The sequence below is a fragment of the Bos indicus genome, chromosome 28 (genome assembly GCF_029378745.1).
Source record: "Bos indicus isolate NIAB-ARS_2022 breed Sahiwal x Tharparkar chromosome 28, NIAB-ARS_B.indTharparkar_mat_pri_1.0, whole genome shotgun sequence".
In the NCBI taxonomy this organism is placed as follows: Eukaryota; Metazoa; Chordata; class Mammalia; order Artiodactyla; family Bovidae; genus Bos; species Bos indicus.
In genome coordinates, this window is record NC_091787.1 from 45,218,419 (window position 1) to 45,290,507 (window position 72,089).

At 42.6% G+C, this 72,089-nt stretch overlaps 1 long non-coding RNA gene across 3 annotated transcripts; it reads right to left on the bottom strand.

Annotated features, from left to right (window-relative positions):
* Positions 1 to 38,374: 38,374 nt before the first annotated feature.
* LOC109553942 (uncharacterized) lies at positions 38,375 to 41,528 on the bottom strand. 3 transcript variants are annotated; one of them, XR_011564603.1, is made up of 4 exons: positions 41,391 to 41,528; positions 40,937 to 41,012; positions 40,279 to 40,393; positions 38,375 to 39,781 (listed from the first exon to the last, which is right to left on the bottom strand). It is a non-coding gene; the product is annotated as an uncharacterized lncRNA (long non-coding RNA). The 3 variants fall into 3 exon arrangements; XR_011564604.1 differs by having other exon boundaries at positions 41,089 to 41,517; XR_002180122.2 differs by having other exon boundaries at positions 40,937 to 41,512.
* Between the last annotated feature and the right edge of the window lie 30,561 nt (positions 41,529 to 72,089).

Here is a 72,089-nt window from a genome sequence, read left to right on the forward strand (position 1 = left end):
AGCAGGCGCTCTACCTGGGCAGGTGCATGTTACCTGAGGCGAGCACAGTGCCCTCTTGTGCTGATGGGGGGTTTTGCCAGGCTTCGATTCCCTGAGAAAAAAGGGCCCTTGCCTAGTGAGTCCTTAGGCGCAGCCCATCCCGCAGCCCCACCCTTGCACAGCCAACCTCCAGCCCTCAAGCAGGCTAGGCAAAGAGCTTCCACTTCCAAGCTTGAGAACTTCCAGAAGATTTCTAGTCCCAAGGAAATGACATAGCTGTTTCCAGAATGTAAATGCTCAGGAAACTCATCCACAGAAAAGGCACCTGCCTGACCCTCTCACAAACACCACATCTGATCTCTAACTTTCTATCCACAAGCCCTGAGGTTTTCCCACATATTGCTGCCTCATCCAGGATTCACTCCATTTCCCAGAGCTCATCTGCATCAGAATTTCTCTGAAGCCAACACAGGCATTTTGCCAGGAATTCATTCGCTCATTCATTCATCTACTCCCAAAGGACACCTTCCATTTGCACTGAACACCACGGAGGGAACTAACATCTGAAACAATTAACTCATCTCCTACCTCATACGTTAAGCTGACCCCATGTGCCTTCGAGGACCCTGTCCCTCCCTCTGTTCTGCAGCAGATCCACCCCAGCTGGGGGCCAAGCTTGTGGCCTTTGTCTCAGGGATTCTGCCCAGGGCCCCACCTCTGCTTAGGAGGCTCTATGTAGTCTTGGATCATTTTAGCCTCCAAGACTATCTTTCAGGTAAAATTGTCATGTCTCCTCCAAGTAAGTGCCTGGGATTGAAGGTGCTTTTGAAGGCCTTCCTGGTTTGGGGCACTAGAGACTCATCAGAGGTAAGTTTATATGTTCTACTGTTCATATTATATAGGCTTCTCCTCATTATTACTGAGTTCTGTTTGACTATTGCAATATTTACTTTGCCTTAGTAATTAAATCTGCTTAGTCCTGTCGGCAAGTACTACTGGTTAGAGGACTGCAGGTCCTTAGCCAGCACATATTGCGCCTTTCAGCTTTTATGATCGAAATGTGGTTTGGACGGATCTGAACAAGGCCGCCTGTGCAGCCTGGAGAAAGCTGTGAGCCAGCAGGCATGTCTGTGTTGAACCTCGGAGCTTGGGCTCATGGAGATCTTCTCTGACAACCAATCTTAAACAGTCCCTTCACCTGACCACTTTAGATCATGTCACCTTACTTTCTTTAGAGAAATTATCATGAACTGAAATTATTTTATTTGCCCACGAGTTTGCTGTCTCTCTCAATTACAAGGTGACCTACCTGAGGCAAATCACCAGAGCAACAATATAACCATGTGCCTGGGATCGAGGGGACTCGACACACCTTTACTGAAATGAATAGACACGCCTTTGCCCTCAGTGTCTTCATTTGTCACTTTGGAACCGGGGTGTTGTTCTCTAAGGGCGCCTGCACATTTTTGAAATGCAGTGCTGTGAAGTGGAAAGGTGAGCTCATTCTAGAGTCAGCCTCAGATGGATTTTAAGATGGCTTCTGAGCACTGTGAGAAAATGTCCCTTTTCAAAATAATACTGAGTGAATAAAACTCTTCTCAGCTGAGGGTTCTAGGTACAAAGCCTTCCATGCTTTGGTGTAGTTGAGAAGTTAAAGATGGCTATTTGTTACCAGCTGTGACTGTGAAGAAAGCTGAGCGCCAAAGAATTGCTGCTTTTGAACTGTGGTGTTGGAGAAGACTCTTGAGAGTCCCTTGGACTGCAAGGAGATCCAACCAGTCCATTCTGAAGATCAGCCTGGGTGTTCTTTGGAAGGAATGATGCTAAAGCTGAAACTCCAGTACTTTGGCCACCTCATGCGAAGAGTTGACTCATTGAAAAAGACTCCGATGCTGGGAGGGATTGGGGGCAGGAGGAGAAGGGGACGACAGAGGATGAGATGGCTGGATGGCATCACCGACTCGATGGACATGAGTTTGAGTGAACTCCAGGAGATGGTGATGGACAGGGAGGCCTGGTGTGCTGTGATTCATGGGGTCGCAAAGAGTGGGACACGACTGAGCAACTGAACTGAACTGAACTGTGCCTGGGTACATTATCACTCTAAAAGAGGTGGGCAAACCCACACATAAAGCTGGCATCCTGTGAAGCCATGGAACACTAGAACAGGTGATGCCAGCTGGCCCAATTCCAGCCCCATCACTCTTGTGACCTGGGGGACATTATCGAACCTCTCTAGGAATGAATCTCTCATCTGAAAATCTGAGGAATATTAGCCCTACTTCATAAGATTATTTAAATGACTGAATAAGGCAGTCCATGCAAAACACCTAACATGCAGTGAGTGCTCAGTAAATACCAGCTCTCCCTCTGTATTCTACTTCTTCCCCTTTCTCTCTGCTTTTTCTTCCCCCTCCTTTTTTGTCCATCCTTCTGTTCCTCCCCCTTCTTAATGATAGTCTAAATAATTAATACACATCCTCCTACAATTAAGATTCTTTTCCATTGGCCATAGGAAAGCCACAGTGTATGAACCAAGAAGTGGTGTGCATAGGAGATGAGATCAGTTTTTATATTAGCTCATCCATCTGAGCCACCTGGTACTCATGGGCCAGGCTTCCTTCCTAAAACGTGGGTACCAGAACTAAAGCATCTGTGCTGCGTGTTGAGTCACTTCAGTTGTGTCCAACTCTTTGCAGCCCTGTGGACTGTAGTCCTCCAGACTCCTCTGTCCCTGAGATTCTCCAGGCAAGAATACTGGAGTGGGTTGCCGTGCCATCCTCCAGGGGACCTTTCTGACCCAAGGGTCAATATCTATTCAGAGCAGGAAAGACAACAGTATCACCCACTTGCCCGGGACCTACACTAGTTCTCCTGTGGAGTAACCCCAAACAGCATGCATGCGGGCATGTCTCAAGATCACTGGTTGACTCCTACTGAGCCTCTTGAAAACCTATGTAATGATATGAATTATCCTGAAATACAGAATAGAGATCAAGGCTGCAGAGGTCATGTTGTGCTAGCAAACCACCTCCATGACAAGGGGAAGGTCAAAAGCAGTTCCTATGGCAAATATTTGCCTGGTGTGTGCTCTTACCTCAAATCTTGCTTTGTTTATCTGGAGATCATGGAGCCTTTCAAGTTCCCATTTGACGAGCGGCTGGAGGCCTGGGCGGGCGACCACACAGCTTGGCAGATGTTAGGAAACTGGTCCGAGACACATTAGTTAGTATCTGAGTGGATTCCCCAGAGCCAGGGTCTGGGGGGGAAGCAGGCAAAGTGCTTGTGAGACAGTTTGCCGTCCCTGCCAATCCCCGGTGCAGAGCCCGTCATCGCCCACTGTGGTCGCCTTCTCCATGGGAAGCTCATGGCATTGGCCACGTGTAGGGCAGCAGGGCCCAGAACTATTTTGCTGGCACGTGGGTACAGTTTTATAGTCAGCATCATCACCGGAACAATACTTTGCAACATTTCTGGCTGGGGTGAGAATGTAGCAGTGACCGCATTTGCTGTGTGTTTTCACTCAGGGTCTGAGTGTAACTCTGTACTCTAGGGGCCGATGCCCGTGGCCTGTAGAACTGCTGTAAATCTGAAAAGTACCACAGTGTTGTCTGGTGGAGGTGAGATCTCATGACAGTTTAACTCTTCATAGAGTACCTTTCTAAGGAATATGGGGAAATGAAGAGAAGCAGGGAAGGGAAGCAGGTAGCAACTTGACGTTGACCAGCGTGAAGTTCAGTTTCCCTGTCTGCAATTTGGAGATAGTAACACAGATGAGAAGGCAATGGCGCCCCACTCCAGTATGCTTGCCTGGAAAATCCCATGGATGGAGCAGCCTGGTGGGCTGCAGTCCATGGGGTCGCTGAGAGTCCAACACGACTGAGCGACTTCACTTTCACTTTTCACTCTTATGCATTGGAGAAGGAAATGGCAACCCACTCCAGTGTTCTTGCCTGGAGAATCCCAGGGACGGGGGAGCCTGGTGGGCTGCCGTCTATGGGGTCGCACAGAGTCGGACACGACTGAAGCGACTTAGCAGCAGCAGCAACATAGATGAGATAGAAAGGATTCTAAGTGCTGAAGTAGCTGATTTCTCTATACAGCACTCAGCCTTTTACCCTAAAAGAGCCCTCTATTCTGAGCTAACCAGCCCAGTAGAACCCAGGACTACCAGCGGAGATAAGAACAGTGAGTTACACGTTGGGGCAAGAATAGCCCCGAGGGAACGGGTGTCTGGATGGAGCGCCCTCTAGCGATGTGTCTGCAGGTGGTGACGGGTCTTGAGCTGGGATGACAGAGCCCGGCCCTTCCTTGACAGCAGGTGTTGGACACGACAAAACAGAGTCAACGCCAAGTGAAATCAGATAGAACTTAGACCAGCATCAAACCCAGACCCTGGAAGAAGAGCTGCTCCTAGTCTGGCCCTGTGACGCATGCACACATAAGCCCCCTTGTGGGTCTCAAGACTCTCCACCCACGACAAAGTAGAGTAAGGCCCCACAGGAGTGATAACACCGAGTTAAGCCTCCAGCAGCTACCGTTACAGTTTGGAATTAATTCTCTTCTCTTCTTTTTTTTTTTTTTTAATCAATTTAAATCTGTGTAGGGGTAACCATCATGGAAGTCAAATAAATCACCGCTGGGTAATATTGCTCATTAAATCCTTTGCACTTATTCCTGTGTTTTTATGTATCTTTATACCATCATTCAGAAAAATGAGACTGAGGCTGTTAGGCTGTCAAAATAAATTTGGTTCAGTTTGTAATGTGCTCACAAATTTTTTGGACTTTAATATTTTCTAATTTCAATCAGAACTTGCCATAAAACAAATGAAGTCTGGGCATTTGTGTCTTTTGTGATGAAAATGCTATGATTGGCATGTAATCGTATTTAGCATCATTTCTTCCCTCTTTTTAATCAATGTTCACTCTTAGATGAGCCCCAGACAGGTATGACTGTAGTATTTTAGACACTTAAGGTTGTATTAATAGATGTGTTTTTGCTGAAAATGTCCTAATCATTTTGACTTACTCCCCCTTCTACCGCATGTTCCTTATTGTCATTCTTGTAAATAAATTACACACAGAAATAGAAGGAATTTTGTTTTTCTTTATTCACACCTTTAACTTCCCTGGTGGCTCAGAGGGTAAGGAGTCTGCCTGCAATGTGGGAGACCCGGGTTTGATCCCTGCGTTGGGAAGGTCCCCTGGAGAAGGAAATGGCAACCCACTGCAATACTCTTGCCTGGAAATTCCATGGATGGAGGAGCCTGGCAGGCTACAGTTCATGGGGTTGCAAAGAGTCAGACACGACTGAGCGACTTCACTTCTTCACTTTGTTTCCAGACCTCCAGGAAAGGAATATGTTCCAGGAAAGTATATATAACATTTAGGTGCTAGGCATTGTAAGAAAGACTTTTGGGTATTAAACTCTTCGAATTTTCATGACATTGAAGTAGGTACTTTTATCTTTCCAATTTTACAGATGATAAAACAGACAATGAAGTTAAGTAACTTGTCCAAGTTTGCAAATTCTAAAGGACTGTAACAAGCCCCAGAGCCAGAGTCAAGTTCCTGAATACTTACACCATTGCAGATTAGGGAAACTTTTAGCCACTATTTCTTCAAATATTTTTTCTGGCCCTTTTTCTCTTACTGGGACCCCCATAATGGAAATGTTATTATGCTTGATGTTGTTCCAAAAGTTCCTCAAGGTATCTCCACTCTTAAAAAGCCTTCTTTCATTTGCTACTGTCTGGGTGAGTTCTATTGTTTAGTCTTCCAGCTGGCTGATTAATTCTGCTGCCTCGTCCAGCCTGCTGTTCAACCCTCTAGTGGATTTTGCACTTCAGTTATAACTTCTTTTGGGTACTCTAAAAAATATTTCCCATTTTTCTCTTGTGTTCAGGGAGTATCTGCGACCAGTACTTTGAACTCTTTATCAGGCAGATTCTTTTTTTTTATTTTTTTAATATAAATTTATTTACTTTAATTGGAGGCTAATTACTTTACAATATTGTAGTGGTTTTGCCATACATTGAGCTGAATCCACCACCGGTGTATATGTGTTCCCCATCCTGAACCCCCCGCCCTATTCCCTCCCCATCCCATCTCTCTGGGTCATCCCTGTGCACCAGCCCTGAGCACCCTGTCTCATGCATCGAACCTGGACTGGCAATTCGTTTCACACATGATAATATACATGTTTCAATGCCATTCTCCCACAGGCAGATTCTTAGCTCTGTTTCATTTTTTTTTTTTTAAGTTTTGTCTTGTCATATCTATTGGAACATAATTTTCTATTACTCATTTTGCCTAATTCTCTGTATTTTTTCTTATATATTAGGGAAATCAGCCATCTCTCCCAATCTTGAAAGAGTTATCACATTAGGAGACGTTCTGTGCAGCTCGGAGGCGCTCTCCCACCTGGGTGCCGGAGTCCGGGGCCCAAGGGGTGTCTCTGTGCGGGCTCCTGTTGTGGTGAGGCTGTGCTGTTGGCTGCAGCATGCTAGCGGCTGGGGTCATCTCTCTGCCAGTGGTGAGTCACGCCCAGCCAAGCTGCAAGGACAAGCAGGGCTCTCAGCAGTGCATACCTTCTGACACTAATAAGTTAGAAAGGAATTTTAAAAATGGCACCTGCCAGCAGGGCATTAGCAAAGTAATGCCTCTCACCAGTGTCTCAGGCCCCGGAGGGAATCCCAAACTGTTCCTGCCTCCACTGCAGCTGTTTCAAGATTAGCAAGGGGGTCCCCTTCACCTATGCTCCAGTCCTTTTTATTCCAGTGTTTTGCACTGGTTTTCAGGTTGATGAGTTGGTATGTGGGTCCTTTAAGAGTGGCCATGCCTGATTTTTTTCCCTCTGACTTCTTTCAAGATTTTTTCTTTATCCTTGATTTTTTATAGTTTGAAAATGATATCCCTTGGTGGAATTTTTGTTTGCTCATGTGTTTGCTTGTTTCCTTCATCACTTATGCTGCTTGGTGTTCTATGAGGTTCCTGAAGCTGTGGTTTGATGTCTGACATTAATTTGGGGGAAATCTCACTCATTATTGTTTCCAACATGTCCTCTATTCTTTCATCTCTTTCTTCGCCTCTGATATTCCCACCACACATATATCATGCCTTTGCAGTTGTTGCACCGTGCTTGGATATCTATTCTGTTTTACCTTAGCGTTTATTCTCTTTGCCTTTGGTTTTGAAGGGTTCTATTGGCATACCCTCTAGCACAGAGATTCTTTCTTCAGTCATGTCTGGCCTACTCATAATCCTGTCAAAGGCGATCTTCGTTTGGGTTACAGTGATTTTGATCTCTAGCATTTTATCATTTTGGTTCTTAGGATTTCCATCTCGCTGCTTGCGTCTAGTCATACTTGCTGTCTACTGAGCCGTTAGAGTCCTTAGCATATTAATCATGGTTGTTTTAAATTTCTGATCTGATCATTTCGATGTCTCTGCCAAGTCTCGTTCTAGTGCTGGGGAAGGGGAGGGCTTCTATAGCGCTGGCAATTCGGTCTTTGTGTTTTAGTGAGCCTGTGCCTCTGTGAACTTCACAGGGTTTCTCAGTTTTATATCTTGGCTGAGATAAGATGACTGGAGTGGGCTAGAGTTGGGTATTCACCTTCTCCAGGCCAGTTAATTCTTGATAATACCCCAGCAGGTTGAACTCTGGTTAACTAATCTCCCTGGAGGTGAAAGTGAAAGTCGCTCAGTCCTGTCCGACTCTTTGCAACTCCATGGACTGTATAGTCCATGGAATTCTCCAGGCCAGAATTCTGGAGCGTGTAGTCTTTCCCTTCTCCAGGGGATCTTCCCAACCCAGGGGTCAGACCCAGGTCTCCTGCACTGCAGGCAGATTCTTTACCAGCTGAGGCACAAGAGAAGCCAAGAATACTGGAGTGGGTAGCCTATCCCTTCTCCGGTGGATCTTTCTGACCCAGGAATTGAACCAGGGTCTCCTGCATTGCAGGCGGATTCTTTACCAACTGAGCTATCAGGGAAACATCATCCCTGGAAATGAGGCTTTATTAAAAAGAACAAAGTGCTCTGGTGTATTCCAAAAATGGCTCCTTTTTTCCTTTCTTCTTCCAGAAGCAGGAGATTTTTCTCTGATATTTACTGTGGGAACTTGGTCAAGCTCCTGGAGGTAAATCTCACAATATTATGGGAGTCTTCCTATGTCTGGGTACTCCAGGAGTTTTTTAGCTCGCAGACTTGTCTGCACTGAGCCTGTAGCAATTCATCAACCACAGTTAGCTTTTCCTAGCCCACCATTGGTTCCCAAGGCTGTAACCTCTTGTGAGTCTCTGCTCTGGAAAGCTGTGCCTCTGTGTTGGGCTGTTTGTCTCTCCAGTCTTAGGAGCAGTGATTGGCCCTGTGTCCTTCCCTCTTTTATGGATCAAGAAGAGTTGTTGATTTTTCAGTCTATCTAGCTTCCCCTCCCTTCCCATTATTGCTTTTGGCAAATACTTTGAGGGAAACCCACCAAGTGTTGGGCTTATTCAATGCGGTTTACTTCTCTCAGGCGTTTTTGCCACTTAATTCATAGCCAGGCTGGTATCTATTCAGTGTTCTCAATAGCTGTTTATTTTGCATTATATCTGGATTTTAAAATTTTTCTTGGCAGAAGTGTTGGTCTACTTCAAGCTACTCTATTTTGGTCAGACCTAGACACCCCTTCAAATTTTTATTTTATGAGAGACAGACTAACATGTAGCTACAGCTCTAGAAACAGGAAGATCTGTGATCCATTTTTGGCTCTGTTACTCACTAATTTTGAGAACTTGAACCTGTTTCTTAACCTCTTAGTGACCAAATTTACAAAGTCATATGTTTTTTTAATGGAGCTTACCTTTTAATGGAGAAAAATAATTAACAAGAATAAAATATAATTAATGGTATGAAAAAGTATAATTATATATTGTTACCATATAGATATTATTTAATGATATAGGACTGGATAGCATCTTTTATGGAATCAGGATAAAGAAGCAAAGATATTCCAAAATAAAGTTCTGAGTAATTATATCAACATTTTAAAATTGGGTACAGAAAGAAATTTGAGAATAAATAGTAGGTGAAAAATTGTGGGTATGTTTCATCACAAAAGATGGGCAAGGTAATGTCGTGAGAATAAAGAGGTAGAGAGCACTATTGAATACTACTGTGATATAAAGTGGAATGAGGGCAAAATCACTGAATTTGATATGTGAAAATTGTTGGAAACTTTAACAATTTTAACAAGAGCTATTTCAATAGATTTTTGTAGACAAAACCAGAGAGAGATGAGCTGAAAAATAAAGCAGGGATTTAAACAAGATGGACAGCCTGTTTAGACAACTTTGTCAAGAAGTTTAGTTTGAAGAGAAGGCAGGATGTGGAGTTATGCTTATAAAGTCTCGGTAGAGGGCTTTTTAAGATCCACCCCTTTTCATCTCATGTGGGTCTCGGTCTCGGTACTGGTTTGTCTCTCCCTCATCTTTTTCAACGAGCCCTTGTTTTTTTGCCCATTCACAAGGCTCTTCTTTCTCCTTTCCTTTGTTTCATGGTACGACCAATATTTAGCCTTTCGTTTCTAACTGAGGGTGAGTTCTTTTTCATATTTTTAGTTGCTGTTTCAGATTATGGTTACATTAGATACATTAGTTGGTAGTTAGTACCTTGTATTTAAACTTTTCAAAATAGCACAGTCGTTTGTCTTAAAACAGTAATTATTAAATTGCAGAGTTCCTATAGCAGGTTTAAAAGATAGATTGCAGCAAAGTATAGGGTAGAGTTGAAAATTCACAGGATTCTGAGCCACAAAACCCTGAGTTCATGTCCAGCTTCTGTGTGTCAGCTTCAGCAAATGGGTAATCTTGATTTTATAGATTTTATATATATATATATAGATTTATCCATATAGAGAGATTATAAATAAACTATATATATGTAAAATCTATCATTTAAACATATCTATAATCATTTACTCTTTAATTATGTATGTATATATGTGCACACCTATGTGTATATCTACAATTTATAATTTCTCCTTAGAGACCTATTGAGAAGCCTTGATGAGATACTCAAACACTTGCCATACAAAAAACAGTAGTTCCTTTTTTATTTTTTCCTCAGCTCTCCATTCTTTTAAATAACCAGCAATACAACTTTTAAGAAGGTATATCCATCTTTTTCCTTTTCCAAGTTTCTCTTGTTATTGACATTATCCCTGGCTATTGTCTTTCCCATCTCCTAGGTATCATTTATTTTAGTACAATCAATTTGAAAACTTTACTTTGCAACATTTTGGGTCACAAACTAGACTATTTTAACACTCGTTCTCTCCTTTCTTTTCACCGGCTATTTATTGAGCCGTAGTTCCGAGAACTGTTCCTTTATCAACACTCTAAAATACATCAAGAAACGTTTAATAGAACCAGCCCTTTATCAATACTCTAAAATACGTCAAGAAATGTTTAATAGAACCAGCCTTTTGTCAATACTCTAAAATACGTCAAGAAACATTTAATAGAACCAGCCCTTTATCAATACTCTAAAATACGTCAAAAAACGTTTAATAGAACCAGCCCTTTATCAATACTCTAAAATTATGTCAAAAAAAGTTTAATAGAACCAGCCCTTTATCAATACTCTAAAATATGTCAAGAAACATTTAATAGAACCAGCCCTTTATCAATACTGCTAAAATTATGTCAAGAAACATTTAATAGAACCAGCTTTCCTTCCCCACACTCACCTAATTCCTACTTCTCTCCCCTAATTTCCATCCAAACTCTGCCAAGTCACTCTGTATTTTCATACTATTGTCTGAATCCCTTGCTGCTTGGTCTTCATTTTTTAGAATTAGATGGCTATATAACTTGCAGGGCTGGAAAAAAATAAAAATCAGATCAGGTCAGATCAGTCGCTCAGTCATGTCTGACTCTTTGCAACCCCATGAATCGCACCATGCCAGGCCTCCCTGTCCATCACCAACTCCCAGAGTTCACTCAGACTCACGTCCATCGAGTCAGTGATGCCATCCAGCCATCTCATCCTCTGTCGTCCCCTTCTCCTCCTGCCCCCAATCCCTCCCAGCATCAGAGTCTTTTCCAATGAGTCAACTCTTCGAATGAGGTGGCCAAAGTACTGGAGTTTCAGCTTTACCATCATTCCTCCCAAGAAATCCCAGGGCTGCTCTCCTTCAGAATGGACTGGTTGGATCTCCTTGCAGTCCAAGGGACTCTCAAGAGTCTTCTCCAACACCACAGTTCAAAAGCATCAATTCTTCAGCGCTCAGCCTTCTTCACAGTCCAACTCTCACATCCATACATGACCACAGGAAAAACCACAGCCTTGACTAGATGAACCTTTGTTGGCAAAGTAATGTCTCTGCTTTTCAATATGCTATCTAGCTAGGTCATAACTTTCCTTCCAAGGAATAAGCATCTTTTAATTTCATGGCTGCAGTCACCATCTGCACTGATTTTGGAGCCCAGAAAAATAAAGTCTGACACTGTTTCCACTGTTTCCCCATCTATTTCCCATGAAGTGGTGGGACCAGATGCCATGATCTTTGTTTGAGCTTTGAGCTCAACCATGAACGTTGAGCTTTAAGCCAACTTTTTCACTCTCCTCTTTCATTTTCATCAAGAGGCTTTTTAGTTCCTCTTCACTTTCTGCCATAAGGGTGGTGTCATCTGCATATCTGGGGTTATTGATATTTCTCCTGACAATCTTGATTCCAGCTTGTGTTTCTTCCAGTCCAGTGTTTCTCATGATGTACTCTGCATAGAAGTTAAATAAGCAGGGTGACAATATACAGCCTTGAAGTACTCCTTTTCCTATTTGGAACCAGTCTGCTGTTCCTTGTCCAGTTCTAACTGTTGCTTCCTGACCTGCATACAAATTTCTCAAGAGGCAGATCAGGTGGTCTGGTATTCCCAACTCTTGAAGAATTTTCCACAGTTTATTGTGATCCACACAGTCAAAGGCTTTGGCATAGTCAGTAAAGCAGAAATAGAGGTTTTTCTGGAACTCCCTTGCTTTTTCCATGATCCAGCAGATGTTGGCAATTTGATCTCTGGTTCCTCTGCCTTTTCTAAAACCAGCTTGAACATCAGGAAGTTCACGGTTCACATATTGCTGAAGCCTGGCTTGGAGAATTTTGAGCATGACTTTACTAGCATGTGAGATGAGTGCAATTGTGCGGTAGTTTGAGCATTCTTTGGCATTGCCTTTCTTTGGGATTGGAATGAAAACAGACCTTTTCCAGTCCTGTGGCCACTGCTGAGTTTTCCAAATTTGCTGGCATATTGAGTGAACAGTATGAAAAGGCAAAATGATAGGATACTGAAAGAGAAACTCCCCAGGTCAGTAGGTGCCCAATATGCTACTGGAGATCAGTGGAGAAATAACTCCACAAAGAATGAAGGAATGGAGCCAAAGCAAAAACAATACCCAGCTGTGGATGTGACTGGTGATAGAAGCAAGGTCTGATGCAGTAAAGAGCAATATTGCATAGGAACCTGGAATGTCATGTCCATGAATCAAGGCAAATTCGAAGTGGTCAAACAAGAGATGGCAAGAGTCAGTGTCGACATTCTAGGAATCAGCGAACTGAAATGGACTGGAATGGGTGAATTTAACACAGATGACCATTATATCTACTATTGCGAGCAGGAATCCCTCAGAAGAAATGGAGTAGCCATCATGGTCAACAAAAGAGTCCGAAATGCAGTACTTGGATGCAATCTCAAAAACGACAGAATGATCTCTGTTCGTTTCCAAGGCAAACCATTCAATATCACAGTAATCCAAGTCTATGCCCCAACCAGTAACGCTGAAAAAGCTGAAATTGAATGGTTCTATGAAGACTTACAAGACCTTTTAGAACTAACACCCAAAAAAGATGTCCTTTTCATTATAGGGGACTGGAATGCAAAAGTAGGAAGTCAAGAAACACCTGCAGTAACAGGCAAATTTGGCCTTGGAATATGGAATGAAGCAGGAAAAAGACTAATAGAGTTTTGCCAAGAAAATGCACTGGTCATAACAAACACCTTCTTTCAACAACACAAGAGAAGACTGTATACATGGACATCACTAGATGGTCAACACCGAAATCAGATTGATTATATTCTTTGCAGCCAAAGATGGAGAAGCTCTATACAGTCAGCAAAAACAAGACTAGGAGCTGACTGTGGCTCAAATCATGAACTCCTTATTGTCAAATTCAGACTTAAATTGAAGAAAGTAGGGAAAACCACTAGACCATTCAGGTATGATCTAAATCAAATCCCTTATGATTATACAGTGGAAGTGACAAATAGATTTAAGGGCCTAGATCTGATAGATAGAGTGCCTGATGAACTATGGAATGAGGTTTGTGACATTGTACAGGAGACAGGGATCAAGACCATCCCCATGGAAAAGAAATGCAAAAAAGCAAAATGGCTGTCTGGGAGGCCTTACAAATAGCTGTGAAAAGAAGAGAAGTGAAAAGCAAAGGAGAAAAGGAAAGATATAAACATCTGAATGCAGAGTTCCAAAGAATAGCAAGAAGAGATAAGAAAGCCTTCTTCAGCGATCAATGCAAAGAAAGAGGAAAACAACAGAATGGGAAAGACTAGGGATCTCTTCAAGAAAATCAGAGATACCAAAGGAACATTTCATGCAAAGATGGGCTCAATAAAGGACAGAAATGGTATGGACCTAACAGAAGCAGAAGATATTAAGAAGAGATGGCAAGAATACACAGAAAAACTACAAAAAAGATCTTCATGACCCAGATAATCACGATGGTGTGATCACTGACCTAGAGCCAGACATCCTGGAATGTGAAGTCAAGTGGGCCTTAGGAAGCATCACTATGAACAAAGCTAGTGGAGGTGATGAAATTCCAGTTGAGCTCTTCCAAATCCTGAAAGATGATGCTGTGAAAGTGCTGCACTCAAAATAAAAATAGGGGCCCCTTATTTAGAAAACAGGAAAAGGAGTACAGTTTAAAATGGGAAACTATGAAATAGCTGATTGCTTATAGAATGGGACAAGGCAGCAGTGGCATTGTTTGATCACAGCATGACACAGTACGCTGCTGCTGCCGCTGCTGCTGCTGCTGCCGCTGCTGCTGAGTCGCTCAGTCGTGTCCAACTCTGTGCGACGCCATAGACGGCAGCCCACCAGGCTCCGCCGTCCCTGGGATTCTCCAGGCAAGAACACTGGAGTGGGTTGCCATTTCCTTCTCCAATGCAAGAAAGTGAAAACTGAAAGTGAAGTCGCTCAGTCGTGTCCGAGTCTTCGCGACCCCATGGACTGCAGCCCACCAGGCTCCTCCGTCCATGGGATTTCTCAGGCAAGAGTACTGGAGTGGGTGCCGTTGCCTTCTCCTGACATAGTATAACGTAACCTAAGAAGAAGCGGGAAGCCTGCGGGCAACCCCTCCATGCTCTCCTGAAGCCTTGGCCACTATCACCAGCATTGCTGCTGTTCCTACAGCCACCACCACCGCTCTGGGCCCAGGCCCCAGAAATAGCAGCCCCTTAGGGCCCTTCAGTCGCACACTACCCGGGCACACGCACGTGCTGGGCCGCCAAGCCAAGGCTGGCAGGTGTGTGTGCCTGCAGCACTGCCGGGCGCATTTACTCTGCTCCTGCGCACGCCCAGGTCACCTCAGACTTCACTACAAAAGGCGGTCCAAAGGTGAATTCTCAGGAATTTTGAGACAGCCACAGAAGGACATTAACAAAATGCGGGCCCTTCTAGAAGGAGGCTCAGGTGATGGTACTACCTGCCTGTCCATGCAGTTGGCCCTGCCCGGGGTGTCTGTTCTGCTGCTGTGGGCTCCCATGAGATTAGGGGAGAATCTACTGAAGACTGAACAGGAGACTCATCAGTTGGCTTAGGCCCCCTGGAATATCTCTCTAAAATATCAGCCTCCAGCAAGACAAAGGCGACCGATGATGGCTGTGTTCTTTCTGGTCCCCCCAGCTCTGTATTCTATAGGTAGTCCATCCAGCTAGGGGTTTCTAAAAAAAAAAAAAAATGGTGGAATCTCCCAGGACTCTGTGTTTGGGCTCAGGGGGCCAGCCTGTCACTGTGAACATCCAGGACTTGGTGAGTTCTCTGCAGTCCCTGTCTGACTGAGTATATTGCCAAATCCTCTCCCCTGTGAGCTAAGAGATCTGGTTCTGCTTGAAATGCAGATTCCTGGGGCTAATAATCATGTGCAACAGCCCCTAGATCCCAGTAGGAATGGCAATTCCTTCTCACCCCGCCAGATGGGAAGCAGGAGGATTCACTCTGCAAGCCCTCACTGAAGGGCGTGAAGAGAAGAGGATGTGCTTTGGAGCCACACTGACTCAGGATCCACCACTTATTAATTATGACTTTGGCCAAAACGTTCAATTTCTTTAAGCCATGTTTCTTTTTCATTTGCAAGATATGAATAATAATGTTTCCCTTTTGGCATCATATAAAGGTTAACTTTAATGCATGCAGGAATTCCTAGCAGAGAGGCTGGCACATGGATGGGAATTGATAAATGGCAGCTGCTATTTTTTCACTCAAAGAAATAAACAAGCGATCACAGGAATGTGAAGAATCACACTGACTAATCTTCACACTTTATTTTTCCTCACACGTGGACACTGAGTCCCAGAATCTCCATATTGTAACTACTAATAATATTTTGTCCGTGTTCTTTTTATTGTAAGAATTGAATTTCTGGTTGGTTTGTTTTTCACCTTAGCTCCAGTCCGGTAGCCTAAATTACATCTTTTCCTCAGTTCAGGCACAATGGGGCAGACCTGCTGAGGCTATTTTGTGTATTTTCATTACAAGGAAATGGAGAGTGGGGGTGTGATAACTCGGAGCAGGTATGACAGTCCAGTGTGGCCCAGAGAGGTGGTTCTAGGTGTGGTCTGCCGGACCCTCCCTACGTTGGCCTGTACTACACAAATTAAAGAGACAAGGGCTCAAAAAAAAGGGGAGCTCTTCCACTAAAAACCGTGTGAGAAATAGAGATTGAGGAGAAACCCTCCTTGGAGTCCAATGTAATGGTGTTCATGGGTAATGGTCAGACGTTCTCTTGCCAAATGAGAAGTTGTTGGGGAATCTGAAATATCAGAGAAAAGTGTGGAATGGAAACTAGAAAGGATTATTCATTGCCCTGTCCAGTGGCCTTCTAGTTTACTGCTAACTTTGAGCTATTTTACAATTGTGAAAAACTGCTAATAATGCAAATGATTCTTGTATATAGAAATACAGATTAACTGTGTTCAGTGGAACGCAATTATTGCCCTATCAATATGCCCATTTTGTATATAAGTTAATTTTAACGTCTCTTATCTGCTTATGAATGAGCAGTACTTTAAGTTTACCTTTGAACCAACTGAAAGAAACATCTTACACATACTCATTGCATTATTATTATTCCAACAGTACTGTAATTATAGGGGCTTCCCTGGTGGCTCAGATGGTAAAGAATCTGCCTGCAGTGCAGGAGACCCCAGTTCAATTCTTGGGTCAGGAAGATCCCCTGGAGGAGGGCATGGCAACCCACCCCAGTATTCTTGCCTGGAGAATGCCTATGGACAGAGGGCTACAGACCGTGGGCTCACAGAGAGTAAGAACACTTGTCAAGTATTAAATAAAAATAAAATGCTTGACAAGTGTTCTTTTTATATCTGTATGAGAGACATGGTTATAGCCACTATAAAACAATCTTTTTACAGTTTGGGACTTCATTCACTGAGATGCCCAGTAGACTCATCTGATGGAGACAGGTAAAATGCCTTTGGGTTGCCTCTGGTTTGAATCCTGTTCCCATTCAGTGGCTAGAGAGCGTCCTCAATGCTTCTTGGAGACATGGAAGGATTTCTTGCCCAAGCATGGAAATAGAATGTCCACCTTCCTCTCCCAGCTCTGCTAACCTTCCCTCTGCCCTTCCTGTCCTCTGGTATCCTGCTTGTGGGAGGAGCGAGAGAAGATAGAAAAGAGCACCGTACATCCCTCAGTTCACCTGGATCTTTGATGTCCACAGGAGCTAACCAGGGTCACTGCACACACATTCACGGGGAGACCCATCATACTCACCAAAGGCGGTTGGCACATTCACTGGGGTGAGGTAGATGGAAGGTGGGTTAGTGATACTGAAGAACACTTTCTTTGGAGAAGGTGTAAACCAGGCCCCCACAGCCAAACACACGTCCCCACTGACTCCTCTTGAGGATATACAGGGGGTGGACTGCTCTCCATCACCATTAATACTGAGCTCAGAGGGAAGAACAGGGCAATGTCCCCAGCCTTCCTCAGCAAGAGAGTGGGGTCACAGGGGCGAGTGGCTGCTGTTCCCCTACTAAGAGATCCAGGGCCAGGGCCTACTCCCCCTGATGTACTCAAGACCTAGCCACCTCCAAACCTTCATGTTGCACCTTTTTTGCCATACAAAGATTCTTGCCTCTTGCCTTTCCTGCAGAAAAAGTGGGAAATTTCTTGCCCTATTAGGCCTGTTTAACACAACCTCTCAGCTCCCAAGCTCACACACAGCTATATAAAGTTCAAAACATGAGGGAAGAGGGGTACAGACTGACTGAACCAGGCCCCAGGGTTTGTTTCTCACTTGGACAAGCTGTTGAATATTTGAGTAGCAGTTTTCCTATCATTTCCCCCTCAACGGAAGTTAGTGAAAGATCTTAGCTATTTCAAAACTAGGTTACCTTAGAATGTGGAGATGAAGGGGCCTTGGATGGTGGGCTGCTTATTAAGCTCATCTCAACCTCCATCCAGCGGCCAGAGAACCCTCTAAAGCCTAAGCATACACCAAGTCCAGCTGGAAGCTGCCCTCTTCCTTCTCAGAGCCTGAGCCCCTGGCATGCTCTAAGCCTGGACTGCACCATGGCACAGACAGAGGACGCCTCTCTCCTTCATGTTCCTTTTGGAAGAAACAGATGCACTTGGAAAGAATAAATCTTCTTGGTCATGAGAAGCAGAGATCATTCTCTGCAGAAGGTATTTAGTATGAGGATTAATGGAGTTTCTGAGACTGGATGGAAACATTTCTTGGATTGAAATTTCCTTCACAGGAGGGGGCGGAGGGGGACTCTATGGTAGCCATTGAGACACATGCCCAAGAGAGAGCCTGCGGGCTGCCCAGCATCTGTGCTGTCCCCTGGCAGGTCCTGGAGGGGTCCCAGATCCCTAGGGTGTGGAAGGGGGATTCCTCAACCACAGCTATTGATTCTGGGATCTCACAGTTTTCCTGGCCTGTCTCTACCGTTTATCTGACTCTTTCTACTCCACCCCACAACTCAAATACAAGCACTGGAGCCTGCGTGAACGTGGCACTTACCTTTTCTTGGTTCAGGGGAGAGCCAGCTACAGGATTTTTCGTGTGGGAGACCCAGAAGTCACATGAGTAACACCAGGCGTCGGGAAGAACGCCACAGAAAGAGAGAGAAGGCAGCAGCCGTGCTTATTACACTGGAGCGCCCAGCCCCAACCCCTGCACTCACCCCAGCCTTTTCATTACAGCTTGCCCTGTGGGCATCCGTTGCCAGAGCTGACCCAGAACCGCCAGGCTGGCACAGCAACACCCCCCAGTCAGTCACAAGCTCTAAGTTTTCCTCACTCTGGGGCGAGTCCAGTTAATCTGCACCATAAGCCAAGGGAACGCTGGTGATACACTTGAATGGAAACTTGACATCCTTCTGTGGAGGCTGTGACGGCCCCAGAGAACCCAGGGCACTGCTGGGTCTCCTCAGTGGCTCTTCTGGGCAAGTTGCAGCTGCGCTTTTCATCCACTCACACTTAACTTCATTTTGCCAAGTTAATGTTCATTTCCTTATTAGTTTATTTATTTACACTTAACATTGTATCCTGCTATATCTGTGCCTGGTGCTATTCTAAGCAGTTCGGAAGTTAACTCAGTAAATTTCCCTGTACCCACTTGGCATAGGTGTTATCCTTGTCCTTCTTTAGCGCTGAGGAGACTGTAGTACCGCAGGTTGAAGACCCGCTGGACTGAGTACCCATCACACAGCTGGCTCCCACGGCCCGTGCTCTCAAGAGCCCTGCCAGCCCCTCCCTCTCTGGTCCCGGCCCCCTCCCTCTCTGCCCCCAGCCCCGCCCAGCAAGCCCTCGCTCATCCCTGGTCTCTGTATTCCCTCCATAAACTCTCCTTTCTCTGCCCAGAGTTCCCTAATTCCTTTGATTTATTGTGTGGATGACAGGCCCCGTGTTCAAGCTGGGGACCCCACTTTGAGCTGTTCTGACATAGTTGATGGCCGGTGAGCTCACTGTCCAGAGAAAACACAGATGAGTGCTCAGCTGTCAGCATCCCCTGAGGTACACTCAGCCCTGCAGGCAGCCCACGGACACTGTCATTAGAATGAGATCAAGGTGGCCTTCGCCATTGTTGTGAATTTTTTTTTTTGCTATTGAGTTGTATCAGTTCTTTATATATTTTGGATATGAACCCCTTATCAGATATATGATTTGCAAATGTTTTCTCCCTTTCTGTAAGTTGCCTTTTCATGTCCTTGATCGTTTCCTTCGCTCTGCAGAAGCCTTTTAGCTCCGTGTAGTCCCACTTGTTTATTTATTTACTGTTGCTTCTGCTTTAGGTGTCATATCAAAAGAATCATCACTAAAACCCTCATCATGGAGCTTTTCCCTTATGTTTTCTTCTGGGAGTTTTATGGTTTCAGGCCTGACATTTAAGTTTTTAATTCATTTCGAGTTAATCTTTATGAGAAGATATTTTCCAAAGAAGATATTCAAATGGCCAACAGGTACATGAAAAAGGGCTTGCCATTATTGATTATCGAGAAAAAACAAATCTAAACCATAATAAGATATCACCTCACACCTGTTAGAAGGGTTTTCTAGAGATAAATGCTAGTGAGGATATGGAGAAAAGGGAGCCCTTGTGCACTGCTCGTGGGATGCAAATTGGTGCAGCCCTATGGAAAGCAGCGTGGAGGCTCCTCAGCAGATGAAAGAGAACCACCCATGATCCAGCAGTTCCATTCTGAGTATGTATCTGATGGAAATGAAATCACTATGTCAAAGAGGTATCTGCAACCATATGTTCACTGCAGCATTATTTACAATAGCCAAGGCATGGAAACAATGCAGATATCCATTGACAGATGAACGGACAAAGCCATAAAAAAGAAGGAAATCCTGCCATTTGCAAGAACACAGATGGACCTTGAGGACGTTATGTTAAGTGAAATAAGTCAGACACAGACAGAAATACCATATAACCTCACTTGTATGTGGAATTAAAAAAAAAATTAAACTCATAGGAAAAGAGATCCGATTGGTGGTTACCAGAGGTGGGGGATGTGGTGTGGGAGAATCAGATGAAGATGGTCAAAAGGTAGGATAAATAAATACTGGAGATGTATGGGAAATAGATGGGGAAACAGTGGAAACAGTGTCAGACTTTATTTTGGGGGGCTGCAAAATCACTGCAGATGGTGACTGCAGCCATGAAATTAAAAGACGCTTACTCCTTGGAAGGAGAGTTATGTCCAACCTAGATAGCATATTAAAAAGCAGAGACGTTACTTTGCCAACAAAGGTCCGTCTAGTCACGGCTATGGTTTTTCCTGTGGTCATGTATGGATGTGAGAGTTGGACTGTGAAGAAGGCTGAGCACCGAAGAATTGATGCTTTTGAACTGTGGTGTTGGAGAAGACTCCTGAGAGTCCCTTGGACTGCAAGGAGATCCAACCAGTCCATTCTGAAGGAGATCAGCCCTGGGATTTCTTTGGAAGGAATGATGCTAAAGCTGAAACTCCAGTCCTTTGGCCACCTCATGCGAAGAGTTGACTCATTGGAAAAGACTCTGATGCTGGGAGGGATTGGGGGCAGGAGGAGAAGGGGACGACAGAGGATGAGATGGCTGGATGGCATCACTGACTCGATGGACGTGAGTCTGAGTGAACTCTGGGAGTTGGTGATGGACAGGGAGGCCTGGCGTGGTGCGATTCATGGGGTCGCAAAGAGTCGGACACGACTGAGCGACTGAACTGAACTGAAAACATGTTGGCTGTAGTTACAGTGCTACGTGGTGTGTCTGGGCTTCCCTGGTGGTTCGCTGGTAAAGAATCTGCCTGCAATGCAAGAGATGCAGGTTTGATTCTGGGGCTGGGAAGATCCCTTGGAGAAGGAAATAGCAACCCACTCTAATATTTTTGCCCAGAAAATGCCATGGACAGAGGCACCTGGCGGGCTATAGTCCATGGGGTCACAAAAGAGTCAGACACGACTTAGTGAGTAAATAGCAACAATGGTGTATTTGAAAGTTGCTGAGAGAATAGATTCCAACAGCTCTCATTACAGGGGAAAATATATATATTTTTAATCTATGAGGTGATGGATATTAACTAAATTATTGCAGCAATCATTTTGCAATATATATGTCATTATGTTATACACCTTAAACTCATATAAGAATGTGTGTCAGTCATACCTCAATGAAGCTGAAAGGAGGGGTGAGAAGTCACCACCACCACCAAGATGCCCCTTGCTCCAGACACGAGCATCCGTGGAAACCGCCATCCGTGGAAACAGAGCCGTAACGCAATAGGCATCTACAGAGACTCTGAGCGTGAACTCTGATCTGTGCGCAACCTCCACAGCCAGATGCGGCGACACCAGGGGAAGACGTGGAGTCAGCGGGGATCATCTACACCCAGAAGGGCCAGCAAGACTTTCCACTGGAGGCCGAGATTCGAAGCTGGAGTGGGAGTGAATCAAGGACGTTTATGGGGAGACAGGTCCCCAGCAGAGGGAACAGCAGGTGAGGAGAGGGTCAGGGCTCTGCACGGGACAACTTAACTATTCCTTCATCTTAACCACGACTGAGTGTTCTTTACTCTGTCCACACAAGGGCTTGAAGAGATGAAGATCAATAAGCAGCCTTTTAATGTGAATACGGCCATGTGAAGACTCTTCATGACAGAGTCCATAGGGTTCAGGGCACAGGTTTCAATCCCTGGGCCACTAAAGAAGAATGTTTCTAGAGTTGGGCCTGAAACTTGAAGGAGAGGTCTATCTGTCTCCAAAATCACCAAGTTACTCTGCCTTCCAGTCTTTCAGGATGTACTGGTTTCAAAAGTAAATACACTAGACTCTTTCAAACTTTTAAAAGCAATGTTAGCTATTTCCTGTCCCAAAGTGCTAACCACCACCATCTTTCATCACATGCTTACCATTCCTAAACACCTGGCTAGAAGACTTAGAGAGCCCCCAAAAGAGCTGCACCCTGGAAACCTACAACTCTGGGTACCCCAGGAGCATCCCCCAGCAGTCAGAGGAAAACATCTCTCTCATGTTGACAGGGGCTTGTGCTGGGGGCACATGCAAGATTGGAGGGGAGAAGGGAGAAGACACAGCCCCTCCTGGGTGGCCACTTTCTTCTTTGGCCACAGGACTTTAACTGGTCTTTTTAGGACCTGGACATACAATCCAGCGCGTTCCCCTCTTCCCTCTGCTCACACTCCTCTCTAAGCTCACTTCCGGCTAGTTCCCGTGCCTTGTGTGTGTCAGTCACTCAGCCGTGTCCGACTCTTTGCGACCCCGTGGACTGTAGCCCGCCAGGCTTATCTCTGTCCATGGGATTCTCCAGGCGAGAATACTGGAGTGGGTTGCCGTGGGTTGCCATGCGCTTCTCCAGGGGATCTTCCTGACCCCAGGGATTGAACCTGGGTCTCATGCATTGCCGGTGGACTCTCTGTTATCTGAGTCACCAGGAAAGCCCTTGGCTTCCATGCCTTACAGAGCACTTAAAAATCTGGACATTTTTCACCTCCCATCATCTCTGAGTCTCTCCTCTATCTCTCACATGAGAGGGGAAGGTAGGTTAGCACACTCGTTCCTTTCTTCAAGATAATTGTCTTTAGTGACGAGTGCATGCAAGAATAGTGGAGGGAGGATTCTGACAGCAACACAGATAATTGTAGGGAAACACAAGAATCTACTTGTTCAAGCTCTCATTTCATGTTGCCTGATTTTCAATTCAGAAAAAAACCTAGAGCTATAAAAGACACACAAGATTACCTGCTATACTCCTCCCAACCCCCGTGTTTACAGATGAAGAGATAAAATTGAGACCAGAGAAAGGACCCCATCCCCCAACACTGCTCCATTATGGTCTGAATTGTGTCCCTCCCTCCAAAATTCATGTTGAAATCCTAACCCCCAGTACTTCAGAATGTAATCTTATTTGGAGACAGAGTCTTTACAGAGGCAGTTAAGTTAAAAAGAGTTCATGAGAATGGACCCTAAGCCAGTACAACTGGTGCCCTCACGAGAAGGTGAAACTGGACCCTGACGGCACAGGGGCAGACCGTGTGAAGACGCAGGGAGAAGACGTCCTCCTACGCCAAGGGGAGTGGCCTCAGAAGAGACTGAACCTGCCACCACCGTGATCTCAGACTTCCACAAGAGTGAGAAAATAAAGCTCTGCCGCTCATGTCTCCAGTCCGTGCCACGTTGTTCGGGCAGCCCTAGCTCACTGAGGCATCCCATGTTGCACAGCAGGAGGTGGCAGGTGGGGAGTCCCAGCCTGCCCCAGGTCTCTGCTCTGCCCACTCAGAGGCTTCTGCCTACTCAGTCTCATTCTCACTGATGAGTTTCTCTCCTCTTCCAGGGGGAGCACCTGACATTTAGATGGACAGATATAGATACAGATATAGAGATATAGATATATGTTTGGATACTGAAAGCTGAGTGTGTAGTTATTCAGGGAAAGAAAAGGTCATTAGAACCAGTGGGAAGAGACCCTAAGAAAAATTCAGGAAGTCTCTGGAGATCAGGGTTAAGCACCAGACTAGAGAATCTGGTCTCCTGGGTAAGGATCTCCCACTTTATTCTATGAAAAAAGGAAGTCCTGAAAGATTTTAGACAGCCAGTGACATGGTCAGATTTAGTCTCAGACAGTTTGTTCTGGCAAGAGAGCAGACCTGGATTGTCAGATGGGGATCAAAATCAGAAAAACCACAGGGAGACCGCACCAATGGCTGCTGTGAAGAATGCTGGTGTTCTGCAGGCCTGGACACACACCACATGAAGGAGAGCAAGCTTCAGTGGCTGCCTGTGGCCCTTCCACTTCTCTGATGCCCCCGGAACTCCAGCGGAAGAGGTCTGAGGGAGGGCAAGTGTGTTTTGCAGCCACTCAGGGCAGGAGGGGGAGCTCAACCTCGGGGCTATTTAATAGCTCTCAAATCTAAAACAAAAAGCTGTTTGCAAAGTTTTAAGAGCATATGACCCAACAACCCTACTTATGGGGATTTACCCAAAGAAGATGGAAGCAGGATATTGAAAGGATACCTGCACTGCCGTGCTTATCGCACCAATATTTAGAACAGTCAAGATACAAACGCGTCCCTCGATGGACGAATGGACAGAGAAGATGTGAGGATGTATCTATGTATAATCTCCTGAAGGCATTTTGCTAAGTGAGATAATCATACAGAGAAGGACGAATACTGTATAATAATCACTTATATGTGTAACCTAAAAAAAGCTAAACCTATAGAAAGGGAGAGTCTTAGAATGGTCCTTACCAGGAGCTTGAGGATGGGTTTTGAGATGTTGTTGAAGGATACAAATATGCAACTACAGATAATTACATCCTGGAGAATGGAATACACAGCATAGTGATTATAGACAACAAAATACTGTATTATACACTTTAAATATGAAGCTAGATCATAATTGTTCCCACCACAAAATAGGAATTATAATTGTATGACATGATTGAGGCATTATCTAATACTATGGTGATAATCATATTACAATGTATAAATGTATCAAATTAACACACTGTGTAACTTAAACCTACAATATAACATATCAATTAATCTCAATAAAAAGACAGATGTTTGAAGAGCAGTTGAGTTCTCACTCATTTGAAAGCGGTCCTGTAGGAAACACATAGAGATGTTACAGAAACTATAAGGAAGCAGCAGCTTCCCTGTTGATAAGAGTCCAACAAATCAAATCCACATGTTATTTACATTTGTTTGGCCCGGTGAACTTTCCGCTCCCAAGAGCTATCAACATAGAGAAATAACTGTTAGTGACGTGATTTCATTTGAACCATGTTCCGGATTCTCCAGCTAAGAGGTGACTCTGGGAGAGGAATAGGAGGAGGTATTAAAGAGCTTGAGAAGCTTGGAAGTAGATGGGAGAGGCAGCAGATAGAAGTGCACTCGCAGCAAGATTACAAAAACCGGAGGGCTTTCCTACTTTTCAATAATGTGATAACATTCCTATAAATGTAATTCATAGCCAGACTCCTGGCAAAGCTGGGAAGCTGAGCCTGTGGGTTTTCCAGAAGAACCCACAAGCTCCAGCCGGGAATTGAGTTTGTGTTTCATGGTTGAGGTTGCTGTTCTCAGATTTCAAAAGTGTAATGTGGTGGGCACCAACCCGCTTGCAAACCCTGTGAATCAGGAAGGAATCTGGAGAATTTCCACATCCCCAAGTCCCAAAGTGTGCAGATGCAGGTGATGTCCTATGAGTCCTGTGTTTGCTGAAGTGACATTGTCATGGGAGGGTGGCGGGACCTGGTGTATAGGACTGTAGGGAATAGCAGCTGGCAGGACCCGCAGCTGGTGTTTGCTTGCATTCACAGACAGAATGGAGCTGGGGAGTCGCTCTGCAAATGAGATGAAGTGGAAAGAGCAAACCTCATCTTTTATTTTATTAAGACAACACTGTGATTCCAAATTAGTATTGGTTGGGAAACTGAAGTTTGTGGCCAACATAAAGGATCAAGTCTAGTCTGGGGTTGAGGGAAGGAAGGCCTCCTCAGGCTAACACTTACTGAAGACCTACAGATCTAGACGGACATAGGCGTTTGGGGGAGCGTTAGCCAGGCACGAGAACTGCACATGCAAAGGTTCTGAAGCAGAAAGGAGTTTGGCTGGTTTCAGGAGCGAGAAGCCTGCTGCGGCTAAAGCTTAGTGAGTGAGAGCACCAGGGCAGAAACTGGAGCTGAAAACTGGGCTAGGCCCTCAGCATTCAGGGTTCTCTGCCATGATGTGGGCACGTCACGGACAGCGGTAAAGAGGACTGTCTCTTCAGAGGCCACAAGATGCTGGAAAAGCCCTCGCAGGCTTAAGGATGCGGCCGCTAGGAATGAAAGCTCTCTCCTCTTTAGGTCTCAGCTTCTCTCCCATCAGCGATGTACCGATTTCACTGGACTTCAGTGGACAGACTGGGTGGAAGATCTCCAGTCACCTACTCAGCACCATCCAGCCCAGATCCACTCTAACCCTCGAGAGAATAGTTTCTTCACATATTTTCCCTTCTTTTCTTTTCTCCCTCAGTTTTTCTCTTCCTCTTGCCCCTCTATCTCAATTTCTCCTTCTTTTTGACACCTATATTGAGATATTATTCACAAACATAAACTGCACATACTGATCTATACATACACTCGTGGAGCCATCGCTGCAGCGAGCGTGATGGACACACGCATCGCCCCCGCCACTTTCCTGCAGCCATTTGTAATCCATCCCCCTACTCTGCCTCACGCCCCAGCAGTTTTTTCTTAGTGATTAGTCTGCCATCCCGGCTTTTATAAGAATGGGGCGCTGCACTGTGCATCATTTTTGACCTGGCCTCTGTCATTCAGGGTAATTCTTCCGAGATTCGCCCGTATAGCGAGTGACCATAGGTTATGCCTGTATTCCTGAGTGGACTTCTGTGTGGACACATGCCATATGCGTGTCCACTGACGTGCTGGTGGACACGAGGCCTGTCGTCAGGTGACCCCCATTACCAATAAAGCTGTATGACCACTCATGTGCCAGGCCTTTTCATGGACACAGGCTTTCATTTCTTCTGGGCGAATATCGAGGAAGGAAATGGCTGCATCATTTGGTAGGTATATGTTTATTATTTTTTTTAAAGAAATCGACAAACTGTTTCCCATGTCCTCCTCCCTGCTGCCTGCAGTGTCTGAAAGTTCCATTTGCTCAACATCCTCACCAACATTGGGTATGGGCACTCTTTTTAAATGAGCCATTCTAACAGACTTGAAGAGTCATCTCACTGTGGTTTTAATTTGCAGTTTTTAAATAGCTAATGATGTTGAGCATCTTTTCTTATCTGTTCTTGGGTGAAGCATCTCTTCAAATATTTCTCCTGTTCTTTTACTGAGTTGTTTGCTTTTTCATGATTAACTTTTGAGAGGCCACCATGTGCCAGGTGCAAGTGCTTCCTCAGTTATGGGCTCTGCAATTATTTTCACCCAGTAGTGGTTTATCTTTCTTTTCTTGTCACAGCATTTTTCAAATAAGTGTTTGTAATATTTATGAAATCCAATTCATTAGTTTTTTTTTTTTTTGTAATAGACTACCCTTTTGGTGTCAGAGCTAAGAAATATTTGCCTAACACAAGATCACAAAGATTTTCTTCTTATATAGGCATTTTATCATTTAGACTTTATACTTGAATCTGTTTTAAATGAGTTTCTGTATATGGATGTAAAGTCATTATTTTTACATATAGCAATCTAGTTGTCCCTGCAACAGCTGCTGACAGACTCTCTCTCTCTCCACTGAATTGCCCCGCACTCTTGTGAAGAATTAGTTATCCCGCACATGCGCCAGGCCGTCTCTAGACTCTTCTCTGTTACACCGACATGCTTCTCCACCATTATGCCAATACCACACTGTTCTGATTAGCATAACTTTATAAGCCTTAAAATTAGCTTTCACTAGCCTTCTACTTTGCTCTTCTTTTTCAAAGGCATTTTGGCAATTCTAGGTCTGCTGTGTTTCCACACGAATTATTAAATTTCAGTTAAGACAGTCTGCTGGGATTTGGATCAGGATTTTACATTGAATCTATAGATACATTTTGGGAGAATTGACATCATAATAATACTGCATCTTCTGATCCACAAACAAGGTATGCTGCTGCTGCTGCTAAGTCGCTTCAGTCGTGTCTGACTCTGTGCGACCCCATAGACGGCAGCCCACCAGGCTCCCCGGTCCCTGGGATTCTCCAGGCAAGAACAGTGGAGTGGGTTGCCATTTCCTTCTCCAATGCATGAAAGTGAAAAGTGAAAGTGAAGTCGCTCAGTCGTGTCCGACTCGTAGTGACCCCAGGGACTGCAGCCTACCAGGTTCCTCTGTCCATGGGATTTTCCAGGCAGGAGTATTGGAGAGGGGTGCCATTGCATAGCTCTCCACTTACTTAGGTCTACTTAAATTTCACTCAGCAACATATTTTTAGAATTTTTTCATCGTACAGATTTTTCACACCTTTTGTCAGACTTGTCCCTGACTAGTTAATATTTTTGATGCTATTATAAATATTACTATTTTAAAACATTTTATTGTTCATTACTAGTATATAGAAGTACAATTGATTTTGATTTTTTATATTATCTTATTCTATACATGTGTTTAACTTACTTATTAATGCTAGTTGCTTTTTCTGCTGATTCCATCAAATTTTCTACAAAGGTAGTGATGTCATCTGCAAAGGAAAATCATTTTGCTTCTTCCTTTACAATCTGGATGCACTGCCTAGAAGTTTCATTACAATACTGAATAGAAGCTATGAGACTGGACATCTTGATCTTTTTCTTGATCTCAGCAGAAAACCATTCCGCTTTTTACTAACTGGTATGATATAATCTGTTGGAGAAGGTGATGGCACCCTACTCCAGTACTCTTGCCTGGAAAATCCCATGGATGGAGGACCCTGGTAGGCTGCAGTCCATGGGGTCGCTAAGAGTCGGACACGACTGAGTGACTTCACTTTTCACTTTCATGCATTGGAGAAGGAAATGGCAACCCACTCCAGTGTTCTTGCCTGGAGAATCCCAGGGACGGGGGAGCCTGGTGGGCTGCCGTCTATGGGGTCGCACAGAGTCGGACATGACTGAAGTGACTTAGCAGCAGCAGCAGCATGATATAATCTGTAGGGCTTTTGTAGATGTTCTTTATTGGGTTGAAGAAGTTCCATTCTGTTCCTAGTTTGCTAAAAGTTTATCAGCAATGGATGTTAGATTTTGTCCGAATGATATCATGCTTTTTTTCTTTCTAGTTTATTAGTATGGTAAATTATACTGATAGATTTTCAAATGCTAAATCAATCCTAAATTCCTGAGGTAAACCTCTTTTGGCCATGAGGTGTCATTTTGTATACTGTTGATTTTGATTTTTCTAAAAATTTTGTTAAGAACCCTTGCATTGTTTCATAAAAGATATTGGTATGTAGTTTTCATTTTTTATTTTGTCATGGCTCTGTCTGAATTGGTATCATGGTAACACTGGCCTCTAAGAATAAGTTAGGAAGTGTTCCGTCCTCTTTAATTTTCTGGAAGTGTTTGTATCATTTTTCCTTTGGTAGATTTCACTAAGGAAGCTCTCTGAAATGGAGGAGTTTTATGCGAAGGTTTTTCTTGACTAATTCAACTTTTTAAATAGATACAGGAGTCTTCAGATTATCCTTTTTTTCTGGAGGGAGGTTTGGAAGTTGGTGCACTGTGAGACTCTGTGAAAACTTGGATCGGGGGAGAACGGGGAGTGAAGAAATGAAGGAAAGCAGCGGACTGTGCGGAGAGACTGACTAGGTGCATATCTGGACGCAAGTGCGGAGTCGCTCCGGACTTGCCAGGTGGCGCTGGTAGTGAAGAACCCACCTGCTGGTGCAGGGACATAAGAGATGCCGGTTTGCTCCTTGGTGGGAAGATCCTCTGGAGTAGGAAGTGGCCGCCCACTCCTACTGGAAGTGGAAAATCCTGGACAATCCCATGGACAGAGGAGCCTTGTGGGCTACAGTGCAAAGGGTCGCAAAGAGTCAGACACAACTGACGCAACTTAGCAAGCTGAATCTTTCTCATGTGGAAAAAGAAATCTCCTGGCTGCCGAGGTTCCCTGAGCTAAAAGCTGGTACCTCCTGGAGAAATCAGGGGATCAGAGTTGGAAGAGTTTGGGGGTCCTTCACCACTGGGCCCTGTCCCATTCCTTAGGAACCCTGCACCCAGCCTCAGACAGGACGCCCCTTAAGCTATTTGGAATATTCATCTGGTGCTCAGGCCATGATAAGCAAAGGTCTCATGGGCACAGTGACCTCATCACCCTATAGATTGTGGAGTCTCTTAGAGAGTGTCAGGATTCTCTACCTTTTGCAGAAGCCCTCTCTCTGGGGAGTAAATTAGCCTCCCCAACCTTGCCATCTGCCTGCTAAATTTTCCTTCCACAATTAAGCCTCTGGTGATGGGTAATACAGATAGAGAGATCCCCAAATAAGACAACCAATGCTGTACTTGTCTCCGGTCCTAAAGGTTCCCTGCTTCCCTGGCGTCAAGATGGAGTGGAGAGGACAGTATGGGTGAGGAGTGTGTGTGTGTGCGTGTCTGTGTGTGCATCTGCTGGTAGGTGTTTTGTGATGGTGGGGGAGGGGTTCCTCTTCCAATCCAAGGAGCTAGCAAATAACCAACAGCTCCAGCCTGGGTCTGGATGTGAAATTCTTGGGTCCAAGGTTCTTATTAAGGAAGGAGGCTTCTTGGCCAAGTCTCCATCCGAATACCGGGTCAAGTCTGTTAACGCTGAGATGCACAATTGCCAAAATTGTCATTGTTTAAAGAAACTACTTGGTAATGGAGTTCTGAAATGGTTACAACCAGCTTTTTATGATTAAAGAAAGCAAAGCCAACAGTTTCCCTTTATAATGTATACGGAGAAGGGAACATTTGAAAAACAACTCCCCACTGAGATATTACCTCAAAATAAGGTCCCTTCTGTGCCCCTACACACCTGGATAAGAGCTGCAGGGAAGGACACCGACGAGGAAGTGTCTACTTCTGTGCCGCTCTGCCCTGCCTGCTGCGTGGAATAAATGGATTTCTGGGCTCTGGCATTCTCTTTAAAAGACAAAGCCACAGACCTGGAGCCAGGGTTTGAAATGGGAAACTCAACTCACGTAATCCTTGGAAGAAACTATGGGATCGTCAGCTGGGCTTGCAGACACTTTCCCGTCTTGCAACATACAATCCTAGTTTGGCCAGAATTAGCGTTCCCCGTATTCTTTGAAAGTATCTCTTCCCGTGGACAGAAAAAGAAGACAGTGTGTGCGCTAAGGTTTCTCTCCATTTGTGTCACCAACACTGGAATTGAATCCCAAATGTCCTGTCAGAGCTTGACGTGCAATCAGTTTAACATAAGGATCAAACCAGCGCTACAAAATGTACGTAAGTGAAGGTTTCAAAGCCAGAGTCTCTTATGTAAATATTTGAAAATGTTTTCTTTCCTTGTGCCTCCTTCCTATCCATAAATAAATAGCATCACAAATGAAGGGATGAATTCACTGGGGATTTAAAATGGATGGGCTCTGAGGGGCCTCTTTCTCCTGCCACTCAGATGCCCTTCTCCCCTCATTTCTACACAAATCAAGGGTCTTGCTCATCAGAGCATTTCCTCTCATGCTCGACATAGTGCCTGACACACAGGAGGGCCTGAGCACAGGTAAGCACAGCCTGACCTTAATTAATAAACACATTAATTATTTTTTTCTATTTTACCTTTTGAGACAACCAAAACCCAGAACACAATGTCAGATGAGTTGGATTCATGACGAGTTCTAAATAGGCTACAGGAACCCTCTTACTGCTCCACCACAAGCATTTGTTTGAGCACCTGAACTTATCCCTCCAGCACCACGTTTATTTTGGCCATCTTTCCATGCAGTAGTTTCTTCTGTCAAGTGGAAAGGCCCCCTCTCCCTGTGAAACGTGGAATGAGGACAGAAAACGTGACCGTGCTGCCCTGTGACCGGGCTAGATTTACCCAGGATGAGTGCTTGAGAGGAAGGGTCCAAAGGAGAACGCTCTGGCCCTTCATCCCGTCTCACGTGTCTTCCTGGAGATGCACTCTGCCTCCTCCCTGGTTCCTGCCTCTTTACCAACCTTTTCTCTTCTTCCTTCCCTCCAGCCTTTATTCCTTCCTCCCCTTTTCCTTTCCTGGTTCACTTGCTACCCTGTAGGTTTACCATCATAGTATCTAGCTCTGTAGCTCCAATCTCTTGTATGAACCCCTTAACAGAATCTCCTTTTCCCCTCACCCTATTACCTGACATTGAAAGTTTTCAGCTGGGCATATGAGTCCTTCCACTACATTTCAACTCATCATCTTTTAGAGGTGAGTGGGGTTGGGAGGTTCAGGCTTTTTTCGCATTAAAGCATATGAGGAAATCACATATAAAGTGTGTGTGTGTGTGGTGGTGGGGGGGGGTGTTGTAGGCCTGTCGAAGAAAGGATGCCAAAGACAGCTAGGAGGCAAACCACACCAAGTCAAGGCCTCCCAGTTCCCCTGCTCCTTCCCCACCCTTCCTGGGCTCTGGCCATCTGAACTCTCCTTATTCCTGACTGTCCCCAGCACTTGGAGTCTTGATCTGTCTCATTCCTGCCCATGGGATTTTCTCTCCACTCCCTAGAGTAAACCTTCCTTCACTCACTCCTGATGGAGACCCCACCAGCATTCAAGATGCATGTTGCCTCCTCCAAGTAGCCTTTCCTGACCCCCTCCAAAAGGTTCAGATTTCTTCCTCTGAACCACAGTCACATTCCTCAATCTCTTCCATTCCAATTCAAGCCAACACAGTGATGACTCATGCTGTGTGATGTGGGGGTGGGCTCTCATGCAGGAGGGGGATGCAACAGGGAGTGTGGGGCATAGACGTGCGAATCCACGGAGTCAGGTGGTGTGGGATCAGAGGAAGGTGATATTCACAGCCTCAACCACTGCATCACTCATCACTCGTCCTCCCACCTACTATGATTTTGGAAGGGGCTGACTGAGACTGAGCAGTGAATTTACACAGGAGTGAATGCAGTATATTTCATAGTAGCCAAAACTATTCTGTTTTTAAGAACTGTATGGATTGCTTTTGCAGAACTCATATTAATGCCAGGGGCAACAGATCTGACTGTAGAGAGCATGGGGATGCTGACTCGCAGGGCATCTCTGAGCCAGGCTATCTGGGCAGGGCTTCAAGCTCTCGCAGGATTAGCTGATGATATGGGCAAGGTCTCCACCCTTCGTGTGCCTCAGTCGGTTTGTAGTGAGGATTAAGTGATTATGTAGATGCTCAGGGTAATAACTGCTGAAGAGGAGACACACTCCAAGTATCGATCACTTCTCTGTATTAGATCAGATCCAAAGCCATTGGCATCTAGCAGAGCCACGCTGACCCCTTCAAAGCTCGATCTGAGCACTTTCCTCTTGTTCTGTGAAACTTGACCAAATATAAGCAAAGTCACATTGAGCAATAGGGCCCCTGGAAATACTTTTGCTTTGACTTGCTGCAGAACATTCTGTGGTGCCAGCCAAGTTCACAGGAACAATTGCTAGGGGAGTCTGTTTTCTTAACTTCAAAATAATAGCTCTGCATTGCCCAGGGGAATGTGATTTACAGTTGAAAATTTAAGGTTTGTGAAACAATTTGCCTTAATAGAATTTGAAAATGCAGCAAGTTTTTAGCTTTGGGCCCAGTTTTTAAGTTTTAAAATTTCTTTCAACATCATACAAAGCTAATTCTCATATCCAAATATTGCAAATAGCTCAGGGCAGTAAATAACCTTCCAATCGTTAGATCTTTAAAATGCAGCTCCGAGCTTGGGAGAGTCACACGCACTCTCTGTGTCTCGATGTTGTCAACTCAAGTAGGGGAAATGAAACTTATCTCAGCATTTTTATGAATCCTAAAAGACATTGAAAAGTACGTGCTATCCTTGTGTTAAGATAAAAGGCTGAAAAAAATGAGTGGATACTGCTTTGGGGGTGGCTGGATGTTCCTATGTGCTATGCACTTTGTATATGCCCATGAGATTTTGGACTTTTCAAGAGCAGAAACCTTGAAGAAACAGAAATTTAGGCAGAAAGCCAGGTGGAGAATGGGAGAAGTGTTTACAGTGGGCTGAAGGGAAAGACACCATACAAGGATAAGGATGAAAAGTGTCAAGTGGAGAATATTGAGACAAACACTGAGAAAGGCTCTTAGATTTGTTACGTATGACTTTGGCAACATTATATTGGCTTAAGGTAAACTGGCCTAAAGTAAATTGGCCCACATTCTGGTTGGAAAACAAGACTGTTTGGTCAAACAACATCTGGGTCAAAAACAAACATCTAACTACTAGGTCATTTTGAACACATTTCACTAAGTAATTTTGTAAATCATAATTTTCAGAAACTTTTTCTAATGTCTTTAAATGTGACTCAATATAAGCTTGTTGCTACCCTGTAGAACTTAAAGTAGTGAAAAGACAGAGCAAATAATGTCCAACAGTAGCTTATCCGGGACGATTTCTCAGAGATGTAAGAATAAGTTACACAATTTAATTTTCACAGAAAAGGTTTGTAAAAGTATACTCTAATGGGGGGCTGAGTGGTTGTCCCAGTGTGGCGGGGAGGCTGTTGTTGGTGGTATTCTTTTGCTTTTCTGTATTTTCTAATGCTTTTAGTGAACTTGAATATTAGAAGTTCAAGTTCATCAAGAAGTGAACTTTTTAGTTTACTTTTATAATTTACGAAAAAGACTAAACACTAGAGAAAAAGATCTGGAGCATTCAGAGATATTTAAAGAACATTTTCTTTAAAGAATATTTTCACTTCATTTGAAGGTAATGTTATATGGCTCTTAGGAGGAAATTCCAGAATTCGGAGCAAATAAAAAGAAAAATTAGCAAAGGAAAAATGGCCAGTGGATGAAGTTTGAAAAAGACACTAAGGCCTCTGATATGCTCATTTTCCCCTCCTCTCCTTCCTCCTCAGTCATTTGGTGAAAATCAGTGTCATTGCTGAATATCCAAAGATTTGGATTCGTATTATAGGATTTATACATGTGCACCATTCAAACCTGAGTGCTCCCAGGGGGGTTGCCTCCCTCCTCTCTGGGTGTCTGCACAGCAAAAAGATGAAGGAAGGAAACTTCATGACTTTTGTAGTATTTTGTTATTATCATCCAGTTTTTCCCGAAAGAGCAGGCAGCTAGTAGTTCCTCCCATAAGGATCATTCATAGGGAAGTACACTAACAAGATATGAGTCTGTAGAGATTTCACCAAATGAAGACGTAGGTGGAAGAATCGGCTGTCATGTGTATATTCTGTGTGTAACACATGGCTGTGTCTTCACGGCAAAGCTGCTATGCATGATGTAGAAACAAAACAAAACATCAGGTTCTCAATGTGTTTCTTGCTACATCATGTTTTTTTCCACTCAGCAGAAATGTGGTAATTAGTCACTGATTTTCATTTGGATTATTGCAGATTTAAGCTCTAAAGACAAATGAAGACATTTCTTCCGTTGAGTGTGTTCAGAAGTGGCAGCTTTCAGTTAAACTCGTTTATTATTTAATTCTATAAGACTCTGAGCTCTTCAATTGGGCAATGCCTTAATTAGTGAGTTACCAAAGTGCAAACCATAGTTGAATGAAACATGTGTCTGAACTCTTAGCTCCGATGGATTTGGCAATACTGGTATTTTCCTCTTTCTCAACTCTCCTGGCCCTTTGGCTAAGGCATTTATGCCTGCATCTGCTCCTCATTAGACTGCTGTCTCTCATTTAGGTTGGAGCTCTCAGTGCCTTAGACAGAACTAAGAAACATTTTTTTTTTTTCTTGCACCATCAGGGTACTTTGCCAGAGCTGTTCAAGAAAGGCAAGAAGTGTCAGGATCTCTGAAAAACTCATAAAATCCACTTTAGGGGTTGGGGTGTGGAGATGGAGCATGGGGAGTTTGACAAGACGCTCATTCAAAGGACCAAATCAGGTGGGCTTTTGGAAACAGGACCAGCTGCACTCTAAGCAGCAGTTGTTTGCCACGGCACATGAGCCATCAGAGACAAACGGCTCTGAGAAATAATTCTGAAGCACAGAGCTTAGTGCGAACATGGAAAGGAAAGCCTCACCGGAAGCACTACCGTGGTCTCAGGCAAGTAGCAGTGACGCCATTTAGCAGGTTTGTAGCAACAGCTCTGAAACTGGACTATGTCGGATCCATCAGGCAGACTTGCAATTACCGAGATTCATAGAAGTCTCCTAGGTCTGCACCACCAGTTACCTGTGCACAAAACTGGGTCATAAAGATTGGGTCTTACCACTGGGAGCTATGCAAGCGAGGCCCAGATCACGGACCTCAACGAGAACACAAGAACATAGTGAGAAAATAGACTTATTAGTGAGTCAGGCCGCCCTGTAACATACCACCATCTTAGTGGCTTAAACAACAGCAATGTATGTCTTACATTGCTAGAAGCTTGAAGTCTAAGATCAAAGTGCCAGCAGGGTTGGTTTCTTCCGAGGCCCCTCTCCTGGGCTTGCAAGGGCTGTCCTCTCACTGTGCGTTCATACGGTCATCTGTCTGTGTGTGGGTGTGTCCGGTCTCTCTCTGTATCCTAATCTCCTCTTGTTATAGGCACACCAGTCATGTACTACAGCCCACCCTACTAATTATTTTAACTTAATTATCCCTTTAAAAGCCTCAAAGACAGTCATATTCTGGGGTCCTAGGGCTTATGACTTCAACATATGAATTTGGAGGACGGATGGTTCAACATATAACAAAGAGTAAAAACGAATCTGGCACCACTTGGTCTTTCTTGATGGAGAAAGGGCTAGGATTCCCAACTTCATCTTCCAATGTTAGGTATCATATTTGAATATAAGACTAGGAAGCCGCTGAGATTAACAAGGCCACCAATGAAAACATCTCTAACTTTCACTTAATGAGTAATAACTATAACCTTATTTTTGTCTTCATATCTCAGTGTAGTGGCTGGGACTTCCAGAAAAATGGTAAATAATGATAGATACCCTTTCTCTGCATCTGATTTTAAAAGCAATGCTGCAAGAATTTCATCATCATGATTAATGATGTCTATTGAGTTTCATTAGATATTCTTTGTCATTCTCCTTACTGTTTTGCCTACAGTTTTCATAAGAATGTATGTTGAAATTTATCCAATGATAAATTTTTCATTTTTTAAAATGAACTTGTATCATTTTCCCTTTGGCCAATTTAGGTAACCTCCTAATAGATGTATTTTTAACCTATCGGAAATATGTTCCTAAGGAAAACTTAGACATGTTCTTTCAATATACTGCTGAATTCTATTTGCTAGTCTTTGATTTAGAGTTTTTATCTTCCTATCCATAAATGGGCTCAACCTAGAGTTTTCATTTTTGGTTTAGTATCTTCAAATCTGAACACCACTGCTATGCTAACAGGGATTCCCAGATAGTGCAGTGGTATAGAATCTGCCTGACAATGCCAGAGACTCAGGAGATGCGGTTTCAGTCACTGGGTTGGGACAATCCCCTGAAGAGGGAAATGGCAACCCACTCCAGTATGCTTGCCTCAAAAATTCCATGGACAGAGGAGCCTGGCGGGCTATAGTCCATGGGGTTGCAAAGAGTTGGACAGAACTGAGCATGCATGCCTGTTATAATAACATGAAAAGTAATTTGGGAAATTTTTCACATTTCTATATTCTCTGGAACAGTTCACCTAATGTAAAGATTGTCTGAATGTTGCAAGCTTTTAAAAAAATATCAATGTTATCACCACAGAAATGTCCAGCCATGTTCCTTCCACCTTTATCTCTATGACTGTGACTTTGTTCAAGCTTTATGTTCCTTTTTCATCTTGGTCCTTTCTTTTCCCTGGGAAATAATGACTTGCATAGATATTTTTAAACACAATGTGATTTTAATCTTAATGCTGTCTTATAAAATTTGAAGTCCACACCTGTGGCTAGGTACTATTTCTCATTCTTAGTTTTTCATATTTATACTCTCCCTGTTTTTTTTTTTTCCTTTCATTTTTACTTGCCAAGTATGTCCATATAATTGTGGTTGATTTTTTTCACCTCTAAAGTGCCTGCTCTTGCATCTATCTGAGTACTTATAAAGTTCTGACATAGGAGTGATGGTGAAAGAACTGTCAACATGAGTGTGGACAGAAAGAAACAGTGGGGCCATCTCTTCATGGCTTAAGGCTGTGAGCTCAGTCTTGGAGGCTTCCTGGGGTGATGACACTGACCATCTCCAGAAATGTGTCACCCGTTGTTTGTGCTCACACAACCCTAAATCTCAAAGAATCTGCTACTCTAAATATGGGACACATTAGGATAAAGGCATAAATTGGTGCTAAAACCATGCCCATTCTAGACAATTAAGGACTTTTTAATTGTCCTCATCTGATGAAATTAAGAAGAAGAAACGGAAAACAATCCCCACCCCCCCCACCCGCCCCACACACACACTGAATGTTCTGCATGAATCAAAGGAAAGAGAGGGAAAGAATCATTGAGGCCAACCTTTGGGGAGTTTGCTTTCAATTTTTGGTGAAAAGAAAAGCAAAATAAAAACACTGAAGACAAGTGCGGTAGTAATAGCTGCTGTATTGGGTGATCGTCACCTAGTGTGTCAGCCGGACTTCCATGGTGGGGAAAGCCTTGAAAATGAAAGTGCCCTGCTTTTATCGGGAAAACACTCTGATCTAGATGTCCTGGCAATTCAGCTGCCCTGGGACTCATCTGCGGTGTATTATTTCCCAGCAAATGCTATGAAGTGCCCCTCAGAGCCACGCATGCTGTCAGAAGCTGATGGTGTTGAGATGCACAGACCCAGGCTCCAGACACTGACTTCTCTGCACGGCGCTTCATCAGCTTTGGGGAGCATATCACTTTCTCGCTGTGTCCCCCTCTCCAGCGTACGTTGGCTGGACTCAGTGTCTTCAGTCCACATCTGAGTCAGCACTTGCCTTGCTCCTCCTTCTGGCAAACGTGCCCAGTGTCCCCTCTCAGCTTTTCTGTCCTGTGCTCTTGACTTATCAGTCAAGTCCACGCATCACCAAGCTAAAGGGGACTCTTTGTCCCGAATCTTGATTCTCCTCCATTTCCGTCAAGTGCTAGCACATGACCGTCTCTCCAAACTGCAGTTTCCTTATCTCTCTCTGGAAGCACGGAATACATTGTATATGGTTTTATGTGCAGTGATGTTTTAGATTGGCACATAGCATGACAAAATGAATGTCCCTCTTCAACTGATCAAGTCCTGCCAGATAAGGCTCAGGATGAAAAGCCCACCCAAAAATGGAACTCTGATGAAAACTCACTCTATTTCATGTAGACAGTGTGGTTTATGGACTTAGGGGCATAGAGAATACAGATTCCTATTTTTTTTCAAGTCTTTTTTAAAAAAAATTATTTTATATTGGAATACAGATGATTAACAATGCTGTGATTGTTTCAAATGAACAGCAAAGGGACTCAGTCATACATACACAGCTATCAATTCTCTCCCAAACAACCCTCCCCTCCAGGCTGCCATATAACATTGAACAGAGTTCCCTGTGCTCTGGACAATAGGTCCTTGTTGGTTATCCATATTAAATATAGCAGTGCACACATGTCTATCCCCAATTCCCTAACTGTCTCTTCCCCCAGCCCTTCCCCCTGGCAACCATAAGCTGGTTCTCTACATCTGAGTCTGTTTCGGTCTCGTTCATTTGTTTCATTTCTTTTTGGATTCCATGTTTAAGGGATATCATGATATTTCAGAATGGAGACTCCTGTTGATGAAGAATCTGATCATGGGAGCGTATTTAACAATGTCCGGCGACATAGGTTTGGGAATTGTTTCCCAGCTGGATTCCTGATTCAAAGTGTACTAGTAAAACTGTGAGTATGGTTTCTGACACATGTAGTATCAGTCACATCACTGACACTGCTGGAACGGTGACTCATCTTCATATCTGCAGGCCTGGCTCTTGGAGCAAATAGACATCTACAAATGGAATAAACTTATTTCAATCTGTGGTATCTCTGAAGCATTTTTGTCTTTAATCTCACAAATCTGGGAAAATGAGGTGGCAATTTGTAACGTGAGATGGACCTCACCTAATGCAGTTATCGAGCTCAGAATGAGGAAAATGATTACGATGGTATACCATAAATCATTTGTAAACTGCTGAGAACATATGAGGAATGTCTGTTACCTCATTTGCAGGAAAACATCCCAACTATACAAGCACTCCTAACCCCAAACTAATACGGACACTGAGACAGCTCTCTTTGTTGTATCTGAGCTATAAATCTTTGAACTTCAGGCCTAAGTGGAATTCCATCTCTCACATTTTTTAATGAAATCAAAATAAATACAATTACTGAACAGAAGCCAAAGATCACAGGAGGTTAGAAGCGGGGTGAGGACGTGGCCAGTGCTGTTTGTTTGTATCCTGGTCCTGTTTTCTTGGTGAATATTTCATTAATGGGAGGGCTTACCAGGGGGCAGGGATGGCCCTTCCTTCCTTCTGATGGGTGTCTGCTGCTGATTAAATCTGAGCTGGGGTAGCCTTGTGGTGCCCGTGAAATTTGAGATCCTAATGAGGACATAGTCCTGTAAAATGTGAGAGATTGAAACCATAAGATATTAAAATCCTCCCAAGTAGGAGCTTTTCCAAAAGACTAGGCATTTGCTCTTGAAATCATGTTCAGGAATACACTAACATACTCTTATATTTCTGTATTTTGTCCTTGAATTCATCCTCCAAAGACCTTGAGACCCAATTTGTTTTTCTCTTTCACCCAAGTACAAATAAACATGAGTAACTTATTGTTATGGAAGGTCCATTATTTAATTAAAGATGTGGCTTACAATTAATATTCTGGTTTGTGATTAAACCTGCTGTTGATTCCTCATAATGGAGCCAGAGATACTTGGTAAATGCAATATTAATATAATTGCATTTTCTGCAGAATAATAATGGCTACTAAAATGTAAAGGAGCAAAATATCTGAGCAACACAGAAAAAACAAGTAATTATCCAAAGCCCATTTCAATAAATGTCAGTTTCTGAAACAAACTGTCTTGTTAGACCATGAGAAATTTCTGCTGGTGCAAATCCCCATTCACCCTTATTAAGCCATATTGTATACTCACATAAACGATCTTGGTTTCTCCTCTCAGACGTCTCTGTCAATATCTGTATTCAGCTGCAACCAGGTATAATAAGTGCCTTGGATCAGAGAAATTCAAAGGTTAACAAATCAGGGCCACGATTCGCTAATGCAAGCACATTTTGTTTAACTTACATCATGGCTCTGAGATATTTCTGAACTCTTTCTCAAACTTATAATTTCTCTTCGGAGCAGAGAGTGGTGTTGCTCAAAAAGAAACACACAGTGAGTTCAGCTGATATTTTTCTTCACCAGAATTGCAAACATCAAGCTGCTGTTATCTTGCAAATTACCATTACTTACTCCAAACCAGACACTAATCAGTGGACAAGTGGTAGATTTTGACCTACTGTTGCCAATGAGACCAGGGTGGTCTTTCAATCTCAAAGGAGGCACAGCCACTGCCTTCTGTTTGTCTATGCCTAACTTAAATTTACCTTTGGGAATATGTGTATGTGCAAGAGTCCTTCACAGGCATCTACTGTTTATATTCGTGTGAGGCTGTAGGAAAGATTGCTGTAACCTCCCAGGTCATCCTGTCCAGCATGTTCAAATAGATGCAATAGAGTGAGGGAGATATTTTTTGTTGATTGCACTACTAAATCTTTTTCTTCTCTACTTCACTAAGAGTACAGCTTCAGACCAATTGTTGACTTAAACGGGAGCTGGGCAGGCGTGTCCAATGCCCTTAGGCATATTTGTTCACTTTGGCCACTCTCCACAAGCACTGAAAGATGATGAGCCAAGGCCACCAGGAGTTGAGAATTGCTGTAGTGGGTTAGACTGACATTTATGGTACATCCATCTAATTCTGGACTGAGTCCCGAATCTCTCCTTCCTTCTCAATGGGCTTTTGCTCACAAAGGGAAATGATAACATAGAAATATTTAGGAAACCAACTTCTAAAGTGGTTCAAAATCCCACCTCCCACCTTTTTAAAATTAAAATACTTTAGAACCAACAGAGAGTTTAAATAATGTATATTGGGCTTCCGAGCAAGGAAGAATGAGTAAATAAAAGATTTTATAAAGGAGAATGTTTATCTGGCTACCTGTTAGTACATACATTTTGAATTGGGTTTCTTCAGGCAACACATTCAGGTTAGATTCCATTCTCTTAATTAATAACAGAATGACTCTCTTTGAAAAATGAGGTAGTTATGTCACCAAATAACCACAATTGAGAGTCGCACTTTCAGATGTCTTGTGAAACATTCCTGCTTCAGACACAGAGGCCAGATGGTTTCCTGTGAGTAATTATGGGAGTAGTTGATGGAAGTAGAGAGTTTGGGGGCAGAAAAAAACATTTAGAGCAGAAGTTATGAACTAGTTTTGTTTGGCCCAACACGTATTCATTGGAAGGACTGATGCTAAAGCTGAAGCTCCAATACTTTGGCCACTTGATGCAAAGGGACTCATTAGAATAGACCCTGATGCTGGGAAAGATTGAGGGAAAGAGCAAAAGCGGGTGACAGAGGATAAGATGGTTGGATGGCATCACCGACTCAATGGACATAAGTCTGAGAAAACTCTGGGAGATAGTGAAGGACAGGGAAGCCTGGCGTGCTGCAGTTCTTAGGGTCACAGAGTCAGACACAACTTAGCAACCGAACAACAACAAGCATCTGGTGTTTAGAGAAATGTGGTTTTCCAATTAATCACTAATACTTGAACAAGAAGTTTCACATAAAAATCCAAATGTCTGCTGTCTCTTGGAAGAATCCCTTGCTTTCACTCTGGTGTGACACCAGTCAGAGACGGGCCATCCCCCTTAAACTAACCTGAATCCATCATCTTTCTCTATGTAGGTACCGGAGACTTAAACTCATTCCTATGGATCTTTATAACCTACCCCTGTTATTCAATCTGGTAGAGTTATGCTCATGTTGAGCATGTGCAATGAATGAAAGAATGCTCCAGGAGAGTATCAGAGAAGCATATCAGAAAAGATATGCTCTGTCTAAAACCTCCCATGAGTATGAGACTCCCCCTTGAATTCTAATTCTATGTTCATTTCCAAGGCAAACCATTCAATATCAGGGTAATCCAAGTCTATGCCCCAACCAGTAACACTGAAGAAGCTGAAGTTGAATGGTTCTATGAAGACCTACAAGACTGTTTAGAACTAACAGCCCCAAAAGATGTCCTTTTCATTACAGGGGACTGGAATGCAAAAGTAGGAAGTCAAGAAATACCAGGAGTAACAGGCAAATTTGGCCTTGGAGTACAGAATGAAGCAGGGCAAAGGATAATACAGTTGTGCCAAGAGAATGCACTGGTCATAGAAAATACCCTCTTCCAACAACCCAAGAGAAGACTCTACACATGGACATCACCAGATGGCCAACACCGAAATCAGATTGACTAAATTCTTTGCATCCAAAGATGGAGAAGCTCTATACCGTCAACAAAAACAAGACCGGGAGCTGACTGTGGCTCAGATCATGAACTCCTTATTGCCAAATTCAGACTTAAATTTAAGAAAGTGGGGAAAACCACTAGACCATTCAGGTATGACCTAAATCAAATCCCTTATGATTATACAGTGGAAGTGAGAAATAGATTTAAGGGACCAGATCTGATAGACAGAGTGCCTGATGAACTATGGATGGATGTTCATGACATTGTACAGGAGACAGGGATCAAGACCATCCCCAAGGAAAAGAAATGCAAAAATGCAAAATGGCTGTCTGAGGAAGCCTTACAAATAGCTGTGAAAAGAAGAGAAGTGAAAAGCAAAGGAGAAGAGGAAAGATATACCCATTTGAATGTAGAGTTCCAGAAAATAGCAAGGAGAGATAAAAAAGCCTTCCTCAATGACCATTGCAAAGAAATAGAGGAAAAGAATAGAATGGGAAAGACTAGAAATCTCTTCAAGAAAATTAGAGATACCAAAGGAACATTTCATGCAAAGATGGGCTCAATAAAGGGCAGAAATGGTAGGGACCTAACAGAAGCAGAAGATATTAAGAAGAGGTGGCAAGAATACACAGAAGAACTGTACAAAAAAGATCTTCATGACCCAGATAATCATGATGGTGTGATCACTCACCTAGAGCCAGAAATCCTGGAATGTGAAGTTAAGGGGCCTTAAACAAAGCCAGTGGAGGTGATGGAATTCCAGTTGAGCTATTTCAAATCATAAAAGGTGATGCTGTGAAACTGCTGCACTTAATATGTCAGCAAATTGGTAAAACTCAGCAGTGGCCACAGGGCTGGAAAAGGTCAGTTTTCATTCCAATCCCAAAGAAAGGCAATGCCAAAGAATGCTCAAACTACTGCACAATTGCACTCATCTCACACGCTAGTAAAGTGATGCTCAAAATTCTCCAAGACAGGCTTCAGCAATACGTGAACCGTCAACTTCCAGATGTTCAAGCTGGTTTTAGAAAAGGCAGAAGAACCAGAGATCAAAGTACTAACATCTGCTGGATCGTCGAAAAAGCAAGAGAATTCCAGAAAAACATCTATTTCTGCTTTATTGACTATGCCAAAGCCTTTGACTGTGGATCACAATCAACTGTGGAAAATTCTGAAAGAGATGGGAATACCAGACCACCTTACCTGCCCTTGAGAAACCTGTATGCAGGTCAGGAAGCAACAGTTAGAACTGGACATGGAACAACAGACTGGTTCCAAATAGGAAAAGGAGTATGTCAAGGCTGTATATTGTCACCCTGCTTATTTAACTTCTATGCAGAGTACATCATGAGAAACGCTGGGCTGGATGAAGCACAAGCTGGAATCAAAATTGCCAGGAGAAATATCAATAACCTCAGATATGCAGATGACACCACCTTTATGGCATAAAGTGAAGAGGAACTAAAAAGCCTCTTGATGAAAGTGAAAGAGGAGAGTGAAAAAGTTGGCTTAAAGCTCAACATTCAGAAAACGAAGATCATGGCATCGGGTCCCATCACTTCATGGCAACTAGATGGGGAAACAGTGGAAACTGTGTCAGACTTTATTTTTTGGGCTCCAAAATCACTGCAGATGGTGACTGCAGCCATGAAATTAAAAGATGCTTACTCCTTGGAAGGAAAGTTATGACCAACCTAGACAGCATATTAAAAAGTAAAGACATTACTTTACCAACAAAGGTCTGTCTAGTCAAAGGTATGGTTTTTTTAGTGGTCATGTATGGATGTGAGAGATGGGCCATAAAGAAGGTTGAATGCCAAAGAATTGATGCCTTTGTACTGTGGTGTTGGAGAAGACTCCTGAGAGTCCCTTGGACTGCCAGGAGATCCAACCAGTCCATCCTATAGGAGATCAGTCCTGGGTGTTCATTGGTAGGACTGATGTTGAAGCTGAAACTCCAATACTTTGGCCGCCTCATGCGAAGAGCTGACTCAATTGAAAAGACCCTGATGCTGGTAAAGATTGAGGGCAGGAGGAGAAGGGGACGACACAGGATGAGATGGTTGGATGGCATCACTGACTCAGTGGACATGGGTTCGGGTGAACTCCGGGAGTTGGTGATGGACAGGGAGGCCTGGTGTGCTGTGTTTCATGGGTTCGCAAAGAGTCGGACATGACTGAGCGACTGAACTGAACCATGCTTTGTATTTAGAGGATTGGCTCACATAAACGGGATTCCCAGGTGGGTCAGTGGTAGAGAGCAGGAGATACAAGAGGTGCATCACTGGGACAGGAAGATCCGCTAGAGCAACTCACTCCAGTGTTCTTGCTGGGAAAATCCCATGGGCCAGAGAAGCCTGACAGCCTACAGTTCATGAGATCACAAAGAGCTGGACATGACTGAGCAACTGAGTAGACACACTCACATAAATATCTGTCCCTCAAGATTCTGAACCACCCCTAGGTAGGCACTGTTTACCAAATCCCACACAGAAAGATGACTAAGTATCCAATCTAATGACTGTGTATTTGTCAATGATATCTTTATAAGATTTGTAACACTGATATTCCTTACCACTTAGCTTTAACTTTTAAAAGAAACAGTTAGAAATTCATTCAGTCCTAATGTTTGGGAAAGTCATAACAAGCTGAGAGTTGGTTTGAAATTATTTAAGCTATTCAGAGACCTCCCTTGAGAAAGAACTAAACCTCAAAATGCTAAAGGAGTTCCAGAACTGGTAATTCAAAATGTCCCTTTGTCCATAATCCATTTTATTTGGGGAATAAAATAATTAAATCTGGTTAAACTCGAAAATTACACCAGCACCAAAAATAAGCCAGTTTTCTCAGATAGTAATCTCACAAAATTAACTAATTTATAGGTTTTTAGCTGGTTAGTTTGTAATTATTAAATGTTATGCAGTTAAATTCTAGGTTAAAATTTACCTTAATTTATTATACTTAAAAAAAAAAAAGCTTTGTCAGTGTGTGAAAGGATGAAGAAATAATGGACTCTGCTTCATAATAAATGAGTTTGCCCTTGGGCACAACCCCTACCCGCTCATGATCTCATTAATCATTAAGCATCGAGGCTTCACTGGGCAGACAGATGTGCAGCAACGAAATTTGACCCCCATTTCACAGATGGGGAGGTCAAGGCAGCAAGAGGTTAAGTGAATTTTGGAGACCACACAATAAGCGGACGGAAGAGTGGGGCCTGGCCACTGCCCTGAGCTGCCCTGGTGGTCTCCAGGAGACCACTCATGAGGAAGTGCAGGACTTGCAAGGAGGCCCAGCAGCAGCACCCACGACTCAGGTGGCGTCACAGGAGGAACCCCACAGGGCTGCCTTCACAACATCTCTCCCAATTCATGGGCTGTGACACTGGCCAAGGTGCTTCTCTGAGTGGAAAGTGCTTCTCTGAGTGCTTCCCTCACTTTTAAAATAGTCACAGCAATACTCACAATTATGTCTGAAGTGAGTTCACTTAGAATTCATGTATGAAGAATCTCTAAAACATTATGAACATTCAGTAATATCTCCCTTTGACCCTGCAACTTGCTCACAGGTAGAAAACTGCTATTTTCTCCTGTTTCTGGACTAAAGCCCTGTATCCACCATGCCGTTCATCATGAGGACTGGGAAGGGTGGAGAAGGCCAGCCTCGGCTGTCTACCATCCTGTAAGGAAGGGCCTTTGGGATATCAGCTGTATCTTATTATCTATGGCATTAACACTCCTTTTACAATACTGAGAAACCACTAAGATTATAAACATCGTCTTCTCCAACCTCTCACCACAAATGCTTGTCACTTACAAGTATGCTTTAGCCCTCCCTACACTAATAAGAAGTCTTTACTTCCTTTCTAAAGAGGCCTCCCACCATTTACGTAGCAGATAAATGGTGTAAACATTCTACTGCTACTTGTTTATGCAACATTACCTTGCAAAGGTAAACACTGGTCCCAAACCAAACATGAATTTCCTTTCAAGATTATCCATAATAGTGAGTTAATAATTATGAATCAATGATGCTTGGTATTGGCTACTTAAAAGGGAGATATTGAAATAGTAAATAGTGAATAGACCGTGAAATATATTATAAAACTTGCGTGGCTATAAGGCTGGAAGGCTTATATGCTCTGACAGGCATTCCTGTTCCCTGGCCAGACACGTGGAAGTCATCCTTTATCCTTCTTCCCTTTCCTACAGAAATCATGTTCTGCACATAACCCTTGGCAGGGCTCTCTCCTTTCTTCACTCCCCTGGTTCCCACCCTCATCATCCCCCTCATGCTTGAATTGTGGTAACAGTCTGCTAGTTCACGCCCCTGATTCTGTTTATATCCACTTCCTGTCCATCCCTTAAACAGAACAGGAGTTAAGTTTTGCCCTGTCTTTGCCATGCTTAAAGTCCTTAGTGATCCTCCTGGGCGTCTCGGGAAGAATGCACAGTTCTCTCACAGCAAGTTCTGCCTCTCTCTGCAGCTCTCCCTCTTGCCATGACCACCTTCCATCCTTCGATCCCACACTAACTGCCTCATTTTCCCCTGAGCGTACCAAGTTGGTCCCTGATTCAGTGTCCCATCACCTGGTTCTATTTGGCTCCCACATCTCCCCATTGGGCTTCTCAGGTGGCGGTATTGGTAAAGAACCTGCTTGTGAATGTAAAAGAGACATGGGTTCAATTCCTGGGTTGGGAAGATCCACTGGAGAAGGAAATGACAACCTATTCCAGTATTCTTGCTGGGGAGAATCCCATGGGCGGAGGAGCCTATGGGCTACAGTCCACAGGATCCCAAAGAGTTGGACATGACGAGGTGACTGAGTGTGCACGCACACCGCTCCCATCGGGTTTCTAGAGCAGCCACACTACTTAGCCTGTCTCTGGTGCACTTGGAGCTGTCCTTTCTTACGAGCCTCTCCTGTGCCCTTAGGCCGCTCCTCAGCAACTAGTCCTGTAAATGTCTTCTCCACATGCCGAGGGGCCTGCAGTATTGCGTGGCTTGACTATCATGGCTCTTGATATGGATAACTTTTTCTTTATTGTCCTTGGGGCTTGGTTACACAATGTCAACTCAAGGTGTATTATGTCTGGCAAATCCTCAAATATTATGACTTTGATATGGCCTCCCTATATCCTTTCTCTTAATACTTTTAGAACTCCTATTAGATTTATATTAGATCTTCTTATTCTCTGTATTTCTTAAACTTTTGTTCATATTTTCTATCTCCAGTTACTTTCTTCAGTTCAGTCTCCCAAGCATTCATTCTTTTCTTCAATTAAGTTCAATCTGTTGGCACATTTTTATCTTAACTACTGGATATTTATTTCTGAAAGTTGAATTACTTAGCTTTGTCTTGCTTTTTCTTTTTTTGTATTTCCACCCAGAATCTATTGTTTCATTTGAGTTTCAAGTCATTCTTTCATCTCTTTGAAAGTGAAGGTGTTGCTCAGTCGTGTCTGACTCTTTGAAAGCCCATGAACTATAGCCCGCCAAGCTCCTCTGTCCATGGAATTCTCTAGGAAAGAATATTGAAGTGGGTAGCCATTCCCTTCTCCATGGGATTTTCCTGACCCAGGGATGGAACCCAGGTGTCTCACCATGCAGGCAGATTCTTTACTGTCTGAACCACCAGGGAAGCCCATCTCTTTAGACAGGCTTATTTTTAGTCCCTTTCAGACAGCTTGATAATCTCCAATGCATATATACTAGTTTTATGTTCTCCGTGTCCTCTAATTCTTTCTCATAGTTGATAGCTGTCTCATGTAGTTCGTAATTCCTGTTTTAAAGTTTGTCTTCTGTGGGATTTACTGATACATGAGGACTCTGGGCTCTCTAGACTTGGAAAGCCCCTTACAGAGAGGCTGTGCCTTTGCTACTGCAGGGCACCTGATTAGGTCCAGTTTCACACCCATTTCTTAAGACTTCTCATACCATGTGGAAGTAATGCACTTGAACACCATACCACCCCTGTGCATGGCATGGACTGGATGTTTTGAAACCTCAGAGGTTACCTTTCTTCCTACTAATATCTACTCAGAGCCCAGGTGAACAGTAGGTTTCCTATTGCTTCCATGTGTTGAATGTCCTTTTATGGAAACACAGCCTTTTCAGATTCCTAGCTCTCTGTCAACTCGGATCCAACTTGAAGCTTTCCGCAGATCCCCTACTCCCTCCCTCATCCTGGCTGGGTATTCAGTCCCCATTCAGCCAGTGGACCCACACCCAGATTCCACTCCTTTGCTGGCTTTAAGCATCTGACCACAAGCTACTTATTCTAGCCTCCAGTTTCTTTTTCATTTCTGGCATGTGGGAATTTTCCTTTTTTTTCTATTAAGCTCAGCTATGTTTTTTAAAATACTTTATTCTGGTTACATGTATCCAGTTTTCTTTTCTTTTCTTTTTTTTTTTTTTGCTTTTATAACTGGAAAGGTAGTGTACATTAACTCTGTCCTCCTGTTCTATGAACTAGAATCTTCCCTCTGGACTCTGCTGACCTTGAATTAGGGGATGTGGTTTACTCAGCATTCAGCAAATGCCTGCAACATAGAAGACACTTAGACTTTTTGGCTACTGAACAAATAAAACCTGAGATGAATCTCACCTTCTCCATTTAGAAACCAGATCTTAGAAAAGCCATAAAATCCCTCTAGGCTTCATTTTCTTCATGGTCAAACCAAGCGAAAATCGTTTCTCCCTTGTTGCCTCACATAAAGAAAGTCTGTGCAGTAATACTATGAACAAACTTTAAAACACCATCAGCCCTACTTAAGTAAAAGATACTAAGGGAAGTTAATACTCTATTAGGCGATCATCCATTCATTTCTTCCTAGCCAGTACAGGGAGAACTGGGAGGCCTAGCCAGTACAGGGAGAACTGGCAGAGCCTGGCATCTGCGAGCTGGCGTCAAGCTCTTAAAGTGACAGAAGCAAAGTAGGGCAGATACTTTGGATACTCACACCTTTTGCCTCAAATACGAGCCCTTTTCTGTAGTCTCGTATTTGAATGTTACATGTGTTAAGGCTGACATTCTCTCCTGGACCTTGGTTCTGTCATTTGCCCTGTCTTTGCCTGGTGTTGGGAGAAACGTGACTTCCAATGGTTTTGGCCTCTGTGGTACACGTGCCACTGAGCTTAGTTCCCTGTATGACTCTCACTATTCATTTCCATTTATCTAATGGCTTAGTTGGCAGATACTTATTGAATGCCAACTAGGTAATGATGAACATGAGAGGTGTTATACTTTCCTTTCCCTTTGGGAAAGGTTCAAATTAAGTGGGTAGAAGTAGAAGTTTAAGCATCTGAAGCATTTGCTGTGAGTCTTTTTCCTAGCTTCTACCACTCTAGATCTAATTAAACACTCACCATGTCAGTAGATCTCTGCCTCTAACACCTTGTCCAACTTGTCAGCCTCATCTCCCATTCCTCTCCCACGCATGCTGTGCTGTGCTATGCTAAGTCACTTCAGTCGTGTCCGATTCTGTGTGACCTCATAGACGGCAGCCACCAGGCTCCCCCATCCCTGGGATTCTCCAGGCAAGAACACTGGAGTGGGTTGCCACTTCCTTCTCCAATGCATGAAAGTGAAAAGTGAAAACGAAGTTGCTCATTCGTGTCCGACTCTTAGCAACCCCATGGATTGCAGCCTACCAGCCTCCTCCATCCTTGGGATTTTCCAGGCAAGAGGACTGGAGTGGAGTGCCATTACCTTCTCCGACGCATGCTGTAGTTATCTGTTAAATCGTTCTACATGCTAGATGCTGAACACACATTGTGGTTCCATGACCTAATGCCTCTGGGTGCTGCTCCTTCCTGCCACAAACTCAGCTCCCCTCCTGAAGCCTCGTCTGACCCGAAGGCTGAATGCATGTGCTCCATCGCAGCCTGAGCTCCACAGTCAGCTGAGCAAGCATTCTGCATTCACGTGAACGGGCCAGGCTGCTTCTGCCTCCCTCACAGCCGTTACCGCGTTCTGCTGGGCTTTGCACTCGACTGTCCACAGCCAGACGGTGTCTGTGAAGCACTTATAAGTGGTTGTTTACCTACTGTGGCAACGTCACAGGACCAAGCGCAACATCTCACCTAAAACTACTGCTGGTGAGCATGTACAGAAAGCGGTTGAATTGGAATGAGTTTTCAGTGCATGTCTAGGAGAGACATGCTTTATGTTCAGAGACAAAAAGAGGTTGAACACTAAGAGATATGAAGGGAGATGGTGTGTAAAAAGCAACCAAAAGAGGACTAGAGTGGCTACAACAACAGACAAAGTAGACCTTAAGACAAAAATTGGTACAGAGACAAAGAAGGGCATTTTATAATGGTGAAATGTCACTCCGTTAAGAAGATACAAACGTAGGTGCACCTGATGACAGAGCCCCCGTTACTGGAAACAAAACCTTAAGAGTGTGACTGGAGAGATAGACAAGTCAGTAATAACTGAGATTCCAACATCACACTTCCCAAAATGAATCGAACAAAAGACAGAAGGTTGAAAAGGAACTGGGAGACCTGAACAGCACTATACACCAACTCGACCTGACAGCTTTCTATAGACTCTACCCAGCAGTGGGGAAAGGCAAGCTCTTAACAAGCGCACATGGAACATTCTCCAGGATGGACACTATGTTCGGCCATAAAATAGCCTCAGTAAATGTTAAAGGATGAAGTCATGCAAAGTGTGTTCTGTAATCACCGTGGAATAAAATTAGAAATCAAAGCAGAAGGAAACGGGGAATTCACAATAATGTAGAAATTAAACAACACACTCCTAAATAACAAATAGGGCAAAGAAGGAATTATAAGGGAAACTAGAAAATGCCTTGAGATGAATGAATATAAAACACGGCATATCGAATCCAGGATGAAGTTAGGGCAAGCCTTAGAGGGAAATGCCTGTATCACAAAAGAAGAAGTTTCAAATCAATAACCAAAACTCTACCTTAAGAAATTAAAGGAAGAAGTAAACTAAACCCAAAGAAAGAAGAAGGGAGAGAAATAATGACTAGAATGGAAATAAATGAAATAGAGAATAGAAAATCATTAAAGAAAATCATTGAAGTCCAAAGTTCACTCTTTGGAAACATCTCTCCTGGGTCTTTAGCCTTCTGGCCATTCTGTAAATTTTAAACTAAACAGACTCCATAATCACATAAGCAAATTCCTTAATAAAATCTGTTTATACACACACACACATGCTGTGGAGAACCATGGTGTGCAAAAGGTAGAGAGTATCATGTAATGATTAACGCAGGCTCCGGAGTGAGACTGCTTCCATTCAAATCATGGCTGTTACAGACTGACTCTGTACGTCCTGGGACAAGTCGGATCACTTCTCTTCCCTTCAGTTTTCTCAGTTGGACATTGGGAATGACAATAGTACTCTATTTTGTAGGGTTTCTGTAAAAAAGACATTAATTAACTAAAAGTTTATTATGGGATCCTTGGCATATAGTTTGTGTGCAAAAAATATTAGCTCTTATGATTTTGCTGGGATTTCCCCTAAAATTTTATTTTAAAAAGATTAGTCACTACTAAAAATGTATGCAAACCACTGGCATTTGTTCAGGCTACAGTTTTGCTTTGGTTTGTTTTCTTCCCCTGCTATTATACTAACCAATGCTGCCAGTGTTCAGTGGCCAACACAGAAGTAAGACGTTGTTCTAACCACTTAGAGTCACAGTTGTCTCATGTTTGTAAATCAGTTCAGTCAGTGAATTTTAAGCACACTAAACATATATAAAACGTAATATATATGCATATACATACATATATATATATATATAAAACACTTATGCTCATAATATGAAATTCAAAGGCAGTCTAATATATAATATGTGCACATTAGTCCAGGTTCTTCACATGGTGATATTAAAAACTTAGTGTCACTTTGCAAGTCATTTTAAGAACAATGGCTTTCCATTTGACTTAATGCATTTGGCCTGCTATGACAGAAACCACAGACTGTATGGCTTAAATATTTATTTCTCACAGTTCTGAAAACTTGGAAGTTCAAGGTTAAGGAGCCTTCAGATCCAGTGTCTGGTTAGGCCACTTCCTGCTTTGAAGTTATTCATCTTCTCATTGTGTCTTCAAATGGTTGACAGAGTGAGAGAGATCATCTTTCTCATTCTCTTCTCAGAAAGGCACTAATCCCATTCATGTGGGCTCCACCCTCATGGACTGATTACTTTCCAAAAGGCCCCCCTCCCAAATACCAACACATTCATGATTGGCTTTCAAACATGAATTTGCACTTCACAAACATTCATTCCATAGCACCACTAACCGGAATTCCGTAAGAGGAAGAGTCAAGTTATCACAATTAAACTAGCACTCCTTGAAGGCCAATACGGATGAGCAAGAGCCAGGCTCTGCTTTCTGGTTGCTTACAACCTGAGGCCTAAGGAACTAGGCCTCTAAGTTGCTTTGGCAGTTGACAGAGTAAGAGGAGACTACATCAGGCACGTAACTCTCTCTGTTCTAAAATGAACGCCTGAATTAATGGATTCAGCAAGTGCTTCATTGCATCCCATGCATGGGTTGTGTCCCAGGCTCTATGAGGTAGGCTGAAAATATTAGGGAAAACTGTAAGGGCTCTCTTTTGTATGCAGCCAAGAGGTAAATTTCAATTGCTTGCAAATGACTTCTTTTTAATTAGTTAATTTACTTACGGCTGCGCTGGATCTTCATTGCTGCCTGTGGGCTTCCTCTAGTTGCAGAGCGCAGGTTCTCATTGTGGTGGCTTCTCTCGTTGCAGAGCGTGGGCTCATGGGCTCAGTAGTTGTGAGGCAGGAGCTCAGCTGCCCTGCGCCTGCAGAATCCTCCTGAACCAGGGATTGGACCTGGGATCCCTGCACTGACAGGCGGGTTCTGAACCACTGGACCACCAGGGAAGTCCCTAATTTTTGCCTCCAAACTCACTTCAACCTATTCTCTCTTGCAGGGTGTTACTCCTTCAAGCATTGGCTGCTCGTGTCACATGGCCTGGCCTAAATTAATCCAGTCCATATTAACAATGCCCAGTGAATTTCTCTAACCATGAAATACTTATTTGAAAGATGTCAGGTCCATATTTTCCCTTGGGCTTTCTCCTTGAATACAACCCATTTATCCCCCAGATTGTGACCTTCATAAAGTCTGGGATGGAATTTCTTTAGACTTCTTTACACACACTGGATGCTTAATATTTGCTATGAATGTGATTAATTGATGAGCACTTGGCATGCCCTTAAGCAAAAGATTTAGTTTCTTCACCCAGGAAAGGGGGGATTTGAAATATAAATTATATAAGAGAATGGGTCACCTCAGAGAATATTTTATTTATAATCTCTGGAAATAAAAGTCACTCACTGTTGTGATGACATTTGTCATCTATATGTGGTGAAAATTCCATCCCGTTTTACTGAATGGGATTTGCCAAGACCACAGCAACATTTGCACCAGTTTCTGTCAATCAGGAATACAGAATACAACATGGTTTTTGTGATGATAAATTCACATTTTCTGTACACTGCTTTTATCCTCCCAGGGTACTTCCCAAGGTGGTCAAAATGAAGCTAAGACCCTAAAGGATAAAATGATGCAGAGGATAATGGACAAAGCAGAGATGTTTCCTTCAGGGAGAAATTTCCACTTGTCTTCAACAATGGGCTGGAAGAAAATCCTCATGGGAAGCCCCTGGATCAGACACTGGATATCATGGTCCAAGTAGACTTGCCAATCACAAGCATGAGTATAGGAATTTGTTCACAGATTTCCTCGAAGGCCCTTTGAAGAAAGTGGAGTTTACAAGGAAATAATATCTGAATTCTATCATTATACAAATTCACCCAAGAATTAGCATATATGCTTTTTCCTAAAGGGAAGAGGTACTTAAGAATCTAATAAGAACAAAGAACATACACGTGTATCATAAGCTGCTTTCAAACTAGTTCAGATAACAGAATACTGAAGAGTGCATTTTGGTTAACACGTAAAAAAATGCTGATTCACCAAACCTGGAATTACTTCCATGATACGTTTCACTGGGTGAAGAGTCAACATGCATAAGAATGCAGGCAGATCAGGCAAGCAAGTGTAGTTAGAAAGGGACGCTTTAGAAAAATGTGTGGGCGAACTATATCAAATTAAGGACATCCTATTCTTTGCCATAGTTTTGTTTCTTCCTAAAATGAGTAAATAGTATCAATGGTGTTTGATTTCAGCCTGTCATGTTTCTGTATTCTAGGAGATCATACATAGATCAGGTACTATGAGACATCATGATTTTGCCAGTGGGAAATCATTTTTTAAAAAAGGAGATCCAAGAAAGAGAAGACCAGCCAAGAATGTTTTCGTTCTTAATGAAATCATGACTGTGGTTTGGTACCTGTCAAATTTTGCAAAATTCTCAGCCACTATTATTTCAAAATTTCCTCTGCTCCATGGTTTCTTTCCCTTTTAGGATTCTAGCCTTCATGTATTACACTTTTTGAAATTTCCCTACAAGTCTTGAATGCCCTATTTTATTTTTTTCAATGTGTTTTGGCTTTGTATTTCATTGTAGGAAGTTCTGATGGATCTGTCTTCAATAGATAGATTTGTCTTTCCTCAGCCATATTCAGTGACTGACGAGCCCATAAAAAATATTCTTCCTTTTCATTATAACATTTTAGATATCTAGCCCTTTCTTTTACTATCCTTAGAATTTCCATCTCTCTGTTTACATTTCCCATCTGTTCCTGCTTGTGGTTGACCTTTTCCATTCAGTTCAGTTCAGTTCAGTCGTTCAGTTGTGTCCAACTCTTTGTGACCCCATGAACAGCAAAACGCCAGGCCTCCCTGTCCATCACCAACTCCCAGAGTTCACCCAAACCCAGGTCCACTGAGTCAGTGATGCCATCCAGCCATCTCATCCTCTGTCGTCCCCTTCTCCTCCTGTCTTCAATCTTTCCCAGCATCGGGGTCTTTTCAAATGAGTCAGCTCTTCACATCAGGTGGCCAAAGTATTCGAGTTTCATCTTCAGCATCAGTCCTTTCAATGAATATTCAGAGTTGATTTCCTTTAGAGTTGACTGATTTGATCTCCTTGCAGTCCAAGGGACTCTCAAGAGTCTTCTCCAACACCACAGTTCAAAAGCATCAATTCTTCTGTGTTCAGCCAGGTCAATTATCCATTTGTTAAGTATAGTAGGTATGACAGTGTGCAAAGCCCATAATGTTAATGTCCCACAAAAATGTTTTTATTTTCTTTTAAAAACAGAAGACAATGAGTATAATAATAATAAATATATAATAATGAACCTAGCCTGGATTTTACTCATCTTTCTACCAAGGCAGTTATAAAATATTATATATATAATATATATATATATTTAATTGGAGGGATTCACAACAAGAAAGTGCTTAGGGTCAACCAAAGTCAGAATGAGATGGGAAATGGGATGGAGATGACTATAGTGTAGATTGTCAGCAAAGTTCTAGTTTTCATGTTGGATAGTAGTTCATGGGTGCTTATTACATTATCAAAAATATATTAACTATGTAAATCTATGAATAAAAGTAGGCCATGCATTGATCAATAACGAAAGCCTCATGAACTAAAAACTATATTGTGCATTTGAGGTGAGAGAGAGAGACTTGGATGCTGGGGAACATTAACTGAGTGGGAGACAAAGGGTGTGCTGTGCTGTGCTGTGCCAAGTCGCTTCAGTTGTGTCTGACTTTTGCAACCCTATGCACTGTAGCCCACCACGTTCCTCTGTCCATGGAATTCTCTGGGCAAGAATACTGGAGTGGGTTGCCATGCCCTTCTCCGGGGTATCTTCCCAACCTAAGGATTGAACCTGCATCTCTAAAGTCTCTTGCACTGGCAGGCAGGATCTTTATGATTAGCACTATCTGGGAAGTCCCTGAGACAAAGGCTACAGATCATTATGTGAATGATGGAGGAGGCATTTTAATTTTCTCCCTGTCTGGTGTGGCTGAGTCCACCCTACCGTAAAATGCTAGGAAGGCTGTTCTCAAGGACAGCCCACTCTGAGCCCACACTGGGGCAACCCCAGCATTGGGAACCACTTGCTTCATTTGTCTGTATCTGGCTTTGCCGGGAGCCAGCATGGGAGTCCCCACCCATGACAAGGTCATGCGGGAGAGCTCTGCCTGTCCTCTGTCAGAAAGATCCAACTGAAAAAGAACATTGTTCTCCAAAGACCACCACACGACTTACCTTGAGGCACATGATAATCTGCACTACAGAGGGGCCATGGCATTAGCTGAGAGGGGTCTTAGCACATCCCAATTGATACTGCATGGATACCCCATGGAAGGAGGGAAGACGTTTAGACCAGGATTTGCAAACACGAGGTCTGGGGCCTGCTCATCCAAGTCTGACTCCTGGCTCTGCCACTTATAGCTCTGTGGTCACACCAGCAAGTTATTTGCCCTTTTGTTCCTTAGTCTCTTTGTCTAGCAGATGGTGATAACAGCAACCCAGAGTGTTGTTGTAAGAGTTACAAAGGCCTTAGGTTAACATACATAGCACCCTCAGAATAGCACCTGGTACAAAGTAGGTCTGACATACACCTTTGCAATTATAATTGCTTATTTTCTATACTCCCACTTGTTTATGCCTCAGCAAGCAGTGGGTGCTGGGTTCTGTGACTCTTTGTTGCTCTGTCAGAGCTCATCCACTGTTTTCTCAGATGTGACTGTAATTGTATCCCCTGCACAATTTGGGCAAGAAACGTCTTTGGGAGAGAAGCTTTGTTCTCTTTTGCAGCGTGCTGTGCAGCACCTTCTGAATGCTCAGTGAAAACTAGGTTCTATCCAGCTATCTCACAGCTTCTCCACCGAGCTGTCCATAGGGGTAGCAAATGTTGAGTCCTCACAGAGTAGTGCCTGAGGTGCTTCAGAACACACCCAGCCCATTTGGATCAGACATTGAGGAAAGCAGTTTCCAAATGTGAAATCAGCCAGACCTCGCTGCTACTATTACTATACATTTCAGATAATCAGAAAACATTCAACAATTTCAAGCATCCCCAAAGGTCTGATAAGCCTCTGCAACAGGCTAAGGAGAATTAAGGCTGAGACCCATCCAGAGACAACTGGCTTGAACTCAAATAGCTCAGAGTGTTTTTTTTTAAAACATCTTGTTCTTGACAAAGACCAGGATTTTGCCAACACATTCTTCCCCTTTAAAATCCCTAGGTCCACTCTATGTGGTTCTGGTTCCTTTTGCCTTGGCTCCATCTGAGGTTATACAAGGGCCATGAGATTGTTTTATGTCCGTGAACCTTTGACTCATCCTGCACCCATGTCATCATGATTCTCCCAAGTGGGCTTCACAGTGTGGCCCAGCCCCTCTCAGCCACCCTCAGGGGATGTTTGCGCAAGGTCAGCCAGATGCCCACAACTCGTGGTTTCACAGTTCAAGGTGTCACGACCTCCTGCAAGTACCCCACCATGCTCTCTGCCTTAGAGTTCCCTGAAAAACTCTGGGTCTTTGGCAAATACAAAACCACAAACAGAACTGAAGTTCATGGACACAATCAGCTCAAAGGGGATTTCCTCAATGTGCATTCTTTTCTGAGAACCTCATTGATTGTTCTCCTGAGGGTGATTGTGGAAAAAAATTCTGAACTCATCCCAGTTGGGTAGCCCACGGACTTCATTAAGAAAAAATTAGCAATAAACAAGCTGAAATGAGGCACCTCAGATGTCCTGCAATTGAAAGTCTTCTAGCACAGCTTTTTAGTTGCTAAAGAACATATTTTATAGGGAAAAATGATACCCAAGTCTCCTGACTTTCAGAGTCTACAGGGAGATACAAAGACCAGGAGAACTGGGAGCTCTGTGCTGGGTGATTCAGACTTGCGATCAGTGTGCTTATGTTTAATTACAAGTATAATTAAAGTAACACATGTACATGATCAAGAATCAATGCCGCCCCCCACAAATGACTTACAGTGAAAATACATGTATATTTCTTGCCCCTATCCTACTCCCCAAGGACAAATTTGGGCTTATATAAATCCAGTTTGTAGTCATTCCCCTCTTTTCTGTTTTCTGGATGAAATTTTGTAGAATCAGTATTATCTCTTCTTTAAATATATTTCAGAATTTTCCTGTTTGTACCTGAATATTTCTTTTTCGGAAGAATTTGAGCTACAAAGTCAATTTGTTTTATAGAGGTTATCTATTGAATTTAGAATGGATTTCAGTAACTTGTGATTTTTAAGGAACTGACCCATTTTTGGCTACTTTTAAGTGAGGCACAGTTGATTTACAATATTATATGTTTCAGGTGTACAACACATAGTAAACCACAATTCTTACTTATTTATTTATTTTTTTAAATTTAAACTTATTTATTTTAATTGGGGGCTGATTACTTTACAATATTGTATTGGTTTTGCCAAACATCAACACGAGTTATACTCCATTTATATTGATAAAATGTTGGACATATTCCCTGTGCTGTACAATACATCCTTGTAGTTTATTCATTTTATACATAGCAGTTTGTGCCTCCTTATCCCCCACACTATATTCTGCCCCTTCTCACTTCCCTCTCCCCTCTGTTAATAATTCATTTTTTTACATTGTCAAAATTATGAGCACAAAGTAATTCATATTACTCTCATTAATTTTTCATGTCTGCAGGACCCATAGTGAGACCTCCTTCTTTTATTCCTGATATTAACAACCTGTGTTTTCTCTCCTTTCATCTTTCTCAGTCTTTCTAGAGGTTTATTTTACTTTTTTTAAAGAACAACCTTTTGGTTTTATTGATTTTCTCCACTGTTTCTCTGTTTTAAAGTTCACTGACTTCTGGCCGTACCTCTATTATTTTCTTCCATTTACTTGCTTTGAAATTATTTTGCTCTATAATGCTTTTCCCTAGAGCATTAAGATGGAAGCTTAGATTATTTATTTGAAACTTTTCTTGTTTTGCAACATAAACACTTAATTCTATAAATTTCCCTGATAGCACTCCTTTACATGCTACAAATATGTTTTTATTTTTGTTCAGTTCAAATATTTTCTGCTTTCTTCTGAAATCTGTATTCTGTTGCTTATATGAACAATTCTATAAATATAAATTGGATCCATTTAGTTGATGGTGTCATCCATTCTTCTATATTCTTACTGATTTTCTTTCTATTAGTTCTATCCATTACTAAGTGTACCAAGTGTTATTACTAAGTGACAGAGTGTTGAAGTCTCCAGCTAAGATCACGGGTTTGTTTATTAATCCTTTCAGACCTGCCAGCTTTTTGGTTATGCATTTTGAAGCTCTTATTTTAGGTTCTACACATTTATGATTGTTATATCTTTGGGGGGGGTGATTTTCTCTTTTATCATTACATAATGTTCCTCCTTGTCCCTGGAATATTTCTTTGGTCTGAAGTTAATTTTCACATTAACATAACCATTCCCGTATCAGTGCTTGCATGGCATATATTCTTCCATCCTTTACTTTTTAACCTATCTGTATCCTTACCATTTGGGAAGATCCCCTGGAGAAGGGAATGGCAACCCACTCCAGTATTCTTGCCTGGGGGATCCCATGGACAGAGGAGCCTGGACAGTTAAAGTCCATGGAGTCGCAAAGAGTCGGACATGACCGAGCTAGTCGAAAAATACTTTCACTTTCAGCATTACCATTATAGACAGCTTATAGTTGAATTATGCATTTGTTTATCCATTCTAACAACCTCTATTTCTAAACTGGTGTGTTTAGACAATTTGTGTTTAATGTAATTACTGGTATGTTTATATTTGGTTTAACATTTTATATTTTATTTTGTTATTATCTGTTTTCTATTTTGTTGTTTCCTCTTTCCTGCTTCCTTTTGTTTATCTGAACTTTTTTTTTAGTATTCTATTTTTTTTTTTATCTTTTGTGTCTTGACTATATCTCTCTGTGCTTTGTTTTATTTGTCTGTTTGTTTTAGTGGTTGCTCTGAGGATTATAATAAACATATTAAACTTAAAAATATAGAGGGGATGCTCTACATCTTCAAGAGGAAGGTATAGACCTCATCAATACACAGGTCCCTTCACCTCCCCCTTTTATGTGGTAGTTATGTGAAGTGTGACATCCATGCCCAGTGAAACTCACTGCTAATGTTATAATATTTGCTTTCAGTCCTTTAACATATTTTAAAGAACCATCTATTTCTGCTTTATTGACTATGCCAAAGCCTTTGACTGTGGATCACAGTCAACTGTGGAAAATTCTGAAAGAGATGGGAATATCAGACCACCTGATCTGCCTCTTGAGAAATTTGTATGCAGGTCAGGAAGCAACAGTTAGAACTGGACATGGAACAACAGACTGGTTCCAAATAGGAAAAGGAGTACATCAAGGCTGTATATTGTCACCCTGTTTATTTAACTTATATGCAGAGTACATCATGAAAAATGCTGGGCTGGAAGAAACACAAGCTGGAATCAAGATTGCTGGGAGAAATATCAATAACCTCAGATATGCAGATGACACCACCCTTATGGCAGAAAGTGAAGAGGAACTAAAAAGCCTCTTAATGAAAGTGAAAGAGGAGAATGAAAAAGTTGGCTGAAAGCTCAACATTCAGAAAACAAAGATCATGGCATCCGGTCCCATCACTTCATGGGAAATAGATGGGGAAACAGTGGAAACAGTGTCAGACTTTATTTTTCTGGGCTCCAAAATCACTACAGATGGTGACTGCAGCCATGAAATTAAAAGACACTTACTCCTTGGAAGGAAAGTTATGTCCAACCTAGATAGCATATTCAAAAGCAGAGACATTACTTTGCCAACAAAGGTCCATCTAGTCAAGGCTATGGTTTTTCCTGTGGTCATGTATGGATGTGAGAGTTGGACGGTGAAGAAGGCTGAGCGCTGAAGAATTGATGTTTTTGAACTGTGGTGTTGGAGAAGACTCTTGAGAGTCCCTTGGACTACAAGGAGATCCAACCAGTTCATTCTGAAGGAGATCAGCCCTGGGATTTCTTTGGAGGGCATGATGCTAAAGCTGAAACTCCAGTACTTTGGCCACCTCATGCGAAGAGTTGACTCATTGGAAAAGACCCTGATGCTGGGAGGGTTTGGGGGCAGGAGGAGAAGGGGACGACAGAGGATGAGATGGCTGGATGGCATCACTGACTCGATGGATGTGAGTCTGAGTGAACTCTGGGAGTTGGTGATGGACAGGGAGGCCTGGCGTGCTGTGATTCATGGGGTTGCAAAGAGTCAGACACGACTGAGTGACTGAACTGAACTGAAAGAACCAAAATGGAAAAAAGTAGTCTATCATATTTACCCAGATACATACTATTTCTGTTGCTCTTCCTTCATCCTTGATGTTCCAAGTTCCCTTCTTATATACTTTCACTTCTATTGAAAGAACTTACTATAGCAGTTCTTTTAGAGCAAGTCTGCTGGCAACAAATTCTCTTAACTTTCCTTCATCTGTGAACATCTCTATTGTACCCTCATTCATGAAGGATGTTTTTGCTGAACGTAGTATTATAGACTGGCAGGTCTTTGCTTTTAGCCCTTTACAGTGCTGTGTGACCCCTTATAGCTTCCGTGACTTGTGATCAGATCTGCCCTCATTCAAGTCACTGTGTCTTTTTCTCTTGCTATTCTCAAGGTTTTTGTCTTTAATGTTCATTAATTTTATCATGTTGTGTTTAGCATGGGTTTCTTTGGGTTTACCCTGATTGTGGTTCGCTGAGCTTTTATTAAATTTTTTATGGGATTTGGGAAATATTTAGCCTTTATTTCTTAAAGCTTCTCCCCTGTTCGTTCACATCCCAGACCACAGCAGCTCAAAGGCACCCAAAACACACCATGGACTTGAAACTTCATTTGGAGAAATTATGATCACAGAAACCCCATGTTGCTTTTTTCCCTTCCTCTGTTGTCTTGCGTCTTGACCCTGCATGGGGGAACAGTTGCAAGAATGATGTGTCAGAGCAGGGTAAATAAAACCCAATTTTCTGGCTATATGGCTGATTAGTAGGAGAGTCCTGGGAAGTTAGGAGTAGCACAGGGATTGCCATTGTATCTTTCTTTTTTATATTTTTATATTTTATGCTGACTTCATTTCATGTTAGGAAACTGGCTTGGCACTCCTCATGCTCAATGATGTGAGCAAATTTCTTTCTTCCCGCTTCCTTCTCAAACATGGAAAATATTATTCCTTTTTGGTGCCAGTCCACACTCAAAATCTTCCTTAACGCTTTCCCACCCTCACACATACTCAAGATTCCAGTCCTACTTGACCTTGTATCTCACGTGCAAGACACTAGCGTGGGGAGCCGTTCCCTTCTCCGGGGATCTTCCTGACCCAGGGACTGAACCCGGGTCTCCTGCATTGCAGGCAGATTCTTTACCACCTGAGCCACCAGGGAAGCCCATTACATGGGCTACATCACTTCTATTTAACATTGTACTGGAGATTCTAGTCAAGGCAGTTAGACAAGTAAAAGAAATAAATGGCATTCATGTTGGTAGGGATGAGACTATCTTTTATAAATAATATATATAATAATAAGAGATAGTAAAACTATCTCTATTTGTAGATGGCATGTGTATACAGAAAATCCTAAAGAATGCACTACAAAAAAAAATCAGAACTAATAAGACATTGCAGCAAGTTTGCATCCTACAACATCAACACACAGAAATTGTGTATCTATACACTTGCAATGAACAACCAGAAACTTATACTTAAAATTACTTACATTGTTGTATTTTATTTCATTATTACATTATTATATTGTTGGTGTGAACAAAAAGAATAAAATACTTAGTAATGCATTTTTTAAAGATGCAAATTTATAATCTGAAGACTACAAACATTGCTGAAAGAGATTAAAGGAGACCTAAATGAGTGAACAGACATCCTAAGTTCAAGGGTTGCAAGATTTAATATTGTTAGGATGTAATACTACCAAAAATGATCTGTAGATTCAATTCAATCCCTCTCAAAATTCCAGTTGACTGTTTCACAGAAATTGACAAGCTTATTCTAAAATACCAAAATGCAAGAAACCCAGAATAGCCAAAACGTTCTTGAAAAAGAACAGAGTTGAAGGACTCACAATTCCCAATTTCAAAACTTACTACAAAATTATAGTAATCAAGACAGTATGGTACTAGCATAAAGATATACACAGAGGTCAAAGAGACAGAACTGAAAGCCAAGAAATAAACTTTTACTGTGATGGCCAGTCAATCAGTTTTTAGCAAGGGGCGCTAATACAATCCAACTGGGGGACAGTAATCTGTCCAAGAAACACGTACGGACGCAGGGGTGGTGGGGAAGGAGAGGTTGGGGCAAATGGAGAGAGCAGCGTGGAAACACACACATACCGTGTGTGAAACAGACAACCAGTGGGAATCTGTCGCTCAGAGAACTCAGAGCGGGGCTCTGTGACGGCCTAGAAGGGTGGGTGGGGTGGGCGGGGGAGGGCAGTTGTAGAGGAAGGGGCGTACGTTTGCCTATGTCTGGTTCCACTGAGGTATGGGAGAAACCAACACACTGTTGTAAAGCCATTATCCTTCAATTAAAAATAAATAGAGTAGTTTAAAAAAATAGTGCTTGACAACAGTATACTCAATGCAAAAGAATAACTTTGGACCCCTGCCTCACACTGTATGCAAAAATTAACTTACAGTGGAATAAACAGCCAAATATAAGACACAATCCTATAAAATCTTAGAAGAAAACATGGCTACAAATATTTGTGACCTTTTATCAGGCAATGGTTCATTAGATAAAGTACCGAAAGCACATGTAACAGAAGAAAAATAGGTAAATTGGACTCTAATAAAACTAAAAACAGGTGGTTTCATAGTGTTACTAGAAAGTGAAAATGCAATCCACAGAAAGGAAGAAAATATTTGCAAATCACATATCTGATAGGTGATTTTTATCTAGAATATATAAAGAACTCTTAAAAGTGAATAATGAAAAGATAAGCCAATTGTAAAGTAAGCAAAGGATCTGAATAAACATTTCTCTAAGGTAGATCTCGAAATGGTCAATAATCTTATGAAAACATGTGAAACATGATTAACTATCAGGAAAATGCAAGTCAAAATCGCAGTGAGATAGCACTTTACATTTGTTAGGATAGCTGTAGCCAAAAAGTCAGAGAAGAGTAAAAGTCAGAGGAGGATGTGAAGAGTTTGAAACTTTCATAGGTTGCTGGTGGGAATGAATGTAAAATGTTACAACCACTCTGCACAACAGTCTGGCAGTTCCTCAGATGGTTAACACAGTTACTATCTGACTGGGAAATTTCATCCCGAAGAGTAGACCCAAAAGAGAAAAAAGCATATGTCCACAGAAGAACTTGAATGTTCACAGCAGCGTTATTCATAATAGCCAGAAAGTAGAATCAACCAGACATCCATCAGTTTATAAATGAACATATAATATATGTTATATCCTTACAATGGAACATGACTTGACAATAAAAAGTAATAAAGTATTGATACATGCTATAATATGAATGATTTTTAAAAACATGACAAGTGGGAAAGCCAGTCACAAAATACCTCATATTATATAATTCCATTTAAGTGAAATTTCCAGAACTCTCACACACACACACAAAAGTCAATAAGTGGAGGGAAGAAGGAAGGCAATGGAAAGTGACTGTTGATAGGTGTGGTATCTCTTATTGTGGTAAAGAAAACGTTCTGAATTTGATTGTGGTGCTAAGTGCATAATTCTGTGAATCCACTAAAACCCCTTGAACTGTACACTTTAAATGGGTGAATTTTCTGATGTGCAAGCTATAGCTGAATAAGACTGATACATATTTTTTCAATTGATTAAAAAAAAGTGCCCTTAATACAACTGTGCTTTGGGGACTATATTTACAATTAAAGGATATGCTAACTCTCATTTAGCAAAAATAATGCCATACATCTATTTTTTCCCATCAGATTCACTGAATTCAGTTCAAGATTCACTGCTTCAGAACAACTGTTCTCAAACTCTAGCATACATGAAGGGCTTCTTATAATGCAGATTTCTGGGCCCCATACCCAGAATTTCTAATTCAGTATGTCTAGGATGGAACACAGTAATCTGTATTTCCAGCGAATTCTAGGTGGTCCTGATGCTGCTGGTTAAAGATCCACACTTCAAAAACCAATCCACTAAAGGAAAGGTGAAGAGGAGAAATACTTAACCTTCATTTACTATGGAAAGCTTTTCAACAGAGACCATTCCATTTTGAAATACTGGCTTTGTCTGGCTTTCATCTCTCAAGAACCACCCCCTCCACCACTTTTTTTTTTTTTTTCTGTGAGTCTATTTTATTTAAAGGATCATGAACACAGATTGCCAGAATGGATGAAATTAGCCAATCAGCCTTTCTGTGAAGTCAGTGAAAACTAACAACCTCCCTTAAACATTGAGAAGTATACTGGTACTATGAAATTTCCATAGTTTAGTTCACACAGTTAGATATGAACTTTCATATTCATCCAAGACTTAAAGGATTTTTAGGCTGCATTTATCCTGCTTTGATCAAGGAAAATACACACACACACACGCACACACACATACACACACATGCACAAACACACAACTTGTCATTGCAAATGACTTCTGCCAAAGAGCTTCTCTCATCAATTACACTGGTGCAGCCTGCTGTCTGGATCTCCCTGCTGCTGCTAAGTCACTTCAGTCGTGTCCGACTGTGTGCAACCCCAGAGACGGCAGCCCACCAGGCTCCCCCGTCCCTGGGATTCTCCAGGCAAGAACACTGGAGTGGGTTGCCATTTCCTCCAATGCATGAAAGTGAAAAGTGAAAGTGAAGTTGCTCAGTCGTGTCCGACTCTTAGCGACCCCATGGACTGCAGCCCACCAGGCTCCTCTGTCCATGGGATTCTCCAGGCAAGAGTACTGGAGTGGGGTGCCATTGCCTTCTCCGCTGGATATCCCTAGCCTCTTCATAATTCCCCACCCCAATCTACACACACTAAAGCAGGAGTGATATGATAAAGGAGGTGGCAGAGAGGGTTTGCATCATCCAACCCCACATGATAAAACACAACGAACACCATCGGACACTTCTCTTTGCCCTGTTTTGGATCTGCTCTCATCTCCAGAGCCCTTAACCATCTCCCCCAGTGGAGTCAATATTTCTTTTTCTCTCTTGGTCCTTCATTTCCCTTCTGGTTTTGTCTCTGTAGGAACATCAGATTCCTTTCTCTCTCATTTATTAGGCAGTTTTTTTTTTTTTCTTCCTTATGGAAACTAGGCACCAGCCCAAGACCCAGGTCCTAGAAACTTGTTTTTATCCCCTCAATAGCCTTATAAAACAAATTTCCCAAAAAGGCCAAGTCCCTGCTGAGTAACGAATTCTTGTAATAAGCTCTAAGAAGAGAAAACATTTCTTCACTTTATGACATATGAGTCTCAGAAGAGACATTTGTTTTCAGGTTCTAGTTTTACTTTAGTCCTCAATGTTCTATCAGAAGTGAAAGCCCAGTACAGCAAATTCCACAGGAGTGTGGAGTTTCTTATAAGCATTGTTTCCTCTAATAGATGTGTGGGGTTCCCTGTGGTCTGTCTTCCCTCTACTCACTAAGAAGAACACATTGCACTCTGTGGGTTGTGCAGAGTCCCAGGCTAGTTTCTCCTTTCCCAGCTTCTCCAGTGGAACATCCGTGGGAGCAGTCAGTCCTACCCTTTTAACTGAGATGAATGAATTGCAGGCTTGCACAACTTTAGCCAACTTCCATACTCAACAATTTGAAAGGTTTCACCCTAAAGTTACTCAATACCAGTAGGTTGAGGGTACAAAGCACCTGTATCTCAAGTGAATTCAGCAGGTAGGCTCAGGAAAACCATGGTGGGCCTGGAAAGAGCTCTGGCAGCGGAAATTCCCTGTGCCTTGCTGCCCGTCTTGCAGGCCTTGTCCTATGACACTCTGCCCTGTTTAAATGGCTTCCCTGCTGCATTCTCAAGTGTGACTCTGACTCCCTGCTCCCACCCCAATCCCTGCGGCTTCAGCTCAGAAAGCTGGGCATGTGTCTTCAGTCTTTTCTGATTTCTTCTATTAACTCCCTGGTTCTTCATCCCATGTAGGACTGATGTCCTGTTCCACTCTTACTGGACTAAATGGCTGGGATGAGGCATTGACTGGGAGGTTTTTCTATTCCCAGATGTTAACAGATGGTGTAAGCATTACAGTGGAGAACAAGGGTATTCAAGGCAGTCCTGGTCCTTGACTTGAGACCACCCCTGTCATCCACTTGTCACCTATTTGTGTGCTACAATTACCAAATAATTATTACTGTTATTACCTTACACAATTGTGTTTTATATAAATTGAAAATAAGAAAAACTAAAGCCTCTATCCTACCCCGGTTTATTCCCTCTGCCGCACTCCTCTTTATGTAGATCAGTTTCCTCCCTGTATCAGATTTCCTTTTATCTGAAGAATGAACATTGTTTACAGGACAGATCTGCCAGTGATGAATTTCTCAGATTTTTGTTTTTCTGAGAAAATTTTTATTTCTCCTTCTCTTTTGGAGCATGATTTTTCAGGATATGGATGGTAGAAGACAGCTTTTTCACTAGCGGAGTGTCAGTTAACAGACTGTCTAGGGAAAGAGATCAAACTGTTCCACGCTGTAACGGATTAGAGTTGGGGAAATAGTAGAAATTCATGTTCAGATTAATACAAATATAGATCATGATGCATAAGCATATGTGCAACATATATACACACACATATGTACATGCATAATATATATGGGTCAGTATATACACATATATTTCCTTCCTCTATTCCCTCAGAGGACCTGGAAGCAAGGGCATTTGAAATATGTCAATGAGGTCGTCCTAAGGAGTATAAACAAATATATTTCATTACTTCTAAAAACTATATACGTATATAACACAAACTTGCCTAAATGTACCTTGTTTCTGCTATTTTCAATTAAATATTTTTTGAAACACTTTTCGTTATTCAACATAGTTTTATAATTTTAGAGGTTAGACAAAACTTCATTGCACTGAAGTACCATAATTCATTAACCTCTCATGTTGGGTATTTAGGTTATTTCCAGTTTCCCTTGGATTGAAGTGCAAATGTGTGAAGCATTGGGTCTGTGGCATTGTGCACCATATAAAACTGGCAACAAAACGAAGTCCAAGGTTTCAGATTAAAAATGAAAGCATGTACTAATATCACTCAGAGGTGAAGTTTCCATGCATGGCTCTTTGTTAGACCCCAAAGCTCAAGTCCCACAGCAAAGAGCTAGTGTATAATGATTTTTTTCATCTACTTCTTTATCACCTATATATTCAATTTATCTAAATTTTTACTCCATGTATACTGTGTTCTATGCACTCTTCTGGGTTCCAGTGATACGGTAGAATACCTCCTCTGACCTCGTGGGACATAATATAGTGAGGGATACAGACAGCCCAGCAGGAAAACGCGAATACATGAGAGAGAGCACATGTGGAAGGGGACTTCAGCCATATTTAAGCTACTTACTATGTATTTACTCTGAGAAACTTATTTAACCTCTCTGTAATTTGGTTTTCTCATCTGTAAAATAGAGAATAGTTAACGCGTAAAATACTTTAAAAAGTCCTTGGTGGATGTTGAGGACTCAACACATTTTAGCTATTATTGCTGTTTGTATTAATTGTTCATTGCTACATAACAAATTAGCCCAAAGTTTAACAGATAAAATCCACAAGCATTTATTGTCTCGCATAGATTCTGATCAGGGATCTAGAAGCAGTTTAGCTGGGTGGTTCTGACTGAGGGTCAACTCATGACGCTGCAGTTATTCGACAGCTTGCCTGGAGCTGGAGGAGATCTTTCAAGATGTTCCCGCACAGGGTTCTTGGCAGGAGGCCTCAGTTCCACATCGTGTGGATTTCTCTACAGGGCTGCTTAAGAGTCCTAACACTATGACAGCTTTCCCTGGAGCAAGCGATCCCAGAGAGAGGAAAAGGACGCAGTGCTTTTCATGACCTAGTCTTAGAAGTCCTACAAGCCACCAACTCCACCCAAATCTGTTTCTCAAAGGTGAGTCGTCAAGCCTGCTTTCACTGAAGGAGAATAGATATAGAGTCCACTTTTTGAACAGGGTCAAAGTGTTTGTGGAAACACCGCTCAGATGCAGAAGGACTACTTGGTGCCAGACAGGCGGAAAGGGTCCTCTCCCTCGACTCTGGTGATGCTCTCAGTACGATGGTGTGGTGGGCTCAGCCACTCCATGATGTTCACTTACTGAGACGGGCTTTGTAAACCTTTCACTATTGCTGCAAATCCAGGGCTTCTTCTTCATCATCTACACGTAGCAACTCTTTTGGTCTGATTTTATGTTACATCAAAACAATGGCTCTTTCAAATCCAAGCAAGCTTCAATTTCTTCCAATACATATCTCTTAAATTTCTTAAATCAAGACACGTCTGTAATGTCCTAACAGATGTAGAGCCAGTAAAAATCCACAGCAGCGGACAAAAGGCAGCTTCCAAATACGCTGGGACAGGTCAGGCTACACCCAGAGAACACCTAGTTCTCTCCATGGCTGCCTGCAGGTTTCCCCCAGCCTTTGGTCTGTTAATAGACTTATTCTCTTCAATCTTATCAATCTTCTCTTGAGAAGATTTTGACCAGTATTACTGGATTACTCCTTATTGCCAAATTCAGACTCAAGTTGAAGAAAATAGGGAAAACCACTAGACCACTCAGGTATGATCTAAATCAAATCCCTACGATTATACAGTGGAAGTGACAAATAGATTCAAGGGCCTAGATCTGATAGACAGAGTGTCTGAAGAACTACGGATAGAGGTTCGTGACATTCTACAGGAGGCAGGGATCAAGACCATCCCCATAGAAAAGAAATGCAAAAAAGCAAAATGGCTGTCTGAGGAGACCGTACAAATACCTGTGAAAAGAAGAGAAGCGAAAGGCAAAGGAGAAAAGGAAAGATATGCCCATTTGAATGCAGAGTTCCAAAGAATAGCAAGGAGAAATAAAGCTTTCCTCAGTGATCAATGCAAATAAATAGAGGAAAACAATAGAATGGGAAAGACTAGAGATCTCTTCAAGAAAATCAGAGATACCAAGGGAACTTTTCATGCAAAGAAGGGCTCAATAAAGGACAGAAACTGTATGGACCTAACAGAAGCAGAAGATATTAAGAAGAGGTGGTAAGAATACACAGAAGAACTATAAAAAAAGATCTTCACAAGCCAGATAATCACAATGGTGTGATCACTCACCTAGAGCCAGACATCCTGGAATGTGAAGCCAAGTGGGCCTTAGGAAGTATCACTATGAAAAAAAGCTAGTGGAGATGATGAAATTCCAGTTGAGCTGTTTCAAATCCTGAAAGATGATGCTGTGACAGTGCTTCACTCAATATGCCAGCAAATTTGGAAAACTCAGCAGTGGCCACAGGACTGGAAAATGTCAGTTTTCATTCCAATCCCAAAGAAAGGCAATGCCAAAGAATGCTCAAACTATCGCACAGTTTCACTCATCTCACACGCTAGCAAAGTAATGCTCAAAATTGTCCAAGACAGGCTTCAACAGTACATGAACCATGAACTTCCAGATGTTCAAGCTGGTTTTAGAAAAGGCAGAGGAACCAGAGATCAAATTGCCAATATCCATTGGATTATCGAGACAGCAAGAGAGTTCCAGAAAAATATCTACTTCTGCTTCACTAACTATGCCAAATCTTTGACTGTGTGGATCACAGCATACTGTGGAAAATTCTTCAAGAGATGGGA